Source organism: Amphiura filiformis, unplaced genomic scaffold, assembly GCF_039555335.1.
Source record: "Amphiura filiformis unplaced genomic scaffold, Afil_fr2py scaffold_69, whole genome shotgun sequence".
NCBI classification, from domain to species: Eukaryota; Metazoa; Echinodermata; class Ophiuroidea; order Amphilepidida; family Amphiuridae; genus Amphiura; species Amphiura filiformis.
The window spans coordinates 48,597-120,685 of NW_027305533.1; the positions used below are offsets into that span (position 1 = coordinate 48,597).

The window sequence follows — 72,089 nt, forward strand, 5'->3', positions numbered from 1 at the left end:
CCATGTTCCAGTGTATGATGCGTAGGCCTCTTCCCTTGTTTGCATGATTATATTAGGCCGGCGGGTAAGCATCATTAATTGATCTCGTACACTGGTATGTAATGTGTTGTTTGTACTGTTTACCCCGCATGACTGCTCATATCCATAAGTACCAGACTTGAGTCCTGTTTATCAGGGACAGTCTGTGTAGCTCAGTGGTAAGAGCGCTCGCCCGACAAGCGAGAGGTCTGGGGTTCGAGTCCCCGCACAGGCAGGTATGTCCGGAGTTTTTACTCTGGTATATCTGCCTATGCATGTTATGTTTCCATTTGTAAATTCATGTTTAATTGTGCTAGTGTGCGATGCGTAATTCTTCTTTCCCCTGTATATTGATATATTAAGAATACGATTAAGTATCATTAATTTGATCTCGTGCGCTAGTTTGTAATGTTTGAATGTTTCCATGTTCCAGTGTATGATGCGTAGGCCTCTTCCCTTGTTTGCATGATTATATTAGGCCGGCGGGTAAGCATCATTAATTGATCTCGTACACTGGTATGTAATGTGTTGTTTGTACTGTTTACCCCGCATGACTGCTCATATCCATAAGTACCAGACTTGAGTCCTGTTTATCAGGGACAGTCTGTGTAGCTCAGTGGTAAGAGCGCTCGCCCGACAAGCGAGATGTCTGGGGTTCGAGTCCCCGCACAGGCAGGTATGTCCGGAGTTTTTACTCTGGTATATCTGCCTATGCATGTTATGTTTCCATTTGTAAATTCATGTTTAATTGTGCTAGTGTGCGATGCGTAATTCTTCTTTCCCCTGTATATTGATATATTAAGAATACGATTAAGCATCATTAATTTGATCTCGTGCGCTAGTTTGTAATGTTTGAATGTTTCCATGTTCCAGTGTATGATGCGTAGGCCTCTTCCCTTGTTTGCATGATTATATTAGGCCGGCGGGTAAGCATCATTAATTGATCTCGTACACTGGTATGTAATGTGTTGTTTGTACTGTTTACCCCTGCATGACTGCTCATATCCATAAGTACCAGACTTGAGTCCTGTTTATCAGGGACAGTCTGTGTAGCTCAGTGGTAAGAGCGCTCGCCCGACAAGCGAGAGGTCTGGGGTTCGAGTCCCCACACAGGCAGGTATGTCCGGAGTTTTTACTCTGGTATATCTGCCTATGCATGTTATGTTTCCATTTGTAAATTCATGTTTAATTGTGCTAGTGTGCGATGCGTAATTCTTCTGTCCCCTGTATATTGATATATTAAGAATACGATTAAGCATCATTAATTTGATCTCGTGCGCTAGTTTGTAATGTTTGAATGTTTCCATGTTCCAGTGTATGATGCGTAGGCCTCTTCCCTTGTTTGCATGATTATATTAGGCCGGCGGGTAAGCATCATTAATTGATCTCGTACACTGGTATGTAATGTGTTGTTTGTACTGTTTACCCTGCATGACTGCTCATATCCATAAGTACCAGACTTGAGTCCTGTTTATCAGGGACAGTCTGTGTAGCTCAGTGGTAAGAGCGCTCGCCCGACAAGCGAGAGGTCTGGGGTTCGAGTCCCCGCACAGGCAGGTATGTCCGGAGTTTTTACTCTGGTATATCTGCCTATGCATGTTATGTTTCCATTTGTAAATTCATGTTTAATTGTGCTAGTGTGCGATGCGTAATTCTTCTTTCCCTGTATATTGATATATTAAGAATACGATTAAGCATCATTAATTTGATCTCGTGCGCTAGTTTGTAATGTTTGAATGTTTCCATGTTCCAGTGTATGATGCGTAGGCCTCTTCCCTTGTTTGCATGATTATATTAGGCCGGCGGGTAAGCATCATTAATTGATCTCGTACACTGGTATGTAATGTGTTGTTTGTACTGTTTACCCTGCATGACTGCTCATATCCATAAGTACCAGACTTGAGTCCTGTTTATCAGGGACAGTCTGTGTAGCTCAGTGGTAAGAGCGCTCGCCCGACAAGCGAGAGGTCTGGGGTTCGAGTCCCCACACAGGCAGGTATGTCCGGAGTTTTTACTCTGGTATATCTGCCTATGCATGTTATGTTTCCATTTGTAAATTCATGTTTAATTGTGCTAGTGTGCGATGCGTAATTCTTCTTTCCCCTGTATATTGATATATTAAGAATACGATTAAGCATCATTAATTTGATCTCGTGCGCTAGTTTGTAATGTTTCCATGTTCCAGTGTATGATGCGTAGGCCTCTTCCCTTGTTTGCATGATTATATTAGGCCGGCGGGTAAGCATCATTAATTGATCTCGTACACTGGTATGTAATGTGTTGTTTGTACTGTTTACCCCGCATGACTGCTCATATCCATAAGTACCAGACTTGAGTCCTGTTTATCAGGGACAGTCTGTGTAGCTCAGTGGTAAGAGCGCTCGCCCGACAAGCGAGAGGTCTGGGGTTCGAGTCCCCGCACAGGCAGGTATGTCCGGAGTTTTTACTCTGGTATATCTGCCTATGCATGTTATGTTTCCATTTGTAAATTCATGTTTAATTGTGCTAGTGTGCGATGCGTAATTCTTCTTTCCCCTGTGTATTGATATATTAAGAATACGATTAAGCATCATTAATTTGATCTCGTGCGCTAGTTTGTAATGTTTGAATGTTTCCATGTTCCAGTGTATGATGCGTAGGCCTCTTCCCTTGTTTGCATGATTATATTAGGCCGGCGGGTAAGCATCATTAATTGATCTCGTACACTGGTATGTAATGTGTTGTTTGTACTGTTGACCCCGCATGACTGCTCATATCCATAAGTACCAGACTTGAGTCCTGTTTATCAGGGACAGTCTGTGTAGCTCAGTGGTAAGAGCGCTCGCCCGACAAGCGAGAGGTCTGGGGTTCGAGTCCCCGCACAGGCAGGTATGTCCGGAGTTTTTACTCTGGTATATCTGCCTATGCATGTTATGTTTCCATTTGTAAATTCATGTTTAATTGTGCTAGTGTGCGATGCGTAATTCTTCTTTCCCTGTATATTGATATATTAAGAATACGATTAAGCATCATTAATTTGATCTCGTGCGCTAGTTTGTAATGTTTGAATGTTTCCATGTTCCAGTGTATGATGCGTAGGCCTCTTCCCTTGTTTGCATGATTATATTAGGCCGGCGGGTAAGCATCATTAATTGATCTCGTACACTGGTATGTAATGTGTTGTTTGTACTGTTTATCCCGCATGACTGCTCATATCCATAAGTACCAGACTTGAGTCCTGTTTATCAGGGACAGTCTGTGTAGCTCAGTGGTAAGAGCGCTCGCCCGACAAGCGAGAGGTCTGGGGTTCGAGTCCCCGCACAGGCAGGTATGTCCGGAGTTTTTACTCTGGTATATCTGCCTATGCATGTTATGTTTCCATTTGTAAATTCATGTTTAATTGTGCTAGTGTGCGATGCGTAATTCTTCTTTCCACTGTATATTGATATATTAAGAATACGATTAAGCATCATTAATTTGATCTCGTGCGCTAGTTTGTAATGTTTGAATGTTTCCATGTTCCAGTGTATGATGCGTAGTCCTCTTCCCTTGTTTGCATGATTATATTAGGCCGGCGGGTAAGCATCATTAATTGATCTCGTACACTGGTATGTAATGTGTTGTTTGTACTGTTTACCCCGCATGACTGCTCATATCCATAAGTACCAGACTTGAGTCCTGTTTATCAGGGACAGTCTGTGTAGCTCAGTGGTAAGAGCGCTCGCCCGACAAGCGAGAGGTCTGGGGTTCGAGGCCCCGCACAGGCAGGTATGTCCGGAGTTTTTACTCTGGTATATCTGCCTATGCATGTTATGTTTCCATTTGTAAATTCATGTTTAATTGTGCTAGTGTGCGATGCGTAATTCTTCTTTCCCCTGTATATTGATATATTAAAGAATACGATTAAGCATCATTAATTTGATCTCGTGCGCTAGTTTGTAATGTTTGAATGTTTCCATGTTCCAGTGTATGATGCGTAGGCCTCTTCCCTTGTTTGTCTTAACCCTTAAAATTTGACACCGTCGGCTTAAATACAACGGCTTAACATAAAAAGTGACCCCTTGTTAATTTTTCAATAAATGTGTGTGTGTTTTTCTGAAATTATGATAATGAAATGAGACAATTTTGACAAAAATGGTGAGTTCTTTTCAGCTGTTCAACCAGTCATCTGTTTAGATTATCTGAATTATTTGTGTGACACCTATTATTGTCCATACTAGAATGATAATAGAAATAATTGATGAATATAAACCTGGAAAGAAACATGTAAAGGGAAGGAGGGAGGAATGAAAAGAGGAATTGGCGAGGAGAGATGGAGAGGAGAGGAGATGGGAGAGTGAGAGGGGAGAGGAGAAATGCAGACAAAGAAAGAAAGAAAGAGGTTGAGGAATAAGAGGGCTGGGAGATATTTTAACGTGTTCACAATCATGTTATAATGTTAATAAAATGTGTTGACTAACTTCATATTATTTCTAAAATTTAGAGTCAGGTTGGGGTGACAAGTTTTAATGAGACAAACAGGCAGAAGTCGAAAGTGTCTTAAATTGGAAATCACCTTTTAGACTGGGAGATAGCAAAACGTCCTTTGCTTCCCCAATGACAAACCCAAACCAATTTTTGTTGGTTCTTTAGGTGGTCCTAAAACACATTCATGATGTTCCCAAATTCAAGATGGCCCTAAGCACATAGAGGTCAATCAAAGGTCAACACAGGGCTACATTTCAAACGAGCTCAAATTTGTTGCAAATCATACCAAAGACTTTCTCTTATCTCAATGATTCAGGATAAGTATAGTGTGACCTATATGCGACATACCATTCTTGAGATATAACCAAAACGGTCAAAGCCAGGGGCATTGTCAGGTTTTTGGCCACTTGGGGTCAAAAATCTAAAAGTGCTAAGATTTCAACGAAAATGGTCTCAAATTGTTTGTCATGTCAAATAAATAAGTTTTCACGGTCTGAAATACTTTGTTAGTTACAAAATCTGACAATTAAGATCAACCACCATAGCAGCCTATACATGGCATATAATTAACCATTGTGATTGTGATGTTTCCAAGGCTGCTAAACTTCCTAGATGGCAGGAGCGTCAATCTGTTCCAAAAATTTGGGGATCATACAGATTTAGATACGGATCTTGGGCAATCGGTGGTGGAGGTCGCATCCATGGCGTTGAGCTTGCATGATGCAGGGGGTTGCCTGAGGTTGTCTCGGAGAGGCGTGCCACCCTCGGAAGTGAAAATCGTTTCCAAAATGCCAATTGAAACCATTGGTGGACCATTTATGCAGTACATATTGGGTACAATTTTATTTTTGAAAAAGTCTCAATTTAGTGAAATGAAGGCCCAATTGAAGCCAAGTTAAGTATCGAGTGTTCAAAGTAAAAGAGAAAAGCGCGGGGGGGGTTGAAGGAATGTACCCCAAAAGAAATCTTTTGTACAATTTTAGCTGGGATAAATTTGAAAATGTGTGCTGAAGGCCCAATTGAAGCTACTCCTGGAATATTTTTCACTCTTTCTGTAATTATTGCTTTAAACGTGTAGTGTACCGGCGTCCAAAACAATTAAAATTGGCTATTCCAGTAAAAAGCCGTCCTCAGCAATTGCGAGCACCAACATGCGAGGGGGGTATACACCCCCACCCACACACACACATTTGAACATGAGAGTCCGTGATCATTATTTTTAGAATCCAATTAAATATTCATAGCTGATTGATCATTGATTATCGGTTATCGACTATCGATTAACACCATCTCAAACGCTGCTTACCAGCGTGCTAAGGTAAGACTGTGATGAAATCCGTAGGTATGATACTCTATGCACTACTGCTGGCTATGATCTGACCTCATTGTTTACGAGGTCAGATCTTAAAAAAGATTAAGATTTTCCCATGTCTTCTTTAGGGGGAGAGCCTAAATATCTGGATGCGCCCATATAAGGCAGGGTCACGTGACACAAAAGTTCGGACGCTCTGAGAGGCTGTATATCAATCTTCTGTCAAAGTTCCATAACAGGGATTAAAGAGTGAAGTGAAAGCAGCAGGCGGAGTTGGGTGTATGAGGCTATTATTGTCTAAGTGTCCAATATTCCAATATAGTTTGTTTATTTCTTTATCATGTAGGCCTACTTGTACACGAAATTAGGGTCAGGGTTAGGATTAGGGTTATGAGTAGCATTAGGGTTAGGGTTTGGGTTCGGGGAAATCATTTACATGGAGTTTCTTTTTTTTAAAGTTATTAAGCATATATAAAGATTTTAAAAACGATTTTGAAGAAAATTTATTTTCGAGTCCCAATTTTTTTTCTTGAGAAAAAGGCAGTTTTGTGATTTTTCTTCCGTAGATGACAATGTTAAAACTATTTTTGCTGTTATCCGTTTGTCAAAATGGAAACTCGGATGGCTTTCAAAATACAGTACCACGTGCCCACGGATATGATGATTGATACAGGGTGTCCCAAAAAAAAGAGGCCCCACATTGCGCCCTCTTTTTCTCCTATTTCTGAAACGTTGATCAAATATATTTTGGTATGTAAAGAAACCCTAAATCGTTAGCTTTAATAAACCAAAACAATTCTTTCAATCGACTCACAATTTTTGAAGATATGCCCTCTTTAAGAAATGTACCCGTTTTTCACTCTGTCCACGGATGAGGTTTGGCTGCATCAAAGATTTAAACGAAACACACGGTTAATGACATGGATAGATAATAGCATTAGTCTTGGGAAAGCATTCACTATAAGCGAGGATCACCAGCTAGCTTCAAACATCTTCGCAACCCTGATTATTACACAGCCGTGACATTAGTCACGGCTGTGTCTTTTTTTCTTACAGGTTCTTTCTTCTTCTTCTGCCGACCACTACATTTGCTCTAGCACTTACATACTTACACCGATTTTGACGTAACTTAGTCACAACCATCATTGACCATGCCCATATATGTCACATGAAACTCGTGGGGTCAATGGTCACGCAGGGGTCATATGGGTCAAAAACGTGATTTCAACTCAAAATGCTTCTTCTCTCACAGATTACGCAGGACAGTGACACCACTTGCACACATGCATTGCCATTATCCAGTGTCTATGGGGTCCTCACAGATTTGGGGTCAAAGGTCATTAAGGGGTCACTACCGGTATAAAACGAAAAACCTTTAATTTTTTTTATTTGATAAGAAAAACATAGGACAGTAACGGTATGTTCACACATAAATTGTAGTTACCCTGTGTATATGTGGTATTTTTTTTATTTAGGGTCAAAGGTCATTAAGGGGCCACTTCCGGTACAAAACGAAATACCTTTAAAATGCTTCTTCTCCCACAAATTACGTAGGACAGTAACGCCACTTGCATAAATACATTGTTATTACGCAGTGTCTATGGGGTCCTCACAGATTTGGGGTCAAAGGTCATTAAGGGTCACTTCCGGTATAAAACGAAAAACCTTCAATTTTTTTATTTGCTAAGAAAAACATAGGACAGTAACGGTATGTTCACAAATGAATTGTGGGTATCCAATTCATATGTGGTATTTTTTTATTTGGGGTCAAATGTCATTAAGGGGTCACTTCCGGTGTAAAACGAAAAACCGTCAAAATGTTTTATTTGCTAAGAAAAACATAGGACAGTAACTGTATGTTCACACATGAATTGTGGGTACCCAATTCATATGTGGTATTTTTTTATTTGGGGCCAAATGTCAATAAGGGGTCGCTTCCGGTCTGAGACGAAAAACCTTCAAAATGCCCCTTCTGCCACCAGTAACATAGCAAAGTGGTGCCACATGCACCCATGCATTGACATTACATACATACATACAAACGACGCTTAATATAGCGCATTTCCAAAATTGAGCAATGCGCTTTACATGCAACAAAAATTAATAAACAGAAGCTATACTGACCACAGCAATGCAGAAAAAGGGAAACATATGAAATGAAAACAACTTTAGCCAATGTCTATGGCCGTTTTCATATATTTTGGGGTCAAAGGTCATTAGGGGTAACAACACGGCTGTGTTCGTGGGTTAGACCACAGCTTAGTCTAGTTACTGCTGCATTTGCAAGTATCCGGCGCAAAAGGCCTTAAGGATGGTACGCAACGCAATTAATGCAATGAGAACTAGGGCTGAAACCTGTATTCGTCACGGAGGCAACCAGGTAGAGGGCAGAGCAGCACAGTAAACTCACTTCAAAAGAACCAAAGACAAACTAAACAGCCCTTTTCAGGGCTACCTGTTATTCCAAAAAGAGAAATGACTTATGTTGTCAATAAAAAGAAAGCAAGAAACGAGAAAAACATAAGTAATTGCAAGTATAGCAAAAGAAGTCCCAACCTACATCAATTTCGCCCAAATTAATGACACTTAACAAAATCCATAACCCATAAGCCCACCGGTAAAGCCCATTCCCTTAAATAAAGTTGTTATTTTATAAAGTTATCATCGAGGAATGTTTTATATTCATGCATGGTATATGCACTTTCCAATCTTTGAAGTAGCCAAACCTCCTCCGTGGACAGAGTGAAAAACGGATACATTTCTTTAAAAGGACATATCTTCAAAAGTTATGAGCCGATAGAAGTAATTGTTTTGGTTTATTAAAGCTAACGATTGAAGGTTTCTTTACATACCAAAATATATTTGGTCAACTGTTCAAAAATAGGAGAAAAAGAGGGCGCAATGTGGGGCCTCTTTTTTTTGGGACACCCTGTATAAAAAAGTTTGAAATTTACCATCAAAATCCGTAATATTTTTCATTTTATACCAAGAGAGATTTTCCAATTCAGAACAAAATATTTGAGCCTCATTTTACGAAAATGCCATTTTTAAGCTGTTTAAATTCAAAACGGAAACAAATTTCGTTCCTTCAGGTTGCAAGAGATACGATGTGCATAGAAATGATCAAAGAGTGTGCTTTTATAGCACTTTGGAGAAAATCATTTTTTCAAATTAATGCAGATATCCCGTTTTGGCGTTTGTGTAGGCCTATACATTTTCAAACATTGAATATGAATAAACTAATGATTGATTATCAATAATCGATAATTGATTATCGATAATCGATAATCAATAATCAATTATCGATTATTAATTCCCCTCATCCAACCCCCCAGAAGATCATCTTTAGCAATTCCTAGTTTTGTCGCTTGCGGAGGCCTATACATTTTTCAACAATGAATATGGATAAATTAATGATTGATTATGGATAAATGATAATTGATTATCGATCATTGATAATCAATAATCAATTATCGATTATCAATACCCTCACCCCCCATGCCCAGAAGGAGATCATCCTTAGCGATTCCTAGTTTTGTCGGTTGCGGAGGCCTATACATTTTTCAACAATGAATATGGATAAACTAATGATTGATTATGGATAATTAATCATCGATAATCGATAATCGATAGTCAATAATCAATTATCGACTTTCGATTCCGCCTCACCCACCCACCCCCACTACCCAGAAGGAAATCATCCATAGCGATTCCTTGATCATCATTTGCGTGTTTGGGTTTAACTGAACGTTTATAACTGATTGATCATTGATTATCGGTTATCGACTATCTGTAATTATATATTCTCCCCCACCGCACCAACTCTAGCACTACTTTACAATGGCATCTACTTGCGTGGTGGGACAAGCTTCTGATTATGAAGTTGGGGGGGGCAGACCGTGGGCTATTCCAGAAATTAACGGCACCTACCCTAAAGAAGACATGGGATTCCCAATAAGTTTGAGTTTTCCCATGTCTTCTTTAGGGGTAAAAAGCCGTCCTCAGCAATTGCGAGCACCAACATGCGAGGGGGGTATACACCCCCCACCCACACACACACATTTAAACATGAGAGTCCGTGATCATTATTTTTAGAATCCAATTATTAATTACAATTTTAGCTGGGATAAATTTGAAAATGTGTGCTGAAGGCCCAATTGAAGCTACTCCTGGAATATTTTTCACTCTTTCTGTAATTATTGCTTTAAACGTGTAGTGTACCGGCGTCCAAAACAATTAAAATGGGCTATTCCAGTAAAAAGCCGTCCTCAGCAATTGCGAGCACCAACATGCGAGGGGGGTATACACCCCCACCCACACACACACATTTGAACATGAGAGTCCGTGATCATTATTTTTAGAATCCAATTAAATATTCATAGCTGATTGATCATTGATTATCGGTTATCGACTATCGATTAACACCATCTCAAAGGCTGCTTACCAGCGTGCTAAGGTAAGACTGTGATGAAATCCGTAGGCATGATACTCTATGCACTACTGCTGGTTATGATCTGACCTCATTGTTTACGAGGTCAGATCTTAAAAAAGCTTAAGATTTTCCCATGTCTTCTTTAGGGGAGAGCCAAAAATATCTGGATGCGCCCAATGAATCGAGCAGATCTTGCCTATAATTTATTAGCCCCATTCTCCTTTTATAATCATGTTAAAGTGGTACTACCCCCCTTGATAAATTTGTTTATCCATACGCAGGGCGGTTCCTCCCTGAGAAGTTGGACATTTTGGAAAACAAAGGTCCAATTGAAGCTATTTGATGCATCATTTCTTTAAACTATTATTGCTTTAAAGTAAAACTAAAATGGGCCCAAACTCAATCTGCAAAATTTTAAATGTTACACATGTCCACTGACACTTTTTATACTTAAATTCAGACTAGCATTATTGCATTTAAAGCATGCATAGATTACTGTTGAAGTCAGCTATGAGCCCGTCTTTAAAACTGACTTTGGTGACATTCAGACCTGTCATTTATTCCTGTGCTGCGGCTGCTGCCCCACCTTATCTGTGTTGTGTAAAAGCAGATTTTGGCACGTGAGCGGGGGACGTATTGCTTCCGCGATAGAAGGGGTGTCTGAGGGCGATGTGCACTGTTGTTGGTTATGGTAGTACATATCTCTAATAAACTTGTACGATACAGGGGGGGTTATCCGTTGTGTCCAATGAGATTTTTTCAAAATGAAGCCATTTGGTTCACAACATTTATACACTATAACTGGTAACAATATAACAACCCTCAAAATGAGAGTACTAATAGGCTTGGGCGAGGTCGGTATATCTGGGGGCTGTGCCCCCCCAGAAATTAGATTTTTTTCCAAAATGAAGCTCCAATTGCAGCCAGTTGGTATATACACTATAATGTTGTGCTTGCTCGAAATCAACTGAATGATTAAATAATGGTTAAAATTGAGAAAATTTGTGTGTGGGATGGATTTTATAGTGTATTCCCCTGCCCCCTCCCCCCGGGCGTCCCCCGTCCCTTTGACGCCCTCTTTAGATGGTAAGAACTAATCCTTATTTGAATTGATTTTGCATAACGAACAATTTGAGACTATTTCGTTGAAATCGGAGCAAGGTTTGTTTCCGATTCCAGTTTTTGTTTCACCAAATTTCATGAATTAACCCGCAACAATCAATGGCGATTTGACTGTGGCCAAAAACAAAACTTATCGCCCCTTTTTGCCTATGAGTCAAGAACGGTGTGCCAAACTATATTGTTTATGAATTCGTGAGGTGAAAGAAATATTTTGTTATGGCTTTAAGCCAAATTTGGGCACGTTCGAAATTTAACCCCTGTGTTGACATTTGATTGACCCCTACATGCTTAGAGGAACTTTTTGATTCTGAGAACTTCATGAATTTATTTTGTTTTTTCTGTATGTGTAACCTAAAAATGTTGGTTTAGCAGCGTTGGTAGGCAGTGTTGCTAGCTCCCATTCTGTTCATGTTAATCTTTCAGTTTGAATAGAGAGTTAGCATTGGCTGACAATAAAAAACAACACTAGGATCAAAACAAGCTAAACTACACCAAAACAATGAATGAACACATTTTTGATAATCTCTAAAATGCACAACATTTTCATGATTTTTCTTGAACCCCTACAGTTTCGAACAGGTGTCTGCCCATTCCTGTCATTTCAAAAGTTGAATGCCCCTTGACTGTTCCAATATTCAAATGGATTCATCCCACTCGCAAGTCCTCTTCTGAGCTTGCTTTGGTCTTTTTTGGAGTAGTCATATTTTTATTGTCAGCCAAACTTAATTACTCATTCAACCAGAATATCAAACGAAGGGCGATTTGACCAAATCAAGACATTTAAAATTTCCAGTGTTATTATGGGTATCCTTCACCACCCTCGCTGTGGACTTTGGGCTTCAAATCAAACAACCCTTTGAATGGATATATTATGTTTTAAATATGCCTGATGTGAAAAGACTATATATTATAAGACAGTTATCATGTTATACATCAAAATTTAGAGGAAATAGCTTTACTTGATAAACTTTGTAAAATGATTCACAGTTGGTGTAAATTATTTTGAAATCTAAAAAAATGCAACGTTACACTGGCACTATTTTACATTGATTGACGCGAGTGCCCTGTTAATGAGCGACACGCGCAAAGCTTTATGATCCCTTCAAGAGCACCTCTCTGCGCTGACCAACGCTTTGACGCGTAATGGGCCAATCAGATTATCAATTTGTGGTTATTATTGTTAGATTGAATCAGCTAATCAGAACCCCACTACCGTGTTACGCTAGGTACGTTCTCAAAGTGTCTTCTTCTCTTTTGTAGTGCTTCAATTGGACCCATGTCCTTGTTTATTTTAATGTAAGGGTGTACATGAAAATGAAAACTGATAATAATTATTTAAACTGCCAATTTCTTCATATGACAATATCTTGGTACTTTTGCCAAAACATTTTGATTGATGAAAAATTGAAGTCAAAGGTCAAGTAATTTGCATAATAATTGTAGCCATCTTGAATATGTTGCCATTTCAGTTACAGCTTTTTTGATACCTTGAAAATTGACATTTCAATTTTCGTTTTATCAACTGATATTTGCAAACTTATCTTTGTAAAATGTTGGGTGAACGGGGTAAAAATCGGATAATCGTTTTTATTTTTGTCTCATATCATGATTTTTTTCCAGCTTATTTTGTTCAAAAGTAAATATAACGATAAAAAGGGCTGCCCGGTTATGTCTTTTGTCATCTCAATAACTACCACTGTCACAAATTGGTGGCAACAGTATGTATCGCTTTCAAATAGGAGCCCGTAACCGCTCAAAATGTGCATTCTTAAAAAACGGTTATCAAAATCTAGAAACACCTATTTTAACCCGTGTCCTACTGAGCCATAATTTTCTGTTAAAAACGACATAATACTGTTATATTTGGTACCAATGTATACCGATATGGGTATCCTCTATCCATGTGATGCCAAAATGAGTACATACATTTACCACATAATGTAGCTATGATGTCAAAATATGTGTGTGCTCGTACACATTTGGGAAATTCTGGCTGTGTACATAAATATAGGCATAATTGATTTCCAGCTAAAAAAATTATGATCATGAGATTTTCACCGGATTTTCTCCTAATATGACAGGAAATTTCAAGTTTACCACCAAGTAAAAATTCAATTTCTCTTGCAATAATTTTACAAGAGCAAAATAAAATCTTAAGATGTTACTGTCTATCCTTTGCACTCGTTTTGGCGGCAAGTCTATTTTGCATAACATAAATAAGTGCATAAAACTGCATAAACCTGCATAATATTTTGACAACATTTTGTATGAGTAACATTAATAATTTCTCAGGCTAAAATGAGTAAAATTATGTCAAGTATCCAAGGTGTACAAGCCTAGTTCGTAGTGTTAGACTTGTTTTATAAGGGTAAAGACTTGTTTCAAGTGTTTGGAGCCAAACTAGCCTCATGTCCAGTGACATAGTTCAATCACCTCATCCAACAATAAGTGCTCAAAAGGCAAACTCAAGTTGTTGCGTATGAGGTTTTGTACCCAGCGACAAAGTGTCCAACACAATGAATGTCCATTATGGTCTAATAAACTGCAACAAACTTACAATTTGACTTCAAGTTGTGGGGCATGGGCGTCAATCCCATTTTTGTTCTTTTCAGCCACTTTTTAACAATTTTGGCCGGGTCCCCCCCCCCACACACACCACATTTCAAGCCGGATTGGCGCTGATGTTGTGGAGTAGATCTATGACTTTTTTTTTATACATTCAAAGGTCATGCAAACATGGCAAAGAACATACAAACAGTGAATACAGAACTGTGTTCTGACAGATGAGCATGTCACCCTAGCACAACTAGGCCTACATATGAGCACATGGTCACCAAATTTATGTGGGGCATTATGGGGTATGGTGAAAGATTACAGAACTGTGTTCTGGCAGATGAGCATGTCACCCTAGCCCAGCTAGGCCTACATATGAGCACATGGTCACCAAATTTATGTGGGGCATTATGGGATATGGTGCAAGTAATCTTTGTTTTTATAAATTATTAATGTTACTCATACAACATATTGTTAATTAACTGAGGAATAATTATGTGTACCCTGGGTGTGGTGAATTATCAAAATGGTCCCCCCCTTTCGAAATGTCTCCCCCCCCCCCCGTTTTGGTGATAGAATTGTTTACCCCAGCACCTTACCCAGGGGTAGGACCGACCATCAACAATTACCATAAAAGTGGGTTGGTGAGGTTTAACATAGGTTTAAATCCTTAAATCCTTTTGGCGTAAACCTGCGTACACCCGAACGCGCAGGACACCAATGCATTAGTTATTTCAAACACAAAGTTGTATTCCAAATGATTTTAACATACATAACATCATTTTGAAGTATCTCTATGCTAGCAATGCCCATATTTCACACATTATGAATTCATAAATACAAATGGTTAAATATCGTTCTTTCAAAAACAATAAAAAGAAAATAAATACAGTTCAGTCATGAATTCCTCTCGACATATGTGATTTTTGCAAAGATTTACATAAAATGCCAATTTATAAAACAGTTGCTACTATGACTATATGTCCAATTTTCTCGGGGAAAAGCAAATTACACTGCTTTATAAACAATCTATTTTTAAACACTAAACAGCATATTTTGACCATTTCAAGGTAGACTGAGGAGACCATTATCTTAAATATTTTTTCATCGCGTTCAATTTCAGGGGTGATCACAAACGGCCAATTCTGTATTCGGAACAAAAAGGGTGGGTCTAAATGAACTGACGCCGAGCAAAGCAGCCTTATTAAGAAACTTTTTGAGTAAACCTAGGGTCTTAATGATCTGAACTAGAGCATAACAAAATGAAATTACAGGGTCTCAATAGACATATAGAGCTTCCAGAAAGGCATGCATGAAGTATCCCCACACTATTCTTTAGGCTGCGTTCACATAGAAGTATACTATTCGGGTATACGGTGCACGTTTTACAGGTGCACGCGTATATAGTTAAATCGAGCAAGGCAATATCATAGTACCGGGTCACATAAGGCTACGATCGCATAGAAGTATACTATTCGGGTATACGATGCACGTTTTGCAGGTGCACGCGTATAGATTAAATCGAGCAGGGTAATTTCATAGTACCGGGTCACATAAGAGCTATTCGAAAAGGCCGTATACCTGCGTTTAGTATAGTATAGTGGGAATCGCGCGTGTTCGATTTTAGTGCATGCGTATACCGTCCAAATTTTAAAAACCTAAACCATATGTGGGCAAATTCATTTTTTAAATAGATGCACTATCTAATTCTGCACATTATGACACCTCATTGAATGCAATGTGACCTCAAGAAGTAAAGTTACAAGCATTTGATAAGACGAAGAAAATGGGTAAACTGACATACTCGCTATTCGCTATACGAAATACGCTCATTCGACCAGGCTGAGTTCACATAGTATACTCCTATATGAACTCAGCCTGAACGAATGAGCGTATTTCGTATAGCGAATACCGTATACCGTATACTTCTATGTGAACTCAGCCTTATGCTAACATGCAAAAAATACCATAACAATAAAAATCAGCCTTTTAGGCTGCTCTTGCTCTGTGCCACTTTGTAATAATAAAATAATTAGCCTGAATATTCTTTCTAAAAAACTGAAAATATAAAAGTCAAAATCAATATTTCTATAGCACAAATTTGAAGAAATGTTTTGTATTTTTATATTTAGGCACTAATCCCGATTTCATGGGAACCTGATTCATTTTGTTGTTGTTGCCAATCTCACATGAATGGTATCCTGTATTTCGATTACATAACTGTGTAAAATGCTCCCATTTATTTTGAATTTCTAGCTAGCTGCACATTCCACAACAACTCCCATCAATTACACACCCAACGCTCTGCAGGGTCTATTGTTCTATTGTTTCCGATTAGAGCGCTGACATATTGGAAAATGTTGCCAATCAATATTCATGAGAGTGTACATTCAACGTCCAGTTTTCGAAATTGGGTCACTTGTGTTTGGCAGGTGTGAAATACATCTGACTGGGCGTTTTAATTACGTAACGAATAAAGGCATTAACATCATCGAATGGCTGCCCAGTGCTGTTATGTGTTTAGTTATTAGATAGGCCTGATAAATATTATTAAAATGTATTCATCATTCCTTTCTTTTCCCTTCTCTGTGCTTATTCTTTCCTAGGACTACACTTTATCACTCCCTCACTCTCCTTGTCCCCTCTCATCCTCCCTCTCTCATTCCCATCATTTTCCTTATATTTCTATTTATCTACTTGTTATCTTTTCATTTCCCCCTTCCTGCAGCCCTCTCTCATTCTCCCTTCCTCCCCTCTTCCTCCCCTCTTCCTCCCCTCTTCCTCCCCTCTTCCTCCCCTCTTTCCTCCCTCCTCCCCTCTTCCTCCCTCCTCCCCTCCCAAGACTTCTCACAGGGGTGAATCTGCCCCTCCCCTCTTTCGGTACGCCACTATTTCTATACCAATCTCCTTCTTAAAATAAAATTAAATGGAAATTTCTTAAAAACAACCTTTATAGGCCTATAGTTATACTTACATGTATACGTATAGCGATTACCATTATAGTGTAATATAGATGGACATGGCAGCCTTCATGCATTCTAATGTGTAATCGATCAGCAAGAGCATTCAATTTATTTAAATGAAGCGCCTAAATTCAGGTGGGTGGTAAAGATGATTGAATCGACAGCTAAAGCCTCCTTTTAGACGTCAGACCCACACAAGCGCACATTTGGGATACGGGAGCACAATGGTACCACTTTACACATGACTGCCCTTACACATGACTGTACTGTGGTCACTTATTGATACTCGCCTGTTGTGTAGGGCGTTAATATGATGCCGGATCAGTGACCAATTTAATGGCTGAACCCCTTTGTTTGAAACAATGGTACCACTTTTATGAATAGCCTGTTGCATCTTCTAATCGGCATCAAACGAACAAAGCATTATATAATCTGTTGCGACTCTATTTCTATTACAAGCTCTTGTACACACCTCTGATTATAATTATGGTAATTATGATTTGTATGGTTTCCTTATCAGCTCCATCTATTGGGTGGAATATAATACTGGTACAGTTAAAAAGGCGGCGATTGATGGCAGTGGTGTGACAACTATCATATCTGGACTCACTGATGCATGGGCTGTTACTGTCGACAAAGCTGGTAGGTTTCGTGTTTCTACTCGATGTATTATTAGTTTACTGTTCATACTGCAGTTACTGTCCGTTTTCCTATACACAATACACAGTGCTCTCGGTTACGGTTCGCTATCTCTAAGGACCGCTATCTCTAAGGTTCGCTATCCCTAAGGTTCGTTATCACTAATTACGAAAAAGGTCCACTATATCCAAGATTCGAGATCACTAATTTTGAAAAGGTTCGGTATTCCTAACGTTCGATATCACTAATTTGAAATAAGGTTCGCTATCTCTAATTTTAAGGTCCGCTATCACTAATTTATTGAATGCTCTCACCATTGACGCGCGACCTTTACAAATAGTGTATGTTAGAAGTATATGCATTTGCCTAGTTAAATCACTGTGTGAAAAATAACTGACCAATATTTAAAGTATTCTCCAAACTTTTAGCAAATATATTGCTCTAACATGACCTAAAATTACAGCTAGGTTAGATGTTCAGAAATAGTCGCACTTTTGTAAAATATGAGTGAGGGCAAGGCATAGCTAGCTCATAGCTAGCCAACTCCCCGTGTTAATTGAATGGAGATTTGACCGAAAATATTGGTAACGGACCGCTCAGTTCTGAAGGATGCAACAAAAAACGGTACAAGCTACATTTAAAGTATTCTATGAAATTCTAGAAAACATAGTTTTGTAACATATGTTCTAAATTTTTAGCTAATTTAGGTGTTTGGACATAATCGCACTTTTGTGTTTTAGGAAGGATATGTAAACGACAGATAACACCAAAAAATATGAAGAAATTATTTCCAAACCGTGTTAAGTCAACAATCATTATGTTGCTCATTTTCAAGAATGATGGTTAACAAAAAGCAGACCATTGTCTCATTTCGTGAACAAAGGTCCACATACCATTGTTTCCTTGCGTTTCCTTTATAATCGGTTACCCGACTGAAAATATAATACCAGCTCATTGCGATACCGCAGATGTAGAACAGACACATGTGCACAACCAGAGAAGATCTGATTTAATCAGTTGAGCTGTTTTCAATGAGTGTTATCTTGGTTTAATAGCTTTTAATGGGGTTTAAGTCCTGCAAAGGTCGTGGTGAATTCTACGATAGACATGACTGCATCATGTTATGATATATATTGTTTACGATATACCGTAAAACCCCGTCTGCAAGCATATAGAGTGCTTCTGATTAAAGCTACAGGGTGTCCCCAAAAAAAAGAGGCCCCTCATTGCACCCTCTTTTTCTCCTATTTCTGAAAAGTTGATCAAATATATTTTCATATGTGAAGAACCCTTGAATTGTTGGCTTTAATAAATCAAAACAATTTTATCAATCGGCTCACAACTTTTGAAGATATGCTCTTTTAAAGAAATGTACCCGTTTTTCACTCTGTCCACGGAGAAGGTTTGGCTACTTCAAAGATTGAAAAGGAGTACACATACCGTGCATGAATATCAAACATTACTCAATGCGAAATTTATAAAATAACTTTATTTATGGAATGGGCTTTACCGGTGGGTTTATGGGCAATGGATTTAGTTAATAATGGATGCCGAAAGGGACTTCTTTTTCTTTACTTGCAAATACTTTTTTTTTCTTGGTTATTTTGCCTTTTTGTTTTATGTTTCTTACTTTGTTGTTTCTTGCTTTCTTTTTTTTATATTTACAACATAAGTCATTTATCTTCTTAGGATAAAATGTAGCCCTAAAAGGCTGTTTGGTTTGTCTTTGGTTCTTCTGAAGTGAGTTTACTGTGCTACTCTGCCCTGTTCCTGGTTGCTTCCATGGCGAATACAGGTTTCAGCCCTGGTCCTCATTGCATCAATTGCGTTGCGTACCATCCGTGTGCGCCGGATACTTGCGAATGCATTTAGTAATACGTTTGCAAAGATCTTGGATTTTGCCACAAAGGAAAAATATCAAGTGGTGTGAGGTCTGGTGATCGTACAGGCCACTCCACAGCATGAGCCATCCCAACCACTCTGTTTGCTATCCGTGGACAGAGTGAAAAACAGGTACTTTTATTCAAAAGGGCATATCTTCAAAAGTTTTGAGCCGATTGAAATAATTGTTTTGGTTTATTAAAGCTAACGATTAAAGGTTTCTTTACATACCAAAATATATTTAATCAACTTTTCAGAAATAGGAGAAAAAGAGGGCTCAATGAGGGGCCTTTCCTTTTTTGGGACACCATGTACATTAATCCAGGCGCTATTATGGAGTTTGAGCAAATAAATTACGGATCCAAGCATATACAAACAAGTATTATTTTAAGACCAATATATTGTATTGGTATATTTACGCTTGCTTCGACAAATTTAGCTTTCATAAAAAACACTATATATGCTTGTAGACGGGGTTTTACGGTATGCTTCAGTGACATGGTTACATTTTTAACTGCAATAATTGCATGATGATACCGTAAAATGGCATTTGATTACAATTGTCAGATAGTTAAATGTTGCGTCCTCAGTTGGAGGGTTTTTACTCAAAGTCCAAGTTTTTGTCTCGCCTGATAAGGCCAGAGACTATATAATCACTTTTCCGTGTGTGTGTGGGGGGGGGGTGGGAGGGGTAGGCTGTATGTGACAAATTTGGTTATAGTTTTGGTTAAAGTGTTGATTTAATGCTCTCAGATGAACAGTTCAAATCCTATTGCAAGGAAACTTGGGCCATAGGTGAAGTATGAAGGTCTTTACGTTATGTCACATAATTTCAAGGTCACCATAGGTCATTTGAGGTCAAATGTTTTCTTGAAATTAGGATTAAGTTGCTCTCAGGCTATGTATTTCGCCATGATTTGACGTATCGAGCTGCAATTTTGAACAGTGATAGGGGCAAGTGTGTTGAGCTGTTCAGTGATGGGGGAAAGTGCGAGAGTGTAGGATGGGCAGTGCGGGGAGGGGGGCGGGGGTAAGGCAGAAGAAAACAAGCACAATACCGTGTGAACAAATTATCTGGAAATCTGTATTGGGTACAGTGATGTAACTTGGTGGGGAGTAGCCGCGACCAAAGGTTCTCGACCTGACTAGATTTTCAGGTCATTTTGGGATCATCCGAGGTCACCCAGGGGTCATCTAAGGTCAGATTACCAAAAACATTTGTATGGGCATGAAACTTGGTAGGTACAGTCAACATTTAAAGCCAATTTTGTGAAGGTCATTTTGGGGTCATCCAGGGGTCATCTGAGGTCAAATTACTACAAACTGTCGTATGGGGCATTTAGAACCAAATGTTTGGAAGGTCATTTCAGGGTCACCAAAGGTCATCTGATTTCAAATTACTAAAAACTGCCGTATGGGCACGAAACTTGGTGGGTACAGTCAACATTTAGAGTCAAATTTTTGGAAGGTCATTTGGGGTCACCAGGGGTTATCTGAGGTCAAATTACTAAAAACTGTCATATCGTCGGCTGTATTCCATAGTGGCGTATAGTGATTTTTGGTCATTTTTTTTGAAAATTGGCACATATGTTTTTAACGATGTTCACTTTCATTTTTTCAAGTCTCATCAGTCATAATTAGCTAATTAATTAGTAATTAATTAATTAAATGTGGCGTATAGATACAAAGTGACATTGTTTGTATTCCATAGTGGCGTATCGACTATACGCCACTTTTTATACACATTTTATAACTATGAAATATCGGCAAAAATGAAAAACATCGTATGTCATAGTGGCGTACACGTATCGGACCTATACGCCACTATGGAATACGAACGACGAAAAGTAACGCCATATGGATTACACGGCGACCGATGTGGCGTACGGTTAACGTTAGGTTAGGGTATTGCGTTTTGTTTGTTTTCCATAGTGACGTATAGTTTTATTTTCAGTTTGCCAGCAATAGTATGTATTTATTTCTTTTGAAAAATATATAACAATAAAATCTATTTATATAGTTTACTACAGAAATTTCACATCATTTACAAAATATAATGAATGTCTGATTTACACAACTCGATTTTAAATTGGAATTTCTTCAAACCCGATTTCAAAAGTTGTTTATTCGCGGCGCCCCACTATACGCCACTATGGAATACAGACGACGATATGGGCATGAAACTTGGTGGGTACAGTCAACATTTATAGCCTTATGTTTGGAAGGTCATTTTGAGGTCATTTTGAGGTCATCCGAGGTCACCCAGGGGTCATCTGAGGTCAAATTACTAAGAACTGTCGTATGGGCATGAAACTTGGTGGGTACAGTCAACATTTAGAGCCAAATAGTTGGAAGGTCATTTCGGGGTCATCCAAGGTTATCCAGGGGTCATCTGAGGTCATATTACTAAAAACTGTCGTATGGGCACGAAACTTGGAGGGTACAGTCAATATTTAGAGTCAAATTTTGGAAGGTTATTTAGGGGTCACCCAGGGGTCATCTGAGGTCAAATTACTTAAAACTGTCGTATGGGCATAAAACTTGGTGGGTTAACAGTCAACATTTAGAGCCAAATATTTGGAAGGTCATTTCCGGGTCATCCACGGTCATCCAGGGGTCATCTGAGGTCAAATTACTAAGAACTGTCGTATGGGCATGAAACTTGGTGGGTACAGTCAACATTTAGAGCCAAATATTTGGAAGGTCATTTCCGGGTCATCCAAGGTCATCCAGGGGTCAACTGAGGTCATATTACTAAAAACTGTCGTATGGGCACAAAACTTGGTGGGTACAGTCAATATTTAGAGTCCAATTTTGGAAGGTTATTTAGGGGTCACCTAGGGGTCATCTGAGGTCAAATTACTTAAAACTGTCGTATGGGCATGAAACTTGGTTGGTACAGTCAACATTTAGAAGGTCATTTCCGGGTCATCCAAGGTCATCCAGGGGTCAACTGAGGTCATATTACTAAAAACTGTCGTATGGGCACGAAACTTGGTGGGTACAGTCAATATTTAGAGTCAAATTTTTGAAGGTCATTTAGGGGTCACCCAGGCGTCATCTGAGGTCAAATTACTTAAAACTGTCGTATGGGCATGAAACTTGGTGGGTACAGTCAACATTTAGAGCCAAATTTTTGGAAGGTCATTTTGGTGTCACCATGGGTTGTTGCATGTTCATTTACTTCTACCAAAAGTAATCGCGAAGCAAGCGGTTGCGAAAGCAAGTGAGACACGTGGTTCGATAACCGCCTTGTATAGCAGGAACATGCACTTCATTTTAAATGAGGACACACACCGCAATGTACTCCAATAACCATGGACATACACTGACTGCACACACCCTCAGTTAATTTCCCCACCAGGCTAGATCGGATGGATAGTAGAAACTGAAGCGGGTCTAGAGCTTGGTGCCAAGATTTGAGTGTAAAAATCTCTCATTTTGATTTGAAGGTTCTCTATTTGAAATTCTTAAACACTTGAAATAGCTCTTGCAATCTTATTGATTCTTAGCCGTGTTATTACACGGTATAACACGACGCAGCAAGTGAGAGTCGTCGTGATACCCGTACGCGGCATACGCGTTATTTGAACCAATCAGGGGCGCATATAGCAACAACGGGACTGATCGATTCTAAGCCCTATGATTTTTTTTCAAAGTGTAAAACTTATTTTTATTACAATTTGATATACTTGTGATGATTAATATTTTTATTTGAATTGAAGTGTTTAAGAATGAGAATAAAAGTATTGCTGTTAGCTGCTGTCATGCATCTATCGTCTCATATAACACAGGCGACATCAATATTTGGTGTAAACAACTCGTTCCAATATCTGTGGTTCTACTTAAAATAATGTCACCTGTGTTATATCACAGATATTGGAACACAATATCTGTGGTTATATGAGACGAAAGATGCATGACATCAGCTAAATACAATACCTTTATTCTCTAAATCTTAGGTACTTGATGGGTGCCTTAATTACAAATATGTAGGGGTGCATGTGTGGGTGTGACACAGCTGGTAGCAATGTAGGATGTCTCAATCCACGACTAGTTTGACAGGTTTTTATTTTCTTAAAATTGGCTGACATCTGTCAGTGACTTATATATCTACATGATGTACTACACGATGTAAAGAAATCTGAAATAAATTTAATAAATATGTAAACTGCGCACAAAAAGCATCTTTACACTTAAAAACGAAAATACTAAATCTTTACCAAATAAAGTAATGAATAGATGGAGAATGCTGTTCTGCGTATTTTGGTCCTCATTCACTAGTAGAATATTTATAATGAGAATTCTTTCAAAGCGATGAGAATTGGACAAAAGTATGAGAATGGACAATTTTCGCATCCAAATGAATGAGAAATGTTAATCAACGTGTCAACCACCTGTCACATTGTTTTAAATGAGGAATTTAAGTTTCAACCGTCATTCTTGCGTGCTATATATAACTACAATCAAGTGATAATTTGCTGGGATGCTTCCATAGCTTAATGACTCTCCCCGCTCTCCTTATTCAATGTTGTATAACAAACGCCGCTTTTTTAATGTGCTCTATGTTTGCTCCAACATTGAATGGTGGGGGAGGGAGGGGATAAAAAATTTAAATAGGTTGGAAATTATACAAATAAAATATCCTATGTTGAACTTCATATGAACGGCTTTATTGAAACGAGTGTGCGAAATATGCATATGCAGGCCTACGAATTTCTATAATATGAGATGAAAACACAATTAAACATGTTGAAAGAAACACAAACATTGATACATGGAACTGGAAATCAATCAATCAAGATCTATTAATTTAAAATTGCATATAGAAATTTTAACATTATACAATAGGGTGTTTGCACGGAAGGTCGTTAGTTCAAATCATCCTGCAGACACGCTTCAGAAGACATACACAATGCATGGAGTACACTCATACCAATCGCCTAGGTAACGGGTATTGATCAAAGTAATTATTTTGTACTCCATGCATTTGCATATCTTCCGGAGCGTGTCTGGAGGATGATTTGAACGAAGGACCTTTCGCGCAAGCCCTCTATACAGAAGAAACGTAATTTGTCAATTTGAAGAAAAAATAAATAAAGAAAGAAAGAAAGAAAGAAAGAAAGAAAGAAAGAAAGAAAGAAAGAAAGAAAGAAAGAAAGAAAGAAAGAAAGAAAGAAAGAAAGAAAGAAAGAAAGAAAGAAAGAAAGAAAGAAAGAAAGAAAGAAAGAAAGAAAAAGAAAGAAAGAAAGAAAGAAAGAAAGAAAGAAAGAAAGAAAGAAAGAAAGAAAGAAAGAAAGAAAGAAAGAAAGAAAGAAAGAAAGAGAAGAGAGAGAGAGAGAGAGAGAGAGAGAGAGAGAGAGAGAGAGAGAGAGAGAGAGAGGGAGGAGGGAGGAGAGAGAGAGAGAGAGAGAGAGAGAGAGAGAGAGAGAGAGAGAGAGAGAGAGAGAGAGAGAGAGAGAGTTAGTGAGTTAGTGAGTTAGTGAGTTAGTGAGTTAGTGAGTTAGTGAGTTAGTGAGTTAGTGAGTTAGAGAGTTAGAGAGTTAGAGAGTTAGAGAGTTAGAGAGTTAGAGAGTTAGAGAGTTAGAGAGTTAGAGAGTTAGAGAGTTAGAGAGTTAGAGAGTTAGAGAGTTAGAGAGTTAGAGAGTTAGAGAGTTAGAGAGTTAGAGAGTTAGAGAGTTAGAGAGTTAGAGAGTTAGAGAGTTAGAGAGTTAGAGAGTTAGAGAGTTAGAGAGTTAGAGAGAGAGAGAGAAAAAGGGGAAATTTTAGATGGATTCGAACTTATAATCTTTGGGGCAAGACGCGAAGTATCTAACGACATGCTACTGGGAGAAGTTAACAATCACTCTTGATTTTAGCGTATTCATTGCTACTACATTGTGCTATTGATCTTCGATCGGAATGAATTCATTCAGTAAAACTCATGTTTTGATCGTATACGGCATTTTATCTAAAATATATTTTGATTATACACGGTCACTTTACGCACCTTTTTGTGTGAGATATGTTTGTAGGTTATTATTCCTCCATTTAAGGGGGTACTACACCCCTGGCCAATTTAGTGCCTATTTTTTGCATTTTTCTCAAAAATTATAACACATTGGTGACAAGTAAGATATGTATATTAAATTCAGCAACTCAAAGCAAGTAGTTATTGATTTATTGATCAAATATTGGTTTGCCCTCATTTTTTACTGTAACTCCACTACTGTTGTCTTTGCCGAAATAAAATTTCCAGTGCAGTAGTTGCAGTCCTTGTTCCTATAATATACATATTTTACTTGTCCCCACGATGATTAACGCACAGCCAGCGCGGATGTTAGACGCAACTGGTGACGCGAAAACTACGCACGGTCCTGCGTGATGATGAACAGGCGAGGTGCGATGTATGAACATGAACATACCGGGGTGGGTGTGGGGGTGTGTGTGGGTGGGGGTGGGGGTGTGTGTGTGTTGGGGTGGTGGTGACAGGGGTGGGTGTGGGAGTGGGTGTGTGAAGGTATATTCATTAACGTTGGGGTAGGTAGAGGGTGCATGTGTGATAGCTAGTATTGATGTAGGATGTCTTGGACCACTAGTAGGTTTATACAGGTTTTATTTTCAATCTGCAGACGTCTGTCTAGATATGTTGGGAAACATGATTTGTTAGAGTAGATAAATGGTGATTGAAAGTAGGATGTGTAGGGGGGGGTGTAATTAGGTGCAAGTGTGATTATGGATACTAGTGTATATCTTGTCCGGACATTTTGTAAGTTCTGTACCATCCTTATGGTGACCACACATCGCCACAATTAGTGTAAAATGAGCTAATTTAGGATAATTGATGCTAATTATTGCACTTCATTGAACCAAAAGTTGTTTAGCATTGATATAATATTCCCAAACAGTGAACCAAAATGACATCATAAAACCTTGATGAGAAACAAATGCTACCCCACAATGACCACACACCATGCACTGTACCAATGCCCACACCCACATCCCTATTTCATTCATTGAGTTTAACATGACCACACAACATCTACCAATGCCCACACTCCCACTTCATCCATAGAGTTTAACATGGCCACACAACATCCACCAATGTCCACACATGCTCCCGCTCCATCCATAGGGTTTAGGGTCGGTCAGGCATTATTTATTTATTGATTGTTTATTTATTTATTTATTTATTTATTTATTTATTTATTTATTTATTTATTTATTTATTTATTTATTTATTTATTTATTTATTTATTTATTTATTTATTTATTTATTTATTTATTTATTTATTTATTTATTTATTTCCTACAAAATGTGCAAATTTTATTTCCTCACGTAAAAACAAAATCCCCAAATTGGAAAATGCAGGTCTGTGGTGCCTCTATGATGCAGGGTTGATTGCGTTACCATATTCTAAGAAACTTCTCATGTATGTTGAAGTGTGATAATTATATTTCATCATCACAAGAACAACAAGGAGTTCATTTTGTATTCATGCATAGACCCTGGCTACATTGGGTCTATGATTCATGGTAGTGTTGTGCTTTTGCCTTATAGCAGGATGAATGATGTAGTGGTGTCTTCATGCTGTCTCCATAAAGTTGTCAAAACTTGTAAAGTGCCTTGCTCAACACAAAGACCCTTCCTGTGTCTTGGCTCAAAATCAGTTTAAGTTGTTCCAATTTAGACAAAAGTTTGCAAAGAGGTCCAAGGGTTTCAACGGCTTATTCAATGATCCCAGTGAAAGTGTAGAATTGTCACTAGGTATTTTATAAAAAACGAGGAAAACAGCAGTATTGATAAAGTTGAAACCCCATTCAAATACACGTAGCTAATGTGTATGCCTCCACCGGAGATATTATGTTTCCTGGTTGTCTGTCTGTCCGCCCGCCATTCTGTCCATATGCAAGCGTATTTTCTCGGAACTGGTAATGTGTATAGTGATACAATTTGGTGGAGGGGTTCCAATTGACGATCTTCAAATTCCAGTAGGTTTTCGTCACAAATTATGGTAAATAAGTAGCTTATTTAAAGCCACCTTTTATTGAAATGACTATGCAAGAGCTGGAGCGGGACTGTATGATATTGTAATTGAAATAATATGTAATGTGTTATTTATTATAAATGTGCAATATTTACTCTCTAAATGTAAAAGAGTGAAAAACTCACTTCCCAAAAGAGTGATTCACTTATAAGAGTCAAGATTCGTCCACTCACATTTCTCGGCCATATACTGCGTCTTGAAGACGACGAGCCTGTGAAAGAATATGCCCCTTATATTCCATCACATGGAAAGAGGAAACCAGGACCGCCGCGCACACTGTACTTACAGTATGTCCAGCACCTCCTGGGAGATACTGAAGGGATGCTGCAGCCAAACAACATTGTTCTGCTTGCCCAAGATCGCAATAGCAGCCGACTGATGATAATGAACAAGACATTAGCGACGACAGAATTGTGATGGCATAGCATTGGTTTGCGTTTTGCCATAACGCCATAGAGTCATTGTAGCTGGTATATGTGACAGACACAGAATTCCAGGAGTCTTTACAAGATATCACTGACCATGCATATTCTATTGATTGGAGTGTACTCAGTGGTGTCAACCAGCGGTGGCACCTTTTCACTTTTCTTAACTTTGTAAGGAGTCCCTGGATTAATGAAAGCCTAAATAAGTCCATGGTTGAACATCTAGTTCTCTGAAGAACTTTATATTAGCGCCCCTACTCATGCCAAGTATAAGGGGAGGCAGTGTTAGCACTGCCGAGGAGCTTAAAGTTACCCTTACCAGTACCTTTTGGTGCTGGGTTTCCCATGGGTGTTTCTATCTATCCCAATGGGTGCTCCATTTAAGGGTGGAAGGCAATGGCAAACCACCACCTTTCACTTTTTCCATCTGTATTGCCATGTGGAGAGGGCTGGTTCTTTACCAGAGTGAGGATGCGAGCTTCCTCTGCCTCCCTAGCTCATTCCTCTCTGTCACTCTTTCTGCAACTTTCTTCTGACTAATTTTATTTGTTCTTCTTTTTCGCAAGCCAGTTTGCCAGGATAGGTAAGCCAATTTAGTTGGCTTTGTTAGTTGTTCCATCATTCATTCCTCGGTTTGTCTGGGATACCAGGCTTTATCCTACTGCTAGGGTTAGAGGCGCCTGATCCTTGGGATAATCATGACTCAATTATTGATTTCATTCTGGGGTACAGGATACAGATCCCCAGTCTGAAGGTGACGGCGCATCCCCACATGGACGACACCCTACTTCTTTGTGTTGTCAGGTCAAAGCTAGTGTGGGCGCAAACTGGTATTGTGACTATCTCTCCTCTCTTTTTTGTATATATATTTATTTATCCTATTATACCACTTCTCCCCAGCTATGGGTTAAATAGACGTTGTTTAAAGCGTGTCAACGACATGGCAGATGAAACATGTGGATACAACACATGGTACAATGGCTTTCACGTTTTCGTGGACAGAGGCGCCTTGTAATATAGTGACAAGAAGCGGCTTCTGACCAAACTGCCTAACAAGCAGTACCGGAGTCCCAGCTATGGGTTAAATAGACGTTGGTTAAAGCGTGCCAACGACATGGCAGATGAAACCTGTGGATACAACACATGGTACAATGGCTTTCACGCTTTCGTGGACAGAGGCGCCTTGTAATATAGTGACAAGAAGTGGCTGCTGACCAAACTGCCTAACAAGCAGAAATAATATCGGAGTCCCGAGGACTGCGGTGAAGCTGCGACTGGCCCAGCAAGCCGGCAGTGGATTTAAATCTCGCTCAAAGTAACTCAAGGAAATGTAAACGGACAGATTCAAACGGACAACGACCTGGAAACGGAAAACGACCTCGGACTAGAACAATGGAAAGAATAGCCACTTGGAATTTCAGTGGCTTAGGTGACAAAGAACCAGAACTTGTTGAAACAATGGAAAGATACAGAATCAACATCATGGGAATATCAGACACCCGACGAAAGGAATATGGGATGAAAGAAATCCACAACAATTATGTCCTCCTCATATGGTCAGGAGTTGAAAAGAACAAAAGAGCCAAGCATGGAGTTGGTTTTGTTCTGCACCCAGAAGTTACAAAGAACATCACAGAGACAGAATATATTTCAGAGAGAATCATGAAACTGCAGATAAGACAGGATGGTAAAAATACAACATATATCCAAATCTATGCACCCTGCAATAATTCATACACTGATGAGGAAAAGGATGACTTTTATGATCAGTTATCAGACATAATCCAAGGGGTAAATTTGGATGACAACCTATTGGTTATGGGAGATTTCAACGGAAGAGTTGGAAACCAGAGGACACCATGGGAAGCACACCTCGGCCCACACAGTGACCACAATACCAACAGAAATTACAACGGTCAACTAACACTGGAGCTATGTGCTCAGCATGGACTGTTCATCACAAATACATTCTTCCAACATAGAAAAAGTCAAATTTACACCTGGTATAAGTGGAACGACCTAGAGCAGGCATCACAGATAGACTTTATTCTTGCTAGGAAATCACACCAAAGACATGTAATAGACTCCAAAGCCATGCCCAACATACAGGTGGACACTGACCATCGTCCAGTGATGTTGGAAACCAGGGCACCACACCAAATAAGAAACAGGAAGCTGAAACCAGTGACAACCACTATCAACTGGAAGAAACTCAGAGAGGAAGACACCTGTCAAGAAATAGAATTGGAGATGGCACAGAAAATGTGTGACAATCTTTCAGACCGGAAAGGTACAGCAGAGGAGGAGTGGAACTTGTTCAAAACCTCACTAACAGATACGCTGAAAGCAAAGTGTGGGATAAAGAAGGCAGGAAAAGGTGATAAGAAAGGAACTGCATGGTGGAATGACACAGTGAAGGAAGCCATCAAAGTAAAGAAGAAACTCTTTAAGCAGTGGTCCAGAACGAAGTCTCAGAGTGATTATTACAAGTATAAAGAAGCAAGAAAAGAATGTAAGAAAGTAGTTAAAACAGCTAAGAATGCATCTTGGCAGGAATATGGAGAAAACCTAGCAGAGAAATGTGAGAAATCACCCAGAGAATTCTACAAGGCTGTGAAAGCTGTCAGACAAAGGGATGAACCTTTTGACCCCACATTGAAACAACAGATGGGAGGAATATTTTGATGGTCTCCTCAACTTCAGGCATAGTCAACGCTCCCAGGAACCCTTCAATCCAGGTTTTCCTGATGAAGAGGAACCCTCTATCTTGGAAGATGAAGTTCGAGCTGTTGTGAAAGAAAGTGCCAAAAATAAAGCAGCCGGTACTGACGATATAACAACAGAAGCCATCCAAGCATGTGGGATGTTGGAATCAAGTGGCTTACTAGAGTCTTCAATGCAGCATGGGAGGAGAGAGCAGCACCTGATGACTGGCAAAAGGCGATAGTGATTCCTATCTGGAAAAAGAAAGGAAGCAAGAGAGATTGTGAAAAATACAGGGGCATCTCCTTGCTGAGTCACGCCGGCAAGATGTTTGCAAAGATCATAGAGAGAAGGATTCGACCCCTTGTGGAGCTGCAACTAAGTGAAACACAATTTGGCTTCAGAAAAAACAGGGGATCGAGTTCAACCAGGAGCTGCACATGGTGTTTGTAGACCAAGAAAAGGCTTTTGATCGGGTGGATAGAGAACAGTTGTGGGCTGTAATGGAAGGCTATGGTATAAGAGGTCAACTGCTAGATAATGTCAGAGCTCTATATAAAGACAGCAAATGCATGGTGAGAACCAGAAGTGGGCAGTCAAAGTGGTTCCCAGTAACATCAGGGGTACGTCAAGGCTGTGTGCTGTCGCCACTGCTCTTCTTGATTTATATGGACAAGATCGCCAAGGAAGCAAATCCAACTAGTGGAGAAATAAATGAGCTTCTCTTTGCAGATGACCAGAGTCTCATCCACAAGGATTCAGCAGGACTTCAAGACCATACCAACAAACTAAATGCAGCTTGTGAGAAATATGGCATGAAAGTCAGCATAGCCAAAACAGAGACTATGGTGGTTAGTCGATTACCCAAGGATACTGACATCACCATCAACAACAGCAAGCTTAAACAGACAAAGGAGTTTAAGTACTTGGGAAGTATCTTTTCTGAGGATGGAAGTATCACCAGAGAAATAGAGACACGATGTCAAAAGGCCAATAATATTATCTACCAACTAGGCCCGCTTCTCACACATCCTGCAATACCGATGGATACAAAAGCAAAACTCATCAATGCCATATTTTTCCCAACTCTCTGCTACCAGTGCCAAACGTGGACTCTCAACAAAAGAACAACCCAAAAGCTCATCACCTGTGAAATGAGATGCCTAAGAAGAGCAGCTAATAAGTCAAGGAGGGATAAAATCAGGAATGAGGATATCAGGAAGATGGTGGGCACCACACCAATCACAGAATATGTTGCAAAACAACAAGTTAGATGGTTCGGTCACTTTATGCGAATGGCCCCTAGCCAACCTGCATCAAGAACATATAACAGCAAAACAACAGGAACTAGGGCTAGAGGAAGACCAAGGAAGAGGTGGGCAGATGGAGTAAAGGAAGTACTCGCAAGTTATGGGATTCCCATGAGTGAGGCCCCGAGTGAGGCTACCCGACTCGCCCAGGAAAGAAAGTTACATTTCCCCACGACGCTATGAAAGGCAAAAGTGGTGGATTAAAGTAAAGTTTTAAAGTAAGTACTCATGCCAAATCTACGATGAAGAGCCGAGGAGCAGGACTACCAATCAGAGAGACTAGCCGAGATGAATGAACCAAGACGCATCTACCAAGCCGTGTGATTATTCCCTGGTACCTACCTCGCCGGCTAAAATATTTAGCGAGTCCTATTCCCAAAGTTCTTTATTAGAAATTATTGAACTTGAAATTCCCCTGTGCAAGGAACTAGCTGCTTCTTGTCTTGGTTACCCGTATGGGAACTCGGGGAGTTAATACTGGCTGTGATGGTTATTCTAGGTGTAAGCTGACTAGGGTACTGTGCCTAAATAGAGATGTGACTCTAACCCATGTGACTCTTTATATTGTGCACATCTGACACCTGGCAGCTATTGCAGGTAAGGCGTTCTCTCTTTTTAGTGCCAAGGCGTGCTCACCAGGTCTTGATGAATGACTCCCATGTACAGCCAAAAAAGTGCCCAATACTGGATATTTGGGTACTTTTCAGTGCCAAGGTATGGCCAATTGGCTCTTAATCACCAAGCCGCCGTGAATGACTCCCAAAGTAGCACAATTTTAAGGGTTCCAAAAAAGTCCCCAATACTGGATATTTGGGTGCTTTTACCAAAATTTAGAATGTAAATCACCCAATTGGGTAAAAAGCGGGAAGTTACTAACTGATCAATAAATGGTCACAAAATCCATATTTATTGCAATTTGGAGCGTCAGAGACTGAAAACCTTTAAAATTTGAAATATGTCAAATTACTGCAGCAGCCTAACACTGGCAAAATAACACAATTACAGGCATTAGCAGGATAGTTTGTAGGCACCGGCTAGTGATCGCAAAGTAGCCCAATTGTGCACCTAAGGCGCGGCATTGGCATCACTAAGCCTGAGGTATGTATTATAACTCAACCACGTGGATTGTGCTGATAAAATAGGTCACATTTTTGATATAGACGAATCCAAATCCACGCATTCCTACTCCTGACTAGCAGCCTTTAGTTGAGTACCCGTCGGCTACAATGCACCCAAAATGTGAAATGATTTGGCGGAAATTTTAAACTGCATTACATCACCCGCTTTACAAGTTCCGCGAAAACACAGGGAAACAAAAGAATGATTAAAGTTTACAACACAATATGCCCTACAGTTCCCTTCGGCAAAACACACAGCTTCTACATGGTCTATTCGCTGTTGAAGTGACATAATAATCGGATTAACTACACGCGGTATCAAACGCTACAAATGGATGTACATGCGAACAAAAGGACTATGTATGAATATATGCGACGGGGTTACCTGCGGAATTATCTCTACTGTATTATTCTATTAACCCTCCTCGTCCATGCATCTTCTCTAGGTGTTAGGCGGCTTTTATTTGCACAATTGGGCACTCAAAACACCAGGTTGGTGCTAGCGGCTACCCAAAGATGGCCGACCAAATCCTGACTATGACTTGGCTCGTTGGATTCGTCTATAAGGTGGACGTTTGATTCACATGACCTTATTTGAACCCTGTAAAGGTGAAAGGTTTAGTTGCGTTCTTTGTGGCCCTCAATATATTCTTATAACACACCATACATCGTAAATAATCACATTGGGGAATTGGTTGGTTTGGTTGATGGCAGTTATAGGGCCTTCTTTGTAGCCCCTCAATATATTCTTATAACACACCATGCATCATAAATATTCACATTGGGGAATTACTTGGTTTGGTTGATGGCAGTTAAAGGGCCTTCTTTGCAGCCCCTCAATATATTCTTATAACACACCATGCATCATAAATACTCACATTGGGGATTTGGTTGATGGCAGTTAAAGGGCCTTCTTTGCAGCCCTTCAATATATTCTTATAACACACCATGCATCATAAATACTCACATTGGGGAATTAGTTGGTTTGGTTGATGGCAGTTAAAGGGTCTTATTTGCAGCCCCTCAATATATTCTTATAACACATCATGCATCATTGGGATTTAGTTGGAGCACGTGTGGCCGAGTGGATAAGGCGCCCGACTCATAAGACTCTAAAGGGCCTTCTTTGCAGCCCCTCAATATATTCTTATAACACACCATGCATCATAAATACTCCCATTGGGGAATTACTTGGTTTGGTTGATGGCAGTTAAAGGGCCTTCTTTGCAGCCCCTCAATATATTCTTATAACACACCATGCATCATAAATACTCACATTGGGGAATTAGTTGGGTTGGTTGATGGCAGTTAAAGGGCCTTCTTTGCAGCCCCTCAATATATTCTATATTCTTATAGCACACCATGCATCATAAATACTCACATTGGGGAATTAGTTTGGTTGGTTGATGGCAGTCTAATAAAGAACTTTGGGAATAGGACTCGCTAAATATTTTAACCGGCGAGGTAGGTACCAGGGAATAATCACACGGCTTGGTAGATGCGTCTTGGTTCACTCGTCTCGGCTAGTCCCTCAGATTGGTATTCGGTTTATCGTCTCTTCATCGTTGATTTGGCATGAGTAGGGGCGCTAATATAAAGTTCTTCATAGAACCAGAGGTTCAACCAGGGACATATTTAGGCTTTTAGAATCAGCCAAGCACGAATATTATCACACAAACATGAAGACAATCACAACCACAATTTACGGATATTTAAATTATATTTATTACTTACTACATCTTCTTCATTCGGTATTTTATATTGAAACTAACAAGTGAACTAGGAGTAGAACAAACTCCATTATCAAATAATAATTAGCGAGAATTGTTCTCGCCCTAAACTAAGAAGTTGTGTTCAAATCTTGACGCACACGGAGAGTTTATGGAGAGGTGTTAACCTTCTGAGTGACTGCCACAGACTACAATTCATTCTCAGTTTGCGTCGTCCACAAGACATTCGTTCACAAAAGACCATTGTGACGTTTAACGATAGACTAATCGAAATGATACGAGAGAGTGATCTCACTCGGGGTGAATGACACCATAAGAAGAAGTTTATGTTCGTTAAGTCATCCGACCCCAGGGGCCCCCTCCAAGGGGTTATTTGAGGTCAAATGACTAAAACTGTCATATGGGCATGAAACTAGGTCCTACAGGGCGGGCTCAAACTCGGTGGGTGGGTGTAGTTCTGTCCTGGCAAGAAGATGTTCATGTTCGTTAAGTCATCCGACCCAGGGCCCCCTCCCAGGGGTCATTTGAGGTCAAATGACTAAAACTGTCATATGGGCATGAAACTAGGTCGTACAGGCTCAAACTCGGTGGGTGGGTGTAGTTCTGTCCTGGCAAGAAGAAGTTTATGTTCGTTAAGTCATCCGTCCCCAGGGCCCCCTCCCAGGGGTCATTTGAGGTAAAATGACTAAAACTGTCATATGGGCATACAACTAGGTCGTACGGGGCTCAAACGCGGTGGGTGGGTGTAGTTCTGTCCTGGCAAGAAGATGTTTATGTTCGTTTTAAAGTCATCTGACACCGGGGTCCCCTCCCAGGGGTCATCTGAGGTCAAATTACTAAAAAGTGTCATATGGGCATGAAACTAGGTCCTACGGGGCGGGCTCAAACTCGGTGGGTGGGTGTAGTTCTGTCCTGGCAAGAAGATGTTCATGTTCGTTAAGTCATCCGACCCCGGGGCCCCCTCCCAGGGGTCATTTGAGGTCAAATGACTAAAAACTGTCATATGGGCATGAAACTAGGTCGTACGAGGCTCAAACTCGGTGGGTGGGTGTAGTTCTGTCCTGGCAAGAAGAAGTTTATGTTCGTTAAGTCATCCGACCCCGGGGCCCCCTCCCAGGGGTCATTTGAGGTAAAATGACTAAAAACTGTCATATGGGCATACAACTAGGTCGTACGGGGCTCAAACGCGGTGGGTGGGTGTAGTTCTGTCCTGGCAAGAAGATGTTTATGTTCGTTTTAAAGTCATCTGACACCAGGGGTCCCCTCCCAGGGGTCATCTGAGGTTAAATTACTAAAAAGTGTCGTATGGGCATGAAACTTGGTAGGTACAGGCAACATTTAAAACAACATTTTTTGAAGGTCATTTTGGGGTCATCCAAGGTCACCACGGGTCATCTGAGGTCAAATTTGTAAAAACTCATATATGGACATGAAACTTGGTGGGTACAGTCAACATTTAGAGTTATAAGTTTAGGTCATTTTGGGGTCATCCAAGGTCACCCAGGGGTCATCTGAGGTCAACTTACTAAAAACTGTCGTATGGGCATGAAACTTGGTGGGTACAGTCAACATTTAGAGCCAAATTTTTGGAAGGTCATTTTGGGGTCGCCAGGGGTCTCACCTCACCTCACCTCACCAGGCTGTGTTCGACCATTGTTGGACGTAGCCCTCTTCATGATTCTTCCACTGTTCTCTGTCTCTTGCATTTCTTGTCCATGTAGGTCCCATGTAGGCAGTAATGTCATCACGCCACCTCCTCTTCTGTTTCCTCTTGATCTTTTCCCTGTTCTTGGTTGCCATTCTGTAAGCCGTTTAGTCCATCTGTTATCTTCCCTTCGTGCAAGGTGACCTGCCCATCTCCATTTCGCTTCTTTGAGTTTCACCATAATGTCTTTGACTTGAGTTTGACGTCTTATTTCAGTGTTCTTAATTTTATCCCTTAAGGTAATGTGAAGCATCTTCCTTTCCATTGCTCTTTGGGCTGTTTGTAATTTCTGTTCCAGGTACTTTGTTGTTGTCCATGTTTCTGCCCCATATGTCATTGTTGGCAATACACACTGGTTGAACATTCTACTTCTCAGATACACTGGTAACTTTTTGTCACATAGAATGTCCTTGAATCTTCCAAAGCAACTCCAACCTGCCTTTATTCTGATCAAAGCTTCTTCCCCGGTGTTGTCCTCCATCTTCACTGTTTGGCCGAGATATTTGTAACCATCCACCTTTTCGATAACATCGCCTTCAACTTCAATGACATCCTCTGACTGGTAGTTTGTCATATATTTTGTTTTGCCCTTGTGTATGTTCAGTCCAATCTTTTTACTTCCTTTATTCAGATCATTTAACTGGACCTCCATATCCTTTACTGATCTTGTCACCAAAGCTACATCATCTGCGAATCTCAGATCTGTTAGCTTCTCGCCATCTATGTTGATCCCTCTCTCCTGTAGGTTCAGCTTTCTGAATATATCTTCCATTGCTGTAGTGAATATTTTGGGGATATTGTGTCTCCCTGTCTCACACCACGCTGAATTTGGATTGTTTTTGAAACATCGTTTTCAATGTGGATTTTGGCTGTGGCATTTGTGTATATGTCCTCGAGAATTTGGACATAACCTTCGTTGACTCAACTTTACGTAGTGCTGTAAAGAGGTCTTTATGTTCCACTGAGTCAAAGGCCTTCTCATAGTCTATATATCCAATGCATAGCTTCAAATTATATTCATTTGCCTTCTCAATAAGTTGGTTGATGGCATGCAGATGGTCTACTGTTGAATATCCACTTCTGAAGCCTGCCTGTTCTCTTGGTTGGTTTTCATCAAGCACTCCTTTAATTCTGTTCTGTATTATCCTTGTGAAAATTTTGTAAACATGTGATAACAGGCTGATAGGTCTGTAGTTTTTGATGTCTGTTTTTTCACCTTTCTTGAAAAGGAGGATCACTTTTGCCTCTTTCCAGCAAACTGGTATCCTTTTTTCATCCAGTATTTGGTTATAGAGTCCAACTAAATGTTGAGTAATCCCTCTCCTCCAATCTTGATAATATCACTAGTAATGTCATCTGTTCCTGGTGCTTTGCTGTCTTTCATCTCCTTTACCGCCATTTCCACTTCTTTTTGTGTTATACTTGGGATGGCTGATATGTCTGGTGATATTGTATTTGGTTTTGCCTCATTTGATTTGGAGCTATACAGGTCTTGATAAAAGTCTGCGCATACATTAAGTATCTCTTGCCTGTCATTTGTTAAGATACCATCTTTTTGTCTCATTTGGTGCATTCTTGATTTCTTCCGGTTCAGCTTTGCAATATGCTGAGGTCCTCTTCCACTTTTGAGAATGATTTCTATTTGTTCTTTTCTCTTCTTTCTGCTCCTCTGTCTACGTTTTTTCCTCACAGTTTTGAAGAGCTCCCTGTATTCGCTCTTTTCAGGTATTGATTTGTCGATAATTTCTCTTAATTCTTTCCTCCTTCTGTCCAGGGCCTCAATCTCTTTGTCCTCCTCAGTTGTTTGCTTCCTCCTCTTCTCTTGTGGAGCTACTTCTGCTGCCACTTCCATCACAGTGCTGGATATAGTTTGGTATGTTTGGTCTATATCCAACTCTTCAATGTCTAGTCCCTCAAAGCGATTGTTCAATTCCAACTGGAATTCTGACCTCTTCTCTCTTAGTCGTAGGATGTTAATCTTGCTTTTCTTTTCATTTCTGATAAATTTAAGCCTGGCTAGTCTTTTGCTGATATGAAGTTTAGCCCTCACCATTCTGTGATCACTTCCTATATCTACATTTGTGATAACTCCACAGTCCTGGATAATTCCCTTTTGGCTACTGAGAATAAAGTCTATTTGGTTTCTGGTGTGTCCATCAGGGCTTTCCCATGTCCAATAGCGGTTTTTATTTTTCTTGAAGAATGTGTTGCCTATAACCAGCTTATGCTGTGCTGCAAATTCCAGTAGCATTTCACCTCTTTTATTTCTCTGTCCATAACCAAATTTTCCCATGATGGCCTCTTCATCTGGTTGGCATTCTCCTACTTTGGCATTAAAATCGCCCATTACAATGGTATACTTTCCTTTGTTGGCTTCTATTGCCTTACTCACGTCTTCATAGAATATTTCTACTGTCTCATCATCGTACTCGCTAGTGGGCTCATACACTTGGATGATGCTTATTTGGTCTTTTCCTGTCAAGTGAAGGTTCAGTGCAGCTACTCTGTTGGAGTAGCTTTTTATTTCTGTGACATAATCGGTAAGTTTTGGATGTACAAGAAATCCAATTCCTTTTGCTTCTGTGTCCTCTTCAGTTTTACCATGATTATACAACCACATTCCTCCCTGTAGTTCAACAATCCCCTGTTCTTCTCTCTTGGTTTCTGCTAATCCAATGATATCCCATTTGAATTCTTGTAGTTCATCCAACAGTGTTTCAAACACTTCCTCTGTTCTCAGAGTCCTTGTATTATAAGTACAAATGTTCAACTTTTGTCCAGCCATTTTTCCCGTCTCAATCTTGAAGTTTCCGTTAGGCTTTGGCTTCAAGACGTCATGTTGAGCGTTATGACTAGGCAATTTACAGCTTCTGTATGGTTGATAGCTGTGCCCATTCTGGCCATGGGCTCTACGGCCTCTAGTTTTGCTACTTTCCATAATCATGAAGGTTTTTTGCCATAAATCGACGCGCTGGCAGGGCGTGTTGTCGATTGAGGTTTCTGTCAGGGTTACCTCACCCTTATTCTCCTCCTATCTGTAGACATTCCTGGAGATGTAGGTTCGATGTTCCAGGGGTCATGTGAGGTCAAATTAGTAAAAACTGTCGTATGGGCATGTCACCATCAGCCTGGTATTCGCGCCCAGCCGAGAACCGCCAAATATGGTAACCGCCTAGTCTATTTTAAAACTGATGCATCAATGACTATGTTCATCATGTCATTATTGTATCATTCTCACATAAATTAGGAAATGAATTTGGAGAATAGAGGCCTTGCATGTGACATATCATCCCGTAAATATGGCGGACTACTCAAATGCATTCAACAAAAGCATGATTGCAATCAAATAGGTTGATGACAACATTTGATTGAATGGACTGCACTCCGCCATAACTACGGTGAAGGACACCGGCTCAAATCCTTTGTTTGGAGCCAATCGATAATTGCATGCAGGGCCTCTATACTTTCTGTTCATAAAATACTATGCTGACCTCACATTCCAGTAATTTCAGATCATTGAGCTCAGTAATACATCAAAGAATGTCTTCCAATTCATGAAAAACAAATAGATAATCTGAATATCGGATTAAAAGCTTCAGGCATTTCAATTGCAAGGCCCATTACTTATACACCAACAGCAACATAGGCCTACAAGTGTATATAATGTAGCAGTCCCTACACATTCCCAAATGAATGCACTGATGGACGTACTGATCATTATGTATGATTTAAGGGATGGTGCAATTTTTAAGCGATCTACAAAAAGTTTTTTGATACGTTCATTGATTTCTAAAAAAAGTAAAAATCGCAGTTTAACAAATAACGGTTAAAATGAAAGCCATTATTGGGGGGCTAATTATTGTATCAATTTGAAAGGCCTGACACCAATATAAATATTTTGTTTCGGTGACCCAAGTTCATAGTCATTAACGCTCACGCACTTTTTTACAGATGGCCTAGAATTGCATATTTCGGTTTCAGCGATTGCCCGAAAAAAGGTATGTTTTTGAAAAGCGTTTCCGCTTGGAATGTAGATAGTTATTGTTGATATTAATGTTCGCGATTTTTATTTATGCACTCTTTAGCCGACAATTTCCAATGCATTTTACACAATAGAAATGTCGCTTGGATAAATACCGATATTTCTAACAGTATCGGTTTTTTTAACCAAAATACCATCCACATTAGTTCCCAAGAATTTGATGAAACCATAGATACCATATCAGACTGCAGGTGACGAATATATTTTAAACTAGAATTAAAAGAATCAGCGTAGGCCCTCTCAAAATTTAGTTTCGAGATATATCGCCTTGTGATAAAAGTGTAATTTTGGACAGCTTTTGGGCTGTTTTTTTTATAACAAGGAAATGTTGTACATACCCCAAACTTCTCACATTGTCTTAACTCAATGTCCGTTGCTGTTTGGTATTATTCCAGTAATCCGATTTTAGTCATTTACTTACATTTTAGCACAAGTTTGCTCACCGAACAGTGGGCTATATTCCCAAAACTGGTAATGGCGTCAGCCTCGCCTTATTTCAAGCCAAGTCGTAGATGTATGACACTAGATTTTTCTACTAGCAGTTCAAACCTACGACATATATGGTGGTTTGCGATAGGCGATACCATTTTCCAAGATTTTATGATATGCAGCTATAATAGGCCTAGTATTTCATTTGATTACACTGAACATGAAGCTATATCTCTACTACTAACCATCATGCACTGATCATTGCGCTAATGTCTTTGTAAAACCCATCTTATTGTTGCCCCACCCCCCCCAACCAAAACCTGGTTACTTGAGTGCACATGCCTTCCCCGCGGTGAGTTTGGGGCCTCCGAATTTTGGCCTTGCCCAGGGCCCCCAAAAAGGTAAATCCGGCCCTGAAAATATATATACAAAATTAAATTCATGTTAGATTTATATAATGCATGATTTTTTTTAAGCGCTATAATTTCGCTACCCGCTGATGAATCATCAGAATCAGGTCTAATCAACTAGGCCGGTTGCTGCCGAACACGGCGCACACCTATCCGCTGTTAGATTGTGACATCATCACCAATATTATCTCAGCAGTTCCCCAAATTCCATTGGGTGAAGTTAGTTTTGACAACTTATCGCCGATTTCGAAAGCAGGATGAAATCGGAGGTCCCGGATTATGATACAATTTCAAATTAAACCAAATAATACAATTGCATACAAAAGGGCCGACATATTATTAGTAGGGCCTACAGCATGATAAAAGCAAGCACACCAACATGGTAAAATGTGACCAAACTAACCGTCACAAAAACGCGTAATAACCATGAGAGGAAAAATTACCAGCCCTTGCACTCAGCAAGATAAAGCGTACAACAGGATTGATGAAATTTTGAGCGCTATGAATGCGCAAGAGCCGCCTCCTATGTGAAATCTTCTATAGCAGCTTTGACGATAATATCTAGAGCAACACCTGTGTTGATTCAATTCAATGCATCTCTTTTATCTATTGACCTGAAATAAAGGATTCAAACTATTATAAATAGCGTCCCTGACCTAATGTGACACATATTTAATGAGGCGAAAAGGGATTGGTCTGGAATGTGCTTGACTGAATGCGATCAGTACACTGTCCTATGCCTTATTGCGATGAGGCGGGAGTTTTAAAACACGGCCCCTGAACATAACATAAAGCCCGAACATAAGGAACAATAGCCATAATACAGACAAACTGTCTGGCAATGACGTCACAGTAGTCTATAGTAAAATAGTCTGTGATCGGCTACAGTATAATCATTACTAAAAGTCCAGAGCGATTTTTCATTTATTTTCTAAAATTAAAAGAACCACTTTTCAGCGGGAATTTTTGTAAGTTACACAGCTGAAGTTGTGAAAGGGTTGAAAGACTACAATATTATGGCATAAACAAGAATATGTTCGTTTGGTCTTTATTCCTATAATCTGACGCCTTAAACTCATAGGTGTTGTGCGTTAATGTTGGCAATTTGGGAGGGGGTGGGTTCAAAATGACCCCATAGGATTATACGGTGGCAAAAATTTCAAATTGCTCAAATACCCCTTTCAAATATATCAAATTATTTAAATAAATAAATAAATAAATAAATAAATAAACGAACAAAAAATTGAACAAATTGTAGCGTAGCATTAAAATCATAATAACCATTGCTGACGGGCGGATTCGAACTAACGATATTGACATTACCAGTCTGATGCTCTAACACTGAGCTATGCCATCATCTAGTAATGAGGGTCGAGTTTTTAGCGTATACAGTGTTTGTCTGTGATAATGCCGCCTCGTGAAATAAATAAATATAAAATCTCAATTTTTAATTTAAATGTATTTGATAATTTTCTAACCTATATTTTCTTTAGAGCAGGGACAAATATTTCCCCTTTTATCCAATTTGGCCGCTAAATAAGAATCTACTTCTTTTATTACTGATTTAATTCCGCGATTTGTTCCATTAAGCAATATCAAAGATTAATGTCAAGCATCTCACAACAGATATTTAGTTGGCTTAGTGGTTTTGCACAGTGCTTTTTAACCGGGAGGTACCGAGATCGATTCCCACCTCTGCCTGCAATTTTTTTTTCAAGACTGGGAAATAATAACCTGACATTCGCCGCTGACATTCGTACTGCAGAAGCGGAGTTATAACTTGTTGAACTTTGCTCCTTACGTAAAAGGGTACATTATGTTGGCACTACATTATTTCTTTTTTTCCACATTGCTGGTACAGCTCAAATTACCGTACTTTTCCTGACCAGACAGTCCATGCGAAAATTATTACTACACCTTTACATTTCATCGAATCTCTTTTTGATGTCTGTCATTTTGAACATCACACTTGAAAGATGTATGCTATGTAGAAACTTTATTTTGCAATTTCATAATTTGCATATTATTAGCATATTTGCAAGAAAAAACATGAAAATCAATAAATACCTATATTTTTCACAATTTCAATATTTTATTAGAAATTAAGCATGTAGGCCGTTTGTTATGACTTGATGAATGAAGCTGTTAAACAGATTTTGATATTTTTGCTTATTTTTCCCCAAAATGTGTAAAAATCTAAATTTTTGGATGACCTATATTTTCTTTGAATATTTATAAAATTTCCTAATTTAGGTATAATACAGTGCAGAAAAAGATGTCAAAAAAATCTGTTAAACAGATTTCCAATAAATTGTTCCATTTTCCATTTTGGGTTAAATACTCAATTTTCATGCGCGGGATATTTGAAACATAAAATGAAAACATGTCCATTGCACTTTTTCCTCGAGATGTACTATAATATCAAGGTTACGGATATATTATAATCCCTTCTTATCTTCACTGATCCATCAGATACCTATTGTTATGAATGATCAATGAAAAGGTTCAGAACTGGGCTACTAATGGTCTGTCAAGTATCTATAGTTATTTTCATGACTGTGTCAACTCAAAAATCATGCAAGGTCGAATGTAGGAAAAGTACGATCAGTTGAGCTGTATTAAATATCAAATGGTCATAATTGGCGGACACTTCAAATCATCCCCAACTGAACGAGGTTCAGGAATGTCCTCTCATTGTTAATTGTTGGTTAACCCACCACTTGAACAGGATTTAGCCAAACAAAGACTTAAGCTTTTTAATAATACTATACATAAGTATAAGCTTATTATCCTCTTCAACAATAGGATTAAAGATTGGTGCTTGACTGGAATTACGTGCTAGTGTCATTGGTTATTGTTAAAAGGCAATAAGGTGTGTATTTCCTCTGAATAGGAAAGACTCTCTACATCGAACCATGGATGCTGGTGGTTCGAATTAAGCCCGATCCTGACTCCACTTCGCAGCGGTATGCGATGCTGCGATGCTTTTCAAATATCTCAGCATCGCGCGATGAAATTAAAATGTACAGGTGGAGTCAGTATCGGGCTTTAGGAGAATGTATCTTCCAAACCCAATTCGAAATGATGCGCTTGAGAATTCAACAATATAAATAACGGTAGCTCTATTATAATACACATTAATGTTTTAAGCAGATAAAATTCCAAAATATAATACGTTTTCTGCCTTTGCTTGTCACGTGGTAGGCCTATGTTGAAGTTGCGATTATATTTTTAAATAAGTTTCAGATGAATAACAACAAGACAAGTGGCAGAGTGGTCTAAGGCGCTAGGTTCATAGAGTACTAAGCGTTGCGCCGTGAGTTCGAACCCCGCCTCTGCCAAACTTTAAAAGAACTAAATTAAAATTTGACTTTTTTTAATTTCATATTTGGGAAATGTGACTGGGAGAATTTATGTATGGTGTGGAGTGGTGTGATAGGGCATGTACTTTAACTGGCCGGCGCGGTCCGGTGACTAAGTCTTTATTGGGCGTTTTATCGGCAGTCAACGAGTAATGTAGAGGGCCTGCACCACCCGCCTTTAAAAAATGTCGGATTTTTTTTGTGAACGGCACCTAAATAGTTAAGCATGAGACAAATATTTAGGGGAGACCGGGTCAAAGTGGAACACGGGGCAAAGCAGAATACCCCCATTAACTGTTGTATATGAGGCACTCAATCGCCAAGCTCATGTATATAATAAGAACATCACACTCATGCAGTTAACCCTCTATCTTTTTAGCCAAATATACCACAGAGTCGTGCGATATGTCAAACTTTGCCTCCGGTCATAAGGAACAAAAAGTCAGTGGTCGCATATCTGTAGGATCATTGGTTAATGAGATATAGTTAGGGATATGAAGGAAATCCCTCCCATCTTTGCATGGAGCAATTCCATGCAAAAGATGGAGTATGTGTCTGTGTCCGATGTTTCATTCCATCTTTTTACTATTAGAATTATATGTTATATGTATCCCATGCAGTAGCGTAGCCAGCGGGGGGGGGGGCAGAGTGCCCCTGACAAAAAAATGAAAGAAAAAGTGCCCTCTGACAAAAAATGAAAGAGAAAATCAGGAGGGCAAAGGAAAAGAAAAGGGCAAGGAGCCCCTTTTCTAGCAAAATTCAGGGCCAAAATAGTGTAAAATACAAAAAATTGTCCGCGCTACGCGCACACATTGTAACAATAAAGTCCTTTTTTTAGCCGGATAATGGGCGAAAATAGTGTAAAATACCATTTTATTTTATTTTGCCCCCTCCCCCCCCCCACCACAAAAGATGGCTACGCCCCTGATCACATGTCTGTGAAGATGGAATAAGGATGGGAGCTGGCTCATCAAGGTTGTGGTTTTACTCTATTGTACTATGCTATTGTGCCAAAATATCATAAATCTCATAAATGGCCAGAGTTGTTATGGGATTATCTTAAGACCTTCAGGAATGTACTTTTCTAACAAGTTGATGGTGGGGCAAAATGTCTGACATTGGTTTTCAGGGGGGTCAAAATGTACAAAAAATGGACAATTGGAGTTTTGCATGGGTAATATCGCATCTCCAAGTATTCTAATAGGCTCAATATGGGATAAGAGTAATGTCATACCAAAGGACTCTGACTGGTAAAAAAATGGACAAAAATTTTTTTGCTTTTGGAGTTCTGACCCCCCGAAGTTGGTCCTGGATGGACGAAGTTGCATTTTGAGGGCCCCATATCTTTTAAAGTAAAGAAGTCATAAGTTTTCTGATGCCATATTTGAATTCTACACAAAAACGTACCCCAGGATACATACTTTTCCAGGATACATACTTTTCAAAGTTGTTGGGGGTTCTCTTTATACATTTATGGACCTCCAAACATCGTCTTTCGCGTTGCGACACATTTTTTACGCTGACCCCCCTAAATTTCAAATTGATGCCACGGGAAAACGAAACAGAGTATGAAGCTCAAATTTTCAGGATTTTACTTTCTTATTAATATCTACCACCACACAGAAAAAGAAAAAAAATTGAAGAGGTGCTGCGGTGCACATCCTTTGAGTTGGCATGGAATGGCTCTTTTAATATAGTGTCATGGTCATAATAATCTCAAATTACAAATATAATAACCGAGGATTAACAGGTTAATGGAATCTAATATCATGTTTCATTATACAAATGAGTTGACAACATGCAGATATAAACCTACATAGGGTATTCTACAAGCATAATTATTAGAATTGAAAGCTCTGATAAACATAAAACTTAAACCTTCAGAAATCTTAATATTTTAAAATACCGTACCATATAATATATAATATTACCCCATATAGTCCTTATTTATAACACTGGATAGACAGCGTGGTGAGGTGGTTTTCAGTAAAATACTGTTTTAAGAGGCTTCATCAATGTCACTATTATTTATTAATATTAATGTTTAGAGTGTTAGAATTTTACAACTGTATAAATGTTTTATAATGGCAGAGGATACTAAACAGTAAACCATTGTGTTTAACAAGCTTTATGATTTGTCTCATATCCCTGATTTAACCAACCGCAAATAATGAGTGTTTATGCAAGGACTAATGCCTATTGTTGCATAGTGTTATAATACCAAGAAACTTGCGTGGGAGCTGGCTATCTGACTCCCATCTTGCTCCAGTGCACACAGCGACAAGTTCCTGGTTTACTATATTTTTAACAAGCAAACCAATAGGCAAGCATGGAATTGACAAAGATGGAATAACATGGGATCATTCCATGTAAAGATTTCCTTCATACCCCTTACTTTTTTGTACTTTGTGCACTTAACCCTCTATTTTTTTAACCAAATATCCCAGAGTCGTGCGATATTTCAAACTTTACCTCTGGTACGTGAAGACTGCCCGATTGGCGCGAGGTTCATATTGGTGCGTATGCACCAAATATGTATCTTGTAAACCTTAAGTTTTGCCTTGCCTTCCTTCGTAATCCTGATTGGGCTGGACAAAAAAAATTGTTCCACTTTGCCCCGGTTTCCCCTAGGTATATTGGTCTCAGGTTAAGCTTACTGATTTTCTTATTTTATTACTAGTATATTGTGAAAAACCAAGTAGCTGTGGTGTTAGGTCAATATGCTAGGAATATATATAACCGATGACCCCATGTTCCTTTGGCTAAATCAGCTGTATTTTTGCTGATAAGGGTACGTAAAATAGCATTCGACATCCGCCATGTTGGAGAAATTTGGTGTCAATCAAATACGGGATTGTCATACGGGAATATGTCTGTTTCACTATTGAAGTAGTAGCACAACGTTCGCCGTACACACGACAAAATGATTGCAAATTTACACATTTGTAATCATTTTGGCCACAAAATATGATGTGAAAACACAGGTAAGCAATGAGAACAAGTCCACAAACATTTGAAATTTGTAGCTTACTACAACCAGAGACTAGTCTCAGCTGAATTCCTACTGAAGACATAAATCATATACCATGTACATGTCAGATGTATATTGTATTGGCAAATATCCACAAAAGCGTTCGTTATAAATATATTTTGATAAATTATCATATTTTATGCCATGTATTATATCCTTAAAACTAACCGGTGGATTTGCGAACAATTTGTCGACATAAATGACGTTCGCGGAGAAACGGTGGCCCAAAATGGGTTATATGTGGTAATATGCGGACGAATGGTTAAATTAATAGAAAATACCTGTGATAAATTTATCTGTACACATTGTCGCACTCCGAGTGACGTATGGTATATTTGCAACCCTGTGGTGGATTTGCGAACAATTTGTAAACATAAATGACGTTCACGGAGAAACGGTGGCCCAAATGCGTTATTTTTGGTAATATGCAGACGAATGGCCAAATTAATAGAAAAATACCTGTGATAAATTTATCTTTACAAATTGTCGCACTCCGAGTGACATATGGTATATTTGCAACCCTGCTGTGGATTTGCGAACAATTTGTCGACATAAATGACCCTTGCGGAGAAATTATTAGAAAAAAGGGTTTTTTTGCCCAGGCCTGTCCTCCATGCTAGGTATGATCATCAAATTTCCAAGACACTTTAGTAGCCTTTTTAGTACTTTTTTTTGGTCCTGGTGAGTTTAATCAACACAAATGACTATACGGGTATGCTCCATGGAAAGATGCCTGCCTCCGAAAGACCCCTGAATTTTACCGATACAGAGCACCGAAAGAGCCTTGATTTGATTTAGCTCTAAAGACCCCTAAATTGCTCATTATGCACATTTCTGTTATATTTTCGGGCAATTTTCAGCCAAAATATCAAGAAAGACCCTTGATTTTGATTGTAAGCATCTCCAAAATCAGACGACCCCTCCCTTTACGTGCACGCTGTCAAAAGCTCTCAAATACCACCGGAGGAGCACACCCACCCAAAAATTTGTGATGTGACCCCAGTATACCCCTCCCCCGGCCCGCTGTTTCCTCCAGCTGTCTTGGGCCATGTGATTTTTCCCTTCAAAAGGACGATAAAAAGCGTACAAAAGTGGGAGATAATATGGATTTCAACTGGCTCATTGCTGCTGAGTGAGTTTTGAGCACATTGGTCTATGGCTTGATTAACTACAAACATGGTAAGAGAATAGCTCTAGTAGGAGACATGGCTATACTACTATATATACTACTACATATACCCCATAATACCCCTATCCATAATCCATGATATGTAGTAAGAGAACTTATTTGAGGTACTAACTGTGTAAAATATCCAATTTCTCCTGAGATAAAAAAAGGACTTAGGTGAATAAGACCAACCTTAAGTGCCCATGGTACTAATTAGGTCAAATACAGTACTCTTACATGATAGAAAATGTCCTTCTCTTATAGAACTTGATCAGTTCACTCGGATCGTAATGACCAAAGTGTGAGCTGTGCCCATGGTACTAATTAGGTGGAATACAGTACTCTTACATGATAGAAAGTGTCCTTCTCATATGTGAGTGGACACGTCGAATGAGCCGTAAACTCGGCAAACTGCATTCTGAGTTATAGTGTAAAATGTATGTGACGGTCGTATTCATAGGTATCTCAATTCGTTGCGACAAGTGTCTGATCAACCACCGTTTAAACCAATCAATAATCCTATTGCTAAAGAGGATAATAAGCTTCTATCTATTTCTATAGAATAGTTCTTGTCTTTGTTTGCTTTGGCTAAATCCTGTTCAAGTGGTAGATAACAAAGCATTGCATTTTGTCTAGGTATGTATAACCAACAATTAACAATGAGAGGACATTCCTGAACCTCGTTGACTCGGGGATGATTTGTAATGACCTCCAATTATGTCTGTTTGATATTTATTACCAGAAATGTGGAAAAAGCGTCACACGTAGAACCGAAAAAGGTATAATTTTGTTGAAGGAAAAAAGTTCAACAAACCATAAACCCGCTTCTGGATATCATTTGAAGTCAAATGATATACCATTTTAAAGCTTACGATATATATTTTCTAAACACGAAATAAAACAAAATTGACCGGGGCCGAATTTACGGCTGATTCGCCGTGTCCAATCACATATAGAACTTGATTCACTCGGATCGTGATGACCAAACTGTAAGCTGTGCCCATGGTACTATTTAGGTCGAATACAGTACACTTACATGATAGAAAGTGTCCTTCTCACATAGAACTTGATCAGTTCGCTCAGATCGTGAGGTCCAAAACTGCGAGCTGTGCCCATGGTACTAAATTAGGTCGAATACAGTACAATACACTTTAATACATGCTAGAAAGTGAGTAAAGTGTCCTTGTCTTATAGAACTTGATCAGTTCACTCCGTAGTGGGGTTCTCAGCTATTGTTCCCATGCACCCAGATGATGTATTTTCTAACCTATTTCTTCGTAATCTTTAACGTCCCTAGTACACAAATTTTGTCGTTCCTAAAATAAAATATTGTCCCATGGGTGGGGGAAAGGTCATTAAACTTTACATGGGGTCAAATTTCAAACATGTATCCCTCTGGTTATATGGATTTAGAAAATGTATAGTTTTACCTATCTAGGATTAGGATGTGCCGTTCTAGAGTTATTACCAAAAAGGTCAAAGGTCAAGCATTGACCTCTAAAGGGTAACAATTTTAAATGTGCTCCGATCTTGATGAAAAATTGTGTCAAAATCTTCGCTTGGTAAGAGTGGTGGATAGGGTGACTATGTGATAAAGTGGTGGGGTAATACTGTGTGGTGGGTAAGAGTGGTGGATAGGGTGACTATGTGATAAAGTGATAGGGTAATAGTGGGTTTGGTGGGTAAGAGTGATGGATAGGGTGACTATGTGATAAAGTGGTGGGGAAATACTGTGTGGTTTGGTAAGAGTGATGGATAGGGTGACTATGGGATAAAGTGGTGGGGTAATAGTGGGTGGTGGGTAAGAGTGGTGGATAGGGTGACTATGTGATAAAGTGGTGGGGAAATACTGTGTGGTTGGGTAAGGGTGGTGGATAGGGTGACTATGTGATAAAGTGGTGGGGTAATAGTGGGTGTTGGGTAAGAGTGATGGATGTTGGGAAAGGATAGTGGTGGTAGGATGATAAGATAATGGGGTAGGGTGGTGGGGTAATAGATGGTGGTTTTGGGGTGGTGGGGGTAAGTTTGTTGAATGGATGATCGGGTAATAGTGGGTATTGTTCTAATAGTAGGGGTAGGGTATGGTGGTCAGGCAATAGGTGGTAGGGTAATAGTGGGTGATGGGGTATGCGGTGGGTGTAAGGTGATGGTGGTGTAGGATGGTGAGGTAATGGCAGGGCCGTGGGTGTAGGGCATTGAGGAAAATAGTTGGTGGTGGCGTAGGTAGGGTGACTATGGAGTATGGTGCAGGGGTAATAGTGGATGGTGAAGTAAGGGTGGTAGGGTGGAGAGGTAATGAGGTAGGGTGATGGTTTAATAGTGGGTGGTGGGATAAGTGTAATAGGTAGGGTGATTGGGGTATGGTGTTTGGGTAATAGTGGATGATGGGGTAGGGTGGGGAGTAAGGTGGTGGTGGGGGTAGGGTGAAATGTGATGGAGACCGAGTGGGTGGTGGAGTACTAAGGGTGGTGGTTGGTAGGGTTGTGGAATAAATAGGTAGTGGGTTTTTGTAATAGTGGGTGGTGGGGTGAGGTGTCCCATGAAAAGGGGGCCCAACATATGTTGTGATATTTAAAAATGTGTTTATGTGAAAGCCAATTCTAGGTATCATTTGGGATTTTATTTCCACGCTACATTCTGTAAGCAATTGTAGGTTACATGGGCTTTATAATCACAGCTGGAAGCTTTTTTTTTTTTACAATATTGCCGCGAAGCTGCCTTCCCGGTGCGCTTGCGCGACGCAGGCGGGTGTCTGAGGGGGACGTGCCCCCTCAGAAGTGAGAAACTTTGCAAAATGAAGACCTTATTTGGTGGACCATTTTGGCACTCGGCCGTATCACATACTGACATATTCGACATTTTAAACATTTTAAGCCCAATACAATAATGTTCTTTTGAGAAAATTGGTATATTAGTTTGTTATGTTCTACTCTATATATTCACCAATAACCATGCCTCAAAGTGGCGTAATTAGTAAGATATTAATTAATTTAAATGTCTGCATCACATAACGACGTATTTGCCGATCACCTATACTGCGCAAGCCCAGTATATCGTATCTGCAATTTGAAGAATTTGCCGTTTCACATACTGACGTATTTGCGGTACGTATTTGCGCGACTCTGTCATTGCACGGCAAAAATGCTGTTTTGTCCTTTCCATATACTAACGTATTTGCGCAACTGTTTCACATACTGACGTATTTACGCGACGTATTTGTTATTTGAACGGCGAAATTGACATTAATCCTTTGCACATAGTGACGTATTTTATTTAATATTGATTTTTTGCAGAATAAGTTATGCTCTGATAGTGATAAGTGAATTATATATATTGTAAATATGGTATATTTGCACTACTGTTAACCTAGTTTTAATCGACAATAATATTTGAATCAAGATTATACAGCAAATGAAAATCGCTAGATTTTCCAGTTTGATTTTCTTGAAATGCGTATTTTGCAAATACGTCAGTATGTGATACGGCCGACGTATTATTGTGTAAAATTTTAGTTTGAAAAAGCCGAAAATGTTTGAAATGGCGGCCCAATTGAAGCCATTCGTGGACAAGTTTTCACTCTTTTGGTATAAATTATTGCTTTATAAAGTTTGCAAAATGAAGGCCTAATTGAAGCCATTTGGTGGGCGATTTTGACACTATTATTGTGTACAAAAAGTTAGAAAAAGTTACAATTTATTACATATTACTATAGGCCTAATTATTAAGTTATTGCTTAAAACATACGGGTGTCTAATACAGAAGCGAAAACAGCCAGTTGTTTAACGCAGGGGGAGTATTTGAGGGGGATGTTCAAGTACCCCTCAGAAGTTGTGAAAATTTGCAAAAAAAGGGCCAATTGAAGCCAATTTGGTGCATCATTTTTACACTATTTATATCATTGCTTTCAACAACACAAAATGGCTCGAACTGAATTTGCAAAATTGTTACACTGGTCCACTGACACTTAATAAGACTTGAGACTGGCAATTAGGACTAGGCCTACTATAAAGCATGCATGGATTGATCATGTTGATGTTGAGCATTGAATCCGTCTTTACTGACTTTGGTGAAAAATGTGACGGGGCCCTGCATATCGGTGGACCAGCAGTAGTTTTCACTTGGGCAGAGGAACCGCCTTCATGCATCACAGGCCTATACCTGACTGTGCTGGTATATATCCGGATTTACCTTTTGATGACCCATGCATGGCAACATGATTGCCACCTCTGGATTTTCAGATAGAAGACACCCCTCTACCCCACAACTGTAACCCAATTTTTTTTTCAAGCTGTCCCCAGAATTCCTTTACCGGGAAAGGTGCACGAAAATTTGATAAAGTGCGCGCTTAGCGAGCGAAAATTTGCTATTTCAATGCTAAAAATCAAAGGGGGATGTACCGGAGTCATAGAGCCAGGAGGCAAAATTTCCAAATCGTCCCACTGATCTGCAACTAAAAGAACATTATTGTATTGGGCTAAATGTGCGCGAAGCGCGCCTAAAAATTGCAATTTCAATTCTAAAATGAACAAATTGAGGACAATGTGCCCTAGAATCGTTCCAAAGGAAGATGCATAGGGCAGGCCTTTTACAACTTTTGGTTAATTTTTTTTTAAATTTGGATCCAGTACACACGTTTTATGCTTTTTCCAGGGATCAGATGAGCTGCCCTAGCACTCATATTATTTATAATTTCATGATTTAGGCTTACATTATAGAAAGGTTGGAGTTATAACAGCTACTCTCATTTTTTAGAATATGGTTAATTTTTGTTTTAAAATAGGCCAAAAGGAAGATCCAAATCGTAAATGTTGTCACAATATATCTGCCGACTGAGCAGAGGGGGGACTGACTTGCCACCCTGCTCCATAGCTAATCTCAATTGGTGCTGAACAGTGGCGTAGATTTCTTTTTGATATTGAGGGGGATGGGCGTGTGAAACATTGTTATGGTATAGTGAATTCAGCACCTTTTGGAGACCGAATAAGTTTATGGTACAAATGCGCGCAAAGCGCTCGACAAAATTTGCCAGTTTAAAGCTAAACTAGTGAAATATGATACAAGGCTGGCAAAAATTGGCACTTTTGTGGCTAAAATGGCCAAATATGAGGACCTTTTTGACCAAAAATGCATTAAAAAAAATTGGCTCCCCAGCAAACACAGAAATATTTTAAAAACTATTTAAATATGTTATATTTTGGGTTTTGGTTTAGATAAGAACGTTTTCATTACATTAAATAACGGGTTTTTAAAGGTCATTGAAACGTTTTAAAAAGTTTTATTTGAAAATACACTACAAGAATACTTTTAATGTTTTCAAAATGTTATTTTTCCCACATAATTTTGTCAACCCTTAAATAACATGTTAGAATATTTGCAGTAGGTTATCAACAAATGTTTTTGAATGTTGTGAAAACGTTTGATAGCCTTTATACATCCCTTATATAACCCGACATTTTAATGTTTTCTGGCAACCTTTCCTAACCTTTTGCGAATGATGTTTTGTGTTTACTGGGTCGTTACGCTTGCAAATGGGGATTTTTAGGACTTTATATATTTTACGGCAGCCCCTGCACCACCACCACCCTCCATTTCATCACCCCGGCATATGGGCCTGGACCCTACATCAAGATTCAAAACACTACATATCAGTTATTGTAATTGACAGCTGTCATGGCTGCTAGTTGATAGTTTTACTTCCAATATTGGTAATAACAAAACTGTCGACTTGATATTAAAAACTTTAAAATACTAATTTGTTATAATAGGAAATATGTAATCAGCAGGCAATGTTATCAGTAGATATCGAAGATAGCATTCAGCATTGGTTAACATTTGAATGGTGATTTTCTATGAGTACAAAACATTAATTTTGAATCATAATTTGCACATGAAAGTTAAGATTTGTGCATAATTACCAGTATTTGTTATTTTTATCATTATCATTATTATTATTATTATCATTATTATTATTATTATTATTATTATTATTATTATTATTATTATTATTATTATTATTATTATTATTATTATTATTATTATTATTATTAAAATATTATTATTACAGATAGGATAGTTTATGTGGGATCCTACAAGACATCTGCTGCTGGCCGCATTGTAAGATACAACCTAGACACTACTGTCCAGGATGAGATATTCAGTACGGCTAAACGCTTATTCGACATCACGCTACTTGGTGACTATATCATCTTTGTGGAGCGTTACAATGGCATCAAGGCCATACCCAAGAATGGTGGTGCATTAATACCCCTCACCATTACTGGTTTGCAGGATTGCACCGAATTCTTATGCATCCACGCAATGAACGGTAAGTGGAAGTAAGTTGTTACTTCAGACATTATACAATGCAGATATAGCCATAATTAAAGGAGTATGTCATTAGTGAATCTCACAGTGACTGGTTTGGAGGGTTGTAGTAGCTTTGTCAGCATCCACACACTGAATGGTAAGTGGAAGTTAGTTATTATTTTAGACATTATACAATGCAGATATAGCCATAATTAGAGGAGTATGTCATTAGTGAATCTCACAGTGACTGGTTTGGAGGGTTGTAGTAGCTTTGTCAGCATCAACACAATGAATGGTAAGTACAAGTTAGTTATTACTTCAGACATTATTCAATGCAGATATAGCCATAATTAAAGGAGTATGTCATTAGTGAATCTCACTGTGACTGGTTTGGAGGGTTGTAGTAGCTTTGTCAGCATCCACTCAATGAATGGTAAGTACAAGTTAGTTATTATTTCAGACATTATACAATGTAGATATAGCCATAATTAGAGGAGTATGTCATTAGTGAATCTCACAGTGACAAGTTAGTTATTACTTCAGACATTATACAATGTAGATATAGCCATAATTAAAGGAGTGTGTCATTAGTGAATCTCACAGTGACTGGTTTGGAGGGTTGTAGTAGCTTTGTCAGCATCCACTCAATGAATGGTAAGTACAAGTTAGTTATTATTTCAGACATTATACAATGTAGATATAGCCATAATTAGAGGAGTATGTCATTAGTGAATCTCACAGTGACAAGTTAGTTATTACTTCAGACATTATACAATGTAGATATAGCCATAATTAAAGGAGTATGTCATTAGTGAATCTCACAGTGACTGGTTTGGAGGGTTGTAGTAGCTTTGTTAGCATCCACACAATGAATGGTAAGTACAAGTTAGTTATTACTTCAGACATTATACAATGCAGATATAGCCATAATTAAAGGAGTATGTCATTAGTGAATCTCACAGTGACTGGTTTGGAGGGTTGTAGTAGCTTTGTCAGCATCCACACAATGAATGGTAAGTACAAGTTAGTTATTACTTCAGACATTATACAATGCAGATATAGCCATAATTAGAGGAGTATGTCATTAGTGAATCTCGCAGTGACTGGTTTGGAGGGTTGTAGTAGCTTTGTTAGCATCCACACAATGAATGGTAAGTACAAGTTAGTTATTACTTCAGACATTATACAATGCAGATATAGCCATAATTAGAGGAGTATGTCATTAGTGAATCTCACAGTGACTGGTTTGGAGGGTTGTAGTAGCTTTGTCAGCATCCACACAATGAATGGTAAGTACAAATTAGTTATTACTTCAGACATTATACAATGTAGATATAGCCATAATTAAAGGAGTATGTCATTAGTGAATCTCACAGTGACTGGTTTGGAGGGTTGTAGTAGCTTTGTCAGCATCCACTCAATGAATGGTAAGTACAAGTTAGTTATTATTTCAGACATTATACAATGTAGATATAGCCATAATTAAAGGAGTGTGTCATTAGTGAATCTCACAGTGACTGGTTTGGAGGGTTGTAGTAGCTTTGTCAGCATCCACACAATGAATGGTAAGTACAATTTAGTTATTACTTCAGACATTATACAATGCAGATATAGCCATAATTAAAGGAGTATGTCATTAGTGAATCTCACAGTGACTGGTTTGGAGGGTTGTAGTAGCTTTGTCAGCATCCACACAATGAATGGTAAGTACAAGTTAGTTATTACTTCAGACATTATACAGGGTGTCCCAGAATGATCTATACCGGGAAAGATGGAATTTTTTAGATATGAAGGGCATGTTGAATGGTCATATTGTTTTACATTTTAAGTTTTACATATATTTAGCTTTCTCAGATTTTTTAGATTTTAAAAATTGGACGTTTCTAGTAGAAGTTATAGAAGATTGCGTAAAAATGGTGAATTCTAAGTTTTGACAACGCAACCTATTTTGAAAATATGTAACATTACTACCCGTTCAGCACAAAGTTATTTGGAAAAAGTTATGCAGGTATTTTAGTTGTGCCCTGTTCATATTTCCACTAAATAGCCGATATCTATCTATTATTTATGACGTTACGAAGCAATCATATGGAATTAATGATTTGTGGCCTAATCCCATTCTCTCTCTGGCGGTAGTTTTAAATATAGTTATTGTGGTGTGAGGTCCATGTCATTTGAAATGCTTGCAGAGATCGAACTGGTTGTGGTACAGAAAAGACGGCTCCTCAATTTACTGTACAGCAGCGTGGATTTCTGTCAAAAACTTACTGGCAAACCGGCAGTTATGTTGAGACGCAAAGAAGATTCATTAGACGATAGTGCATAACGTAAAGAAGTTTGACGAGCACGGAACTGTCAGGAATCGGCAGAGTGAAGCTTCAGGTGCTCGTAAGACTGTAAGAACTAGAGCGAACATTGCAGCTGTCCGGTAGGCTTTAAGGCGCAACCCCAACAGTAGTTGTCGTCGAAATGCTGTGCCAAACATCCCACGTTCTTCATTTAATCGTATCGTGCCATTTTTTTTTTTATGCGAGACGTTTTTCATCGATTTTACATTATTGCATGCCACGCCAAAACAAATAAAGGTAGCGTGCTGAAATTAACAGAATAAGTAGGAGACATGTCAAACATTATAATGCTGGTATCAAAAATAGATACACTGCCCGTCTTCTATTTTTAGTTATTTTTGCAAACACGGTACAAATCATTCTGGGACACCCTGTACAATGCAGATATAGCCATAATTAAAGGAGTATGTCATTAGTGAATCTCATAGTGACTGGTTTGGAGGGTTGTAGTAGCTTTGTCAGCATCCACACAATGAATGGTAAGTACAAGTTAGTTATTACTTCAGACATTATACAATGCAGATATAGCCATAATTAAAGGAGTATGTCATTAGTGAATCTCACAGTGACTGGTTTGGAGGGTTGTAGTAGCTTTGTCAGCATCCACACAATGAATGGTAAGTACAAGTTAGTTATTACTTCAGACATTATACAATGAAGATATAGCCATAATTAAAGGAGTATGTCATTAGTGAATCTCACAGTGACTGGTTTGGAGGGTTGTAGTAGCTTTGTCAGCATCCACACAATGAATGGTAAGTACAAGTTAGTTATTACTTCAGACATTATACAATGCAGATATAGCCATAATTAAAGGAGTATGTCATTAGTGAATCTCACAGTGACTGGTTTGGAGGGTTGTAGTAGCATTGTCAGCATCCACACAATGAATGGTAAGTACAAGTTAGTTATTACTTCAGACATTATACAATGCAGATATAGCCATAATTAAAGGAGTATGTCATTAGTGAATCTCATAGTGACTGGTTTGGAGGGTTGTAGTAGCTTTGTCAGCATCCACTCAATGAATGGTAAGTACAATTTAGTTATTACTTCAGACATTATACAATGCAGATATAGCCATAATTAAAGGAGTATGTCATTAGTGAATCTCACAGTGACTGGTTTGGAAGGTTGTAGTAGCTTTGTCAGCATCCACACAATGAATGGTAAGTACAAGTTAGTTATTACTTCAGACATTATACAATGCAGATATAGCCATAATTAAAGGAGTATGTCATTAGTGAATCTCACAGTGACTGGTTTGGAAGGTTGTAGTAGCTTTGTCAGCATCCACTCAATGAATGGTAAGTACAATTTAGTTATTACTTCAGACATTATACAATGCAGATATAGCCATAATTAAAGGAGTATGTCATTAGTGAATCTCACAGTGACTGGTTTGGAGGGTTGTAGTAGCTTTGTCAGCATCCACTCAATGAATGGTAAGTACAATTTAGTTATTACTTCAGACATTATACAATGCAGATATAGCCATAATTTGTCAGCATCCACACAATGGATTTATGATTAACACATGATTACTGGCCTGCAGGATTGCACCAATTTCAGGAGCATCCACGTTATGAATTGTAAGTTACTTCAGATATTATATTATGCAATACAGATACAGCCATATAAGGAGTATGACAGCTTAACCCTCACTCCCTATCTTTGAAATATCACAGTGTTTAAATCTGATTGCCAAAAATGTGTAAAAAGACACCATCAAGAATTGATGATTAAGAATAAGAATTAACACGGTTTTTACAAAACATCTTTCAGCCCTGACATTTTATACTGTCATTTGCACATTTACATTTTGATGGAAATAAGTGGGATTTGTTGCGCCTCGGAAGACAATACTGTGGGCAAGGATCGTTGCCACATGATGATATTTTGCATGAAACTACGTATTTCAGAATCTCTAAAATATCAACCTGTTATTTATCTTATTATAATTCCTAAGTGGAAGAAGGGCCCAACTGTTTTGAGATATTAAGAAAAACCTCCATGGAGTTGGTCCTTACTTCCATGCAAACCATGATTTAAATGTACTTGAAATACTATTTAGAGAGTGGATTTTGGGCCCTTCTTTATTTTACACACAAGGAACAAGGAAGAATTGGCTGCTGGCAACAAATTATTTTTCTTTTTTTTTAAATGGTGGAGTTGAGCCTTTCTCACTGAGTTGACTTCTGACGTCAATGCCTGTCAAAATCATATTTTGTTCAGGGCTCGTGTTTTTAAAACTCCCGCCACATCACAATAAGGCTATTGAACTGTGTAGTGGTTGCACGGAGTTCACTGAAGCATATCGATATACCAGTCCCTTACCTTTGTTGATAAACATTGAGGTCAACTCATCTATACAGCAATGGACATTATTCCTTATGACTTTGTTAGAAAATAGACTCATAGTTGTCTTTCTTTAAAATGGCTTGTATTAAAAAAATAAAATATTTTTATTGATATGAAATTCTTTTGTACACAATTCAACAAGTTGCTACATTTGTACGACAAATAATCTTAGTGGCGTTACTTGTAATTTGTCAATTCTTATCAGAACTTCAGGATATTATATTCTTACTCCGCAAACGGTAATCAGCTCTTGCAACAGATATGCCTATCAGAATCCAAACCTTCCAACATTATGTGTTTGCAATATTGTATTCTAAATTAAATCGGGCACCTTATTCAATGCAGTAATTATTATGTGTTGATGTACATGTTCCGATTTTATTACAAAGGGAATGAAATAAGATAATGGACATTGGGTAACATTATGTAATTATTATGGCGCAGATATCAATACCTATTTCAATTTCACACTATATTTTGTACATGCACAGAGATAACATATTTTTATAACCGAATTGCGCATTCAATGAAAGCAAATAATTTGTTCTAAGGTTGTGTCCCGTCGAATCCTCTTTCCTAATAACGAGTACAGAAGACCTTGCAGTCTTATATAATAAGACAATGGAATAAACCCAAATGATGCAACAAAAGTGAAGCCCCACATTTTAACAAAATCATCAGGATCGGTAGTGTAAACTCAGCAAACAAGGTTTGTTGTATCTGGTCCATAAAATGCACTTACTTGTGTATATTTCAGCAAACGCTGGTGCCCTTGTCAACATGTGATTATATTACAAGTGTAGCAATGATCCAAAAACATGTTCACTTGGGAACTCTAAATGTGAATAAATACCCAGGTCGAGCATATTTTAAACGAGGTCTTATAATAATGGTCTACTATACCAAGGTTAGGGAGGGATACAGTTTCAATATATGTGACATGATCAAGGGGAATGAGTCGGGATGTCGCTAATACTGTTTTTGAGATATATTGGCAAAAACAGTGTTCAAATTCTGTTATTTTATATTGTTTTTAGACTTTGATAAATTGCTCATAACTTGTTAACCAGATATCCGATTTTGATGGGGTTTGCATCAAAATGTAGCATTTGTAAACTGATGTAAAAACCTTATTCCCCTTGATCATATGGTGAGCAAATTGATAAAGTAAACTTACACATCAAAATACAGACTTGACATTTAATATGGAATATTTTTTTGCAAAATTCCAAGACTGGTCTGGAAGGGGTCTGCTAAAACCGCACGGGCTAAATATTAATTGCGGTGTGTCGGGAGATGGTGTAAAATAATTAATTGATAGAAAACGGTTTTTTTCATAAGTTTCGATTATAGTGCTCATAATGTAGTAAATTTGCCTAAAATGGCGGATTCAGGGAGGCTGAATTTGAGCTTTGTTGGGAACACAATTTCGGACTTTTTGCAACATTGTTCTGTTATTATCAAGTTTATAGGGGTTTGAGGTGGTATTTCCTAAACTTCGTGAGCAATTGGCATTAATCACTACTGAAATACACTTGCAATGTACCCATTTTTTGAACATGGGAGGAGCTTAAAATATGGCTCTTAAAAATTGTACGTACTCAGAAAATTTGAATGGCCCCCTGGGGTCAAATGGTATAAACTTATTGTACAAAAAACCACTGCCCGGATTCCTGGTTGTCCAATGAACTCACGATGTTTCTTTGTGTACAGTAAGTTTATTACATTTGGCCCCAGGGGGCATTCAAAATTTTTGAGTGCGTACCACTTTTAAGAGCAATATTTTTAAAGCTCCTCCCACTTTCAAAAATTGTAGATCACAAGTACATGTCTGTCCTGATGAACGCTTATTGGTATTTGTGTTTAGTACATATCACCTCAAACCTCAATAAATTTGATGATATCAGAATAAAGTTGCTCAAATTCAGAAATTTTAACCCACAAAAATCAAATTCAGCCTCCAAAAATCCGCCATTTTAGGCTAATTCACTACATTATGAGCGTCATAATGTAAACTAATGGAAAGCACATTTCTGTCAAAACATTATTTTACACCATCTCCCGACACAACCCAATTAGTATTTAGCCCGTGCGGTTTATGCAGACACCTTCCAGACCAGTCTTGGAATTTTGCGAAAAAATATTCCATATTAAATGTCAAGTCTGTATCTAAATGCATGAAAAGCAGAATCAGTGCAGACATATGGTGCAATAAATTACAGTTTTGAGTCAAAATTGAAGAAAGAAACAAAAATCAAATTTGTTTAATGTCCATAGTGGCGTATAGTGAGGCATCGCGAATAAACAACTTTTCGAGAAAATCGGGTTTGAAGAAATACCAATTTAAAATCGAGTTGTTTAAATCAGACATTCATCATATTTTGTAAATGATGTGAAATTTCGGTAGTTAACTAAATAAATGTTATTTCTATATATTTTTCGAAGTAAATAAATACATAATATTGTTGGCAAACTAAAAACAATAAGTACAAAACTATACGTCACTATGGAAAACACGCAAAACGCAATACCCTAACCAGGCGGATGTGAGTTCATAAGGTTAAAGACCACTAATTATGTATTACACGGGTTTCAATGGGAAAATGCCTAATTTCGGGTGGAATTTTCTCATATTCAGAACTCTCACAGTTCAATGCCACTAATATCAGGTGAAACTATATGATTTAGATGCCAAATGATCAAAAATTCAACATAGGTTGACCTGAGACTTTTCTTGTTTTAACGCACTGAACCGTAAACACCTTAAAATGACAGTGCGCCCTCGAAGCAGATAGTTACAATATGATAGGGCGAATGTTTACTAAAAACCGAAACCGTGCGTATGAATTTTGGTACTATTACAACAAAAATGTCATATAATGAGAGAAAATGTACCATTTTGAAGCATCAAACTCTAAAAAGTACTTTGTTGGCTATATAACTTGATCAATTTCAGCGATTTTAATGCAGTCTTTTCGAATGCCATGAAAACAAATAGTTCCTCGTCGTATTTCAATGTATCGCCCAGGCCTATTAGTGGTCTTTAACCTATATAAGCACAAAAGTGCTCCAATCTCGGTAAATGCCATGAATGTAAACATTGACATTTGCAATACATGTTTTAACAAGAAAATTTCTGGAAAACAGCATGAAGAGTAAAATATCAATGGTTTTCGGACACCCTGTATGATGACTGTTTCGCTGTTTTTGCTTCAACCTAGGACTATATCTGGAGATTCGTATCTGCAGCATGTCCTAGCACGATCAGATCAGATTAAGATTGATTTAGGGTTAGTGTTCCGATTTAGGCTTGCTAATTAGTGTTAGAATTGTTGATTAGGGTCAGGTTCGCATTAGGAATAGGGTGTTTTATAGGGCTAGGCTCGTGGATAGGGATAGAGATACGGCTAGGTCCGAGGATTAGATATGGGTTTAAAATAGAGTTATAGATCAAGTTAGGGTTTCGGCTTGAGTTAGGATAGAGTGAGGCCATACATGATGCTGTAGAGGCCATAGACAACGTGTACACAAAGACTAGGTTTTATTTTACACGCGACTATCGGCCTTGCATGCGCCTATGTACACGTATAGGCCTATGTACGATATTTAGGGCAAGGAAATCACCAACAAAATGTGCATGTGGTTCTTATTAACAAAGTGGCATATCTATATGATCATCAACATTGATTTTCATCATCATTAAGCTTTCTATATGTATACGCAGGCAAGCGAAGGTTGTTGAATTTAGAAGCCCTGAAATCACAGAAACCAGCCGTAAACCCAATACTAATGCCACAAGTCCCCCCCCTCAACCCGTTACTACCTCAACGGGTTCTAAAAACATACCTTAGTAGTCGAAGAAGATGCACGTTTTCTTGCCAGGGCAAATACAGTTAAATATTGAGAAATGTAAGCAAAAAATAGCTAGAAAAGTCTCCATGACGAATATCAGATCCATAGAATTCAGTGTTTCTATAGGTTAAAGACCACTAATAATGTATTACACGGGTTTCAATGGGAAAATGCCTAATTTCGGGTGGAATTTTCTCATATTCAGAACTCTCACAGTTCAATGCCACTAATATCAGGTGAAACTATATGATTTAGATGCCAAATGATCAAAAATTCAACATAGGTTGACCTGAGACTTTTCTTGTTTTAACGCACTGAACCGTAAACACCTTAAAATGACAGTGCGCCCTCGAAGCAGATAGTTACAATATGATAGGGCGAATGTTTACTAAAACCGAAACCGTGCGTATGAATTTTGGTACTATTACAACAAAAATGTCATATAATGAGAGAAAATGTACCATTTTGAAGCATCAAACTCTAAAAAGTACTTTGTTGGCTATATAACTTGATCAATTTCAGCGATTTTAATGCAGTCTTTTCGAATGCCATGAAAACAAATAGTTCCTCGTCGTATTTCAATGTATCGCCCAGGCCTATTAGTGGTCTTTAACCATAAGGGCAATGTCGGGGATTATAGGTCACAATCGATGGGGAGAGATGAGGTCCGACCAGGTCCAACCGAGTCTCCTACACAGGTTACGCTCCCTGTGGAGGGGCGGAACAAAACTGGCTGATGTGGAGACTAAGCCAGTTTGCGTCGGTCTGATACTCGTCTTTGACCATGCGCAGATCTGGCTGGTCAGGAAGATATTTAATATCCCGAATTTATAATATGCCTACCACTTCCATCGTAAACCGATTTGCTAGAGAATATTTGTTACCATGTTTAATAAATTCGTATTTATCGTATAATAAAATGTGGCCAAATGTATATTTGTGTACATAGTGTGTGGATCCACTCTTCTACGGAATTGGCTACTAAGCATGTCGGGAAGGATATGGCGGTATGCTGACCTGGGTCAATATGTTCTGGGCAGATGAGGTCCGACCGATTGCCTACGACCTTGTGTGCGATCATGTGTGACAGGCAATTCCCGATAATAATAGAAGTTCCCTGCCCTAACCTAATGTTAAACTTACGCCACCTCGATCGCCGTGTAATCCCTATGGCGTTACTTTTCGTCGGCTTCATTCCATAGTGGCGTATAGGACACGATACGTCACTATGACATGTAGCGAGGTGTACGTCACTATGACATACAATGTTTTTCATTTTTGCCGATATTTCTAAATTATTAAATGTGTATACAAAGTGGCGTATGGTCGATACGCCACTATGGAATACAAAAAAGGTCACTTTGTAGCTATACGCCACATTTAATTAATTAATTACTAATTAATTAGCTAATTATGACTGATGAGACTTCGAAAAAATGAAAGAGAACATCATTAAAAATATATGTGCCAATTTTCAAAAAATGACCAAAAATCACTATACGCCACTATGGAATACAGCCGACGAATTATGTTAATATACCAGACATAGACAGGAAATGAGATAAAACAGATGAAATGATCAATGAATGAAAGCTGAATAGACATTAAAATGAATGGTGAATGAGGAGAGAGTGGTTGCTATAACAATGGGTCAGGATGTTGGGTGGCATGTGTGGGATATACATGGTGAATTAGGTAGAATTGAAATATAAAGTGAATAAAGAGAATGATCAGGTAGTTCCTACAACACTTGGGCAGGGTGTTGGATCAGACGCGTCTAAAAGTGGGTTTTCTAAAGATTGGTAGCGCATTCATGAGATACTAGTTTCTATTGTGTTAATTTCTGTTGTGACGAACACGCATCTATTCAATTCTCTCTCACTTCAATGAACATGGTGAATAGAAATAATGGCAATCGGGGTCGCGTCACTGAAGTCATGAAAAGATTACGTGTTTGTATTCTCAGAAAAAAACCCGCAAATCTCTCAACAAGATAATGTAAGATAGTAAAATGTAAACCTGTATTTTAGCTAAAGTATATCGAGCTATGTTGGATGGCATGTGTTGGATAACAGAAAGGTTAATGTGATGACGGTGAATTGAATACCTGAGTGGAAGAAGGGCCCAACTCCAATTTTTTACAAAAATGAGTTAGACCCAGCATTTTATTGTCAGCTCTATTTATTGACTGTTCTCCCTTGTGTGTGAAAGATGAGTCAAAATCTACTCTCTAAATAGTCTTCCACATACACTTAATCATGGTTTTCATGGCAGAAAGAAAGGCCCAACTCCATGAAGTTGGGCCCTTCTTCCACAAATATTGGGTTAAAGATGAATTTTCTTCATCCATGAAATCTGCTTTTCACTACAATAAACTTTCTTGCTAACATTTTACATGCTTGTACTTGTGCAATTGATGGATAATCATTAAATTTCGGTAGCTATTTATTAACACATCTGCTTACGGAACTGACTTGCAGTATATTAGTGGAAGAACTCCAGCTCATATTAAGACCTATACTGTTGCCATGGAAACATTATATATCATATCGAATGTATGTAATATTGTATGTTCATGTATTAAAGATCACCTGAAGATGAAAACATTCTGTCTATAAAAGTTTTTCAAATATTTAGTTTTTTCTTAATATCTCGAAAACAGTTTTGATGGAGTTGGGCCCTTCTTCCACTCAGGTATTCAATTGGTTAGAATAGAAGTATGAAGAGAATGATCAACATTGGGGCAGGATGTTGGATAGCATGTGTGGGATAACAGAAAAGTTAATGTGATCACAGGGTAAATTGCGAAGAATATAAGTATGAAACGAATGTTTGATAAGATAAAAAGCAATGCCTACATTGAAAGAGAGGGAGGACAAAAAATGCATGAAAATAAATGAATAAGAAATAATGAATAAGAAAAAATAAATAATAAAAACACAAATAAAGATACAACATTGCTCAACCTAGGATTGAAAAACAAAACATCTTGAAAGCGGTGGTCGTAAAGGCAGGCGATACTTGTGGTTCGTGAACTTGATTACTTTATCATTTATCAACGGTTTTTCATATAGTGGTAGCGACCGAGCAGGTAGAGACAACGATAGAGACGACGACAGAGGCGACGACGGGGGCAACAACAGAGGCGACGACAGAGGCGACGACGGAGGCAAAAACAGAGGCGACAACAGAGGCGACGACAGAGGCGACGACGGGGGTGACGACAGAAGTGACGACGGAGGCACCGACAGAGGCGACGACATGGGTGACAATGACAGATGAAGTTACTACGGGTAAGTGGGAATAAAGATGTGGGGTGGGGTTTGGGAATGGGTTGGGTACGGGGTGAGGTGATATAGGTGGAGAAGTGTTAGGAGATATAATATGTGGGGTAAAGGGTAGGGATTTCATTTGGGGTAGGAGTGTTGAATGGTGTGGTGGAGTAGTGGGTACGATAGGGTGTGGTGGGTGATGTAGTGTATGCGAGGGTAGTGTGCGGTATGGGAGGTGTGGGGTACATGGGGTAAGGGGTGGTGCGAGGTTAGGGTGGGCTAGGTTAGGACATAACCACTGTCTGGTTGTAACATTATTTTATTTAAGCAAAACACCATGGTAATGATAGTTCAAATTCATGTTAGCTGATATTTTTGCATTATTAATGATATTATGATTTACATTTTAATTCAACATTCACAAATTATTTATTAATATAGTCAAAATTTAAGGCACTAATTATTTTAATTAAAACATCAATTTTATTTTCTCATGACTTACATTGTGGAGGTTGGTGGCGTTATTATTGTTGTTCACTTGTTTAGGATGTGTTTGCAAACTCTCATTTCCTTTAGTAAATGAGCAGTTTACAAGTCTTTACATTTTGTTGACATGTTTGTGATTATGACCTTTGACCTAAGCTGGTGATACAAACAAAGGATGTGATATTTGAGACACATGTATTTTTGCATTATGTTTCTAAACCTGTGTCCAGCTTTTAACCACAATGTTTAGCAAGACGCAAGCTATGCCCAGCAAAGTGGAGCAAACACACAACGTTTTGCTGAAAAGGTTTAAATTAAAAAATATATATAAATACATTTTGGATTAAATGTCGTGTTATATAAAGGGTATAAAATCGTTGTAATAACATTCGTTATTTTTCAAAATATTTTTGAAAAAGTGATGCAAAACATATTAACAGAATGTTATTTAACTGCTATCAAAATATTGTGCAAGAATTTTACAGTAAAGTTTTAAAAACGTATCCTGATGTTTATATAAACCGATATTTGAAATGTTATTAAAACGTGCTAAATAAACGTTTTAAATACATTTCTGTGTTTGCTGGATATGGGGGGAACTGCTACCTGTCTAATATTTACGTAGGTAATTGCATAATGTTTGTCAGATCTGTCAGGCGTATGGTAGTGAAACCTGGTAGAAGTAATCGTGGTTTAGGACGTAGAGTGGGAGTGGGTAAGGAGTGGGGTAAAGGTAGGGATAAGTATGGGGTAAGTAGTGCGTAGGGATGGACTTGCCCCGATTAGTCCTACAGTACTAAGGAAGATACTCCAGAAAATTAATGATGAAAATAAGCACTTTCATACTGTCAAACAAAATTGCTGTCGCCCAAAGTAATCTTGAACGCAGGTGGTCGTGACGGCAAGCGAAACTTGTGGTTCGAGACTCATTGTTTTATCATTTTAATTATCATTTTTTCCTATATAGAGCCCGAAATCACACTCCAGCCGATAACGACACAAAATATGGCACCTACTATTACGAAGGACACTACAACAACAGGTGTGCAATCTATATCAGCCTTTGAGAATGTGGCATCCGTATTCCCGTACAATGCGACACCAGGAACAATAACCAATAACAGTGATTTAGGTAAGTCGAATATTATTTGCTGTCCTCGTAATTCTATTTGTCATCCATGAATTTAGATCATAACTTGGTTGAAGATACAAACATATATCTACAACTGGATCTGTGTGTTAAATGGAACTGTACATTTATATGAAAGAAGTAGAATGGATTGTATATTTCCCCGGGGGGGCACTCAAATATGACAGTATACGCATGCGTGACCAAATTATTTTCAAACACCCCCTAAACGAGTTTTACCCTACCAGCAAATTTAGCCCCTTAATAAGGTAATTTAGTGTAAAATTTAACCCCTAATGAGTTTTTGGCTGGTGAAAATGCAACAAATGTACCCTTTTGGACTCATAATTTACCAAAAATTTGAAAAGGTACCCTAAACAAGTTGTCCAGTTTCAGAAAACTACCCTTATTCTTGAAAATCACTGTTTTTAGACCCTAAACGCGTCACGCGCGTAACTTGCCTTGCCTAAAAAACACCCCCTTTTACTTGTTTGTTTGGTCACGCATGCGTACAGATCATTTATGTGAGTGATCCCCCCCGGGTATATTTCATGCAATGTTCATTCCTCAATAACTAAAGAATGATAAGGTTTTTTTTTTTAATTTGGTCAACAAATATGTTTTTTTTTTCTTCGAAAATTGAAACTATATCAGCTTTTACTGCACATATAATAGCAATTTATTCCTGCCGTGAAAAGTATAATTGGTTATAGGGAAAGCTAGTTAAAATGTCAAATAGTGCTTCTAATTGTTTCACGTATTTCATATTGACATAACCTATTGCAGTTTTCTACCTATTCGAACACAAAAACCGTGAAGAAGATTTCAAGTTCAATAGGGAAGGTGACTTGGCGCTTACAATTCCAAAGGAATTTCTCGCGTCTGGACTTCATAACGGAACCGGTAAGTTTATTTGAACATTTAAGGGTAAAGTGTGCGATGAGTGTTTGTTTGTGAGCCTGCTGTTCACTTCTTAACATGATTTACTACATCGGATTAATTGTGTGCTAAATGTGCACATTAATTATATGCCTACACCAAATGATTATAGATCACCTCAATGAGTAAAGGATATATCTGACAATGGTAGTAACTTACATCCCATGATGGCAACCGTACATATATGTTGCCTCTAAAATGTCATTTTAATGGATTGACTAAGTGTTTTATTATTGATGAATATTGACGTACGTAATTACAATTCAGATAATTTCTCATACTTGGGATGGTACTTGTAGTGCAGCAGTTAACTGTTGTCCTCAATGGTCACTGGAAATAAGACACACAATAACATTCTTTAATAAATACATTTTTGTGACAGGTTATATCACAGTTGTCATTTGGAAAACCCCAAATGATGACACAAAATACAGAGGATCTGATTCGAGCAAAGTATACCACCTGCTTGGAAGAATACTGGTTTCAATAAACCTATTCAGTATAAATGGCACTCTGAGGAAGCACGAAGATGAGTACAATCCATTCAATATTACGTTCCCTCTGAAGGTAATTAATTGTCAATCCTAGCAAGAGTAGCACAATCTAAGCAGCAAAAGTAACTCAACATAACAGGTATACGAAAGCATGGTATTACAAATATAAATTTAGGTGAGAAGGTTGCAAGACTTTGTAAACTACCTTATTATCTTTTTATGTACATTTGAATCAAAATGGTAAAAAAAAATCAATGAATAAAAAACGAGGTGTGACAGACATTCGCCAATAATATTTTCACACATTGGAGGCTACTCCACTGGCACAAATTAAACTTTCAGTAGTACACTGAACAACGAATAAAGCATTGCTTCTGTTGTATTCACTTGTCTACTAACATTTATTTCAACTCAGTATGTAATCCTTTCCCACAAAACATATTATTACGATTTAACTTTTTTAGTATTATGTATTGTAGTACATGCATACGTCTGGATATATGATACAATTTGTCCAGTGTTCTTACTTGCGTTTCAATGCACTTTTGAGAAAATACAGCAATTGACTTGTCAAAAATCTGAGGTTTAACAGAAGTCAATGGGCCATTACTAACTAGATAATTCTGCTTCCCTTAAGGCGATTTAATACCCTGATTTTCATCAGTACCCATCTTCTTTTTTTTGTTGCAAATTTATAAAGTATATAAATATGTTCATCATCTCATGTCCTGAACTTATAAAATATCACTACATAAAAAGTGGTTTTAAACCATTTTAGAAAATCATTTTAGCCCTATATATTTTGTTGTTTACTGTATCCTGGTAACTGAGATGTGTGTTTCATAACAAACCATAATTTATTCTATTGAACATGTCCAAGTAGAATACATGAATAGAATACATTAAATCCTTTGTTATACTATCTATAGAAATATACTCACTGATTATAACACTGAATAAATTAAATAGGCCTAAATAATCTCTTCCACATAGACAATTTAATACTACATCATGTATGTATCTTCTATAATATGTTGTTAGGAAAAGAGATTAAAAAAGGCTATAAGGTCATCAAAGGTCAGGTTATAGGTCAATTGGTTCAGGTCAAATTCAGGCATCAATTTTAAATACATGTGATAGTCTGTGATATCATACATGTCATAATGAGGCATCAATTTTGATATTTTGTCTGTTACTGGATATATAATGGAAATGTGTGAGGTGGATATACTAAAATACCTTGGGATGTAAATGGTGAGTACAATTTAGATTGCCTAGTTGAGTTGGATTGGGCAAATAAATATAAAATAGTTACCAAAATCACAAAAATGAAGCTTACGGAAAACTACCTAATATGGTGGTATAGGTGACAAAAAATACAATCTTTTTCAACATTGCTGTAGTGTGGTTGTGGTAACCTGTTACCTATGGCTTAATTAAGTTTCAGTGACATAGTGTTGCAAGTTCAAAATACAAAATATAGCTCGACATTGAAAATAGAAGCATTTTAACCGGTTCGTTTTTTGATAGTTGTGGAGCACCAAGTTCATGAAGTCAAAAAAGAAATCAGGGACCACTTATTCCCATTTTACATATCAACATTATTTCCCTAATGTGTTAGCAACACATATCCGAAATTTTAACGAAATCCGTTGATAGTAAGCTTTCCAAAATGAAGTGAATTTAAATCATCAGTGATGTACCTCCTTTTGGCTTCTATCTTCAAAAGCATGTAAGCTACATTGATACCGATGCCACCAATAAAACGAGAAGACTTGCCCCTTCATTTTGCATACCACTTTGTCCAATTTTTTTTGTAATTTCTTCACAAAATGCAAAAAATGCAAAAAAAAAAATCAATGGGTGCAGTACCCCCTTAAATGCTTGTGTTTATAATTATATTAATGTTATATTGTATCACATCCAAACGCACCAAGAACCAATAGTCAGTGATAGACCCGGGTATTTTACCATTGTGTATGGTGTGTATCTTTTAAAGGTCTTGATCTCAAAAACAGTTATGGGGGTGGGGGGTGGGGGTCACGTAAGATGTAATTGATTAAACAGTGTTGAGTG

General features: G+C 38.4%; 3 protein-coding genes and 2 non-coding genes across 5 annotated transcripts; 4 read left to right on the forward strand and 1 right to left on the reverse strand.

The window, feature by feature from the left end:
* The first annotated feature begins 1,061 nt into the window (after nucleotides 1-1,061).
* Trnav-gac (transfer RNA valine (anticodon GAC)) lies at nucleotides 1,062-1,134 on the forward strand. The gene has a single exon. It is a non-coding gene; the product is annotated as a tRNA-Val (tRNA).
* Nucleotides 1,135-1,940: 806 nt separating this feature from the next.
* On the forward strand, nucleotides 1,941-2,013 carry Trnav-gac (transfer RNA valine (anticodon GAC)). Its single transcript has one exon. It is a non-coding gene; the product is annotated as a tRNA-Val (tRNA).
* Nucleotides 2,014-29,210: 27,197 nt separating this feature from the next.
* On the forward strand, nucleotides 29,211-30,503 carry LOC140144640 (craniofacial development protein 2-like). The gene has a single exon (XM_072166454.1). The coding sequence runs from the start codon at nucleotides 29,211-29,213 to the stop codon at nucleotides 30,501-30,503; it is 1,293 nt and encodes a 430-aa protein (XP_072022555.1).
* Nucleotides 30,504-31,024: 521 nt separating this feature from the next.
* Nucleotides 31,025-32,014, forward strand: LOC140144641 (uncharacterized). The gene is made up of 2 exons (XM_072166455.1): nucleotides 31,025-31,372; nucleotides 31,622-32,014. Exons 1-2 carry the CDS (start codon nucleotides 31,025-31,027, stop codon nucleotides 32,012-32,014), a joined length of 741 nt encoding a protein of 246 aa, XP_072022556.1.
* A 5,670-nt stretch (nucleotides 32,015-37,684) lies between these two features.
* On the reverse strand, nucleotides 37,685-39,322 carry LOC140144642 (uncharacterized). The gene has a single exon (XM_072166456.1). It carries the CDS (start codon nucleotides 39,320-39,322, stop codon nucleotides 37,685-37,687), a length of 1,638 nt encoding a protein of 545 aa, XP_072022557.1.
* Between the last annotated feature and the right edge of the window lie 32,767 nt (nucleotides 39,323-72,089).

Bases quoted from the DNA above. Each gene is read 5' to 3' on its own strand.
- LOC140144640 (XM_072166454.1), top strand. From the start codon at position 29,211: ATGGAAAGAATAGCCACTTGGAATTTCAGTGGCTTAGGTGACAAAGAA.
- LOC140144641 (XM_072166455.1), top strand. From the start codon at position 31,025: ATGGAAGGCTATGGTATAAGAGGTCAACTGCTAGATAATGTCAGAGCT. The intron at 31,373-31,621 runs GTTAGTCGATTA...CTCTGCTACCAG, and splicing joins CCAAAACAGAGACTATGGTG to TGCCAAACGTGGACTCTCAA.
- LOC140144642 (XM_072166456.1), bottom strand. From the start codon at position 39,322: ATGGAAAGTAGCAAAACTAGAGGCCGTAGAGCCCATGGCCAGAATGGG.